This window comes from Misgurnus anguillicaudatus, unplaced genomic scaffold (genome assembly GCF_027580225.2).
Source record: "Misgurnus anguillicaudatus unplaced genomic scaffold, ASM2758022v2 HiC_scaffold_29, whole genome shotgun sequence".
Lineage (NCBI taxonomy): Eukaryota > Metazoa > Chordata > Actinopteri > Cypriniformes > Cobitidae > Misgurnus > Misgurnus anguillicaudatus.
Window position 1 is genome coordinate 1081837 of NW_027395279.1, and position 72089 is coordinate 1153925.

At 37.1% G+C, this 72089-nt stretch overlaps 2 protein-coding genes and 1 pseudogene across 2 annotated transcripts in view; 1 reads left to right on the forward strand and 2 right to left on the reverse strand.

Annotated features, from left to right (window-relative positions):
• Positions 1-10099: 10099 nt before the first annotated feature.
• LOC141362801 (noggin-1) lies at positions 10100-11799 on the reverse strand. Its single transcript, XM_073865050.1, has one exon. It carries the CDS (start codon positions 11404-11406, stop codon positions 10753-10755), a length of 654 nt encoding a protein of 217 aa, XP_073721151.1. The 5' UTR covers positions 11407-11799; the 3' UTR covers positions 10100-10752.
• Positions 11800-16784: 4985 nt separating this feature from the next.
• On the forward strand, positions 16785-18579 carry LOC141362744 (uncharacterized; annotated as a pseudogene).
• A 48063-nt stretch (positions 18580-66642) lies between these two features.
• The window catches only part of LOC141362885 (phosphatidylcholine transfer protein-like), an 8801-nt gene continuing 3354 nt past the window's right edge, over positions 66643-72089 (reverse strand). Inside the window, exons 2-3 of the mRNA XM_073865149.1 lie at positions 67047-67114; positions 66643-66940 (exon numbers count right to left, since the gene is read on the reverse strand). Of these exons, the coding sequence (XP_073721250.1) occupies positions 66863-66940; positions 67047-67114 (146 nt within the window). The 3' untranslated portion in view covers positions 66643-66862. The remainder of the gene's footprint in view (positions 66941-67046; positions 67115-72089) is intronic.

Sequence of the window (72089 nt, forward strand, 5' to 3'; positions counted from 1 at the left end):
GACAAATTTTTTAAATTATGTTACAAAAAGTGTTAAATGATAAGTAAAAGTTTTTAAATTAATGTTCCCATTTACTCCAGACTTTGTTTTTCAATGTCTGGTGGGAAAAAAAGTAAATTTAAGCAATTTTTACATTTTCATGCTTGACATTTTTAAAACCAAGTTTTCGTGAGAATCACCCGCACAACTATAACGAGCCCTTAACAGCTTTTTGTACCTTTTTTCTGAGATTGTTGGAAGCTCTTGGGAAAGCAAAACATGGTCAGTTATAAAATATTAAACCTCAACTGCCCAACTGCTATTGCCATCATGCACTGCAAAAGATTATTACATAAACAAGTGTCCATACACATAAACCATTCTTGTGAAAAGCATATAAATGCATAAAAAGTCATGCAATACATACAATTTTACATGCATATGATACGCCAGTCCTTCCCATTCACTTATACGGTGCATCTTTTTGTGTCGTTTTTATGTATTGGTTTCTTAATTTTTTTTTCAGTTTTTTAAACCATTATGTCTTGGGTTGGGGTTAGATTTGAATTTGCTTTAGGATGTCTTTTAATATATAGATTTATCCATGTTTTTGTCTATTTTTAAACTGTGGTCGCTTGGAGTCGAGGTTAGAATTAGGGTTTGGTTTGGGATGTCATTCTATGTAACAAAAACCCAAACAACAATGGTGAAAACATTGAAAAATAAAAAAACAGAAAACACAGAAAAATAATGAGAAATGAATACATAAAATGAAGCGAAAAGATGTGCCGTATTAAGTAAACGGGAATGACTGGCGTATTATATGCATGCAACATTGGAATTTGGCTTAACTCTTTCGCCGCCATTGACAAGATATCTCGTCAATTAAAAGAAAACGCTTCCCCGCCAATGACGAGATTTTCAGTCTTTCCGCAATACCGCACTTCCGCAACTTATACAACCTGGAAGAGAAAGGTCCTGTCCCAAATGGCACACTCCGGACTTGTGGTCCTCCTCAGAGTCCACACTTTGATGACATCACGTAGTCCAGACTTTAGGGACCCTTAATGCGAGTCCACGTGGGTGCAACGGAGTCGTATTTTGGGACAGACTCGAGCGTCACACCGGAAATAGGTAGAGAAGTTGCCCGTCAGTGTGAGCTCCTCCCTTCCGTCGTCTGATTGGTCTGATTGCTCTTTCGCAAGGACTTCTGGGTCGGTAAAGTGCGCGAAGCCTGCATCAAGGGGGCAAAGGAGGCGCTGATGAGCACACTTCAAAGCGTAAAAATGACAGATGGGACACCCTACGGACTCAGGGACTAAGCGAGCACGCGCAATTTAAGGCCACGAGACCGAAAGTCCACATGAAGTGCGCCATTTGGGACAGGGCCAAAGAACTCTGTGTATGTTTTAAAGATCGCTCTGCATCTGATCTCTATCAAAAGTCCTTCGCAAAAATTTAATTATCTCAGCTTTTTGCTCAAAATTTGGTGTTTTTGAAGAAACCTACACATGTTTGAGAGATGATTACAAGAGAACTAATGAAGGTAGGATGAAACGTTTTTTTTTTTTGTTTGAAAGCAGGTCTGTTCTTTCATCTGATAGATTGTTTGTTTATATATTTAAGGAAGAAAATTTTCTGGAAGGCATTAAACTTTTGTGAAAATCATAAAAAATGCTGGCGCTGGCTGGCAACTTTTTTTTTAAATGCTGGCGGGGAAAGAGTTAAGTACACTGAAAAAAAAAAATTAATTCAATTTACTCAATTTTTATAAGTAAGTGGTTTGCAATAAATGTATTTAAGCTACATTTAAACAAAAGTTTTTACTTTTCTAATTTTTTGTTAAAATTGATTGCAACCACTTACCTTTAAAAATTTGAGTAAATTGAATTAATAAATTTTTTTAGTATATTGTGGTAAGCGTACTAGGCAATCAGAATATAAACACAAGTTTGCGTTAAGTGTTTTACCATAGTTCAACATTATAAATAAAATGCGTAACTAAAATTTAAATGCATCTACATGCTATGCTCAAGCAGTATGAAAACAACGTGCATTATGTGTTTTCCTCGCATCCTTATAAGAAAAGTTTTTTTACATACATTATAAAATGTCCCAGCTGTATTATTTGCATTCACTTTTAGGTTATAAAGTTTGTGAATTTTCACCTGCGTGCTATTTATACTGTACGCATTTCATGAGAATGGGCTGATACACTAAACTAACCACTACAATTTTTGGCACAGTTGCTTGGACACAGCCACAAAAACTAATCTTTCCTGAATGAATCTATTAGATGTTTCCATGCCTGAAGCGTAAGCGTCTGATAGACTTTCATTGATATATTTTTAGTATGTTATGGTTGGTGTGGTGACACAGAACGCTGAGCTTTGATCAGACAGCGGCCCGCAGGCCGTATAATCAAACCTTGTGTCTGCATATACACATCAGACCACAACAGCAGACTGCAGAGTAAAGGAAAGAATCATCTGGAAAAGTGTCAGATAAGAAATTAAAGTAACATTGTATATTTTCTTAATAGGTTAAATACGACTAAATGTGTGAACCTGATCAAGGATTCTGCAGAAAATGTGAGTGCTGTTTACTTGTGCAATACTTGCTTCCATGATGCTAAGGTGTTGCTAAAGTGATGTCTGCCATTGCTAGGTGGTTGCCAGGGCTCTGCTAAGCAAATTTAAGAAGGGGACACACCAAAGGATTTTGGCACAGATTATGAATGTAATTTGGTCATGTCCAGTCTTTTCAAGTTGTGAAACAATCCCTAAGTGTGTTGTGTCCAGTCTTAGAATGTCTTAGCAAGTCCTTAGTTGTGTCCCAAGCTTTAGGGGACGATTATGCCGTTGGGCTTTTTGGGGTCCTTAAAATGCAAACTTTTGAAGACAGGTTTTAAAGTTTTTTTTAAAACAACGCCTTTCTGTATAAACTTCGTAACGCAAACCTGTGATAATGGTGAGTTAAATCTGTCTATAGGTATGTGTGAGTATAACCCATAGACTGTAAAAAAAGATGGACGACGCCCATTCGCTCTCTTCCATTGGTGAAAAGGGAAGCCGTCAGTGTCCCGATACGGCGCTGACATCTTGGGTCTTCGGGACCAGTCCTGCGCAGCGGTGAGCAGGAAGTAAAGCCGCGAAATCAAGGCCCCGCCCTCGCTTTCGCAGAATGTGCATATCACAGCTGTCAATCATGACATGACACCACTGTTTTTATAGCATTAAATAACTAAATAAAAACGAACTTATTTTTAAAACAAATACTTGAATTTACATCAGCGTGATAAAAACTACAGTAAATGACAGAAACCAGCTTTGAAAAAAGATAATTGAAGTGTAATTAAATTGTTTAGTTGGTCCCAGTGAATAACATGGGGAGGCGGGGTTTATGACCTATACTGGGATCAGTCACTGGGGGGCAATCGAGATGTTTTGACTTCACTTTTCAGGGCTTGTGCGGCACGCTTGGTATAACCAAAACAACAATGGCATCATACAGGACTGCGTTGAAGCTTATTAATGGTTCTCTGACAAAATCTTGTCACTTTATAGTCTAGATTCACTTTGGTAATAAACGACATGCTTTCGCCAATTTTATTCTTTGGCTGTGTCCGAATTAGCCCCCTTTTACCTTATTCACTATTAGTCCACTAATATAGGCCTCATTATCATTGTGCGTTAAAGCAACACTATGTCGTTTTTTTTACCTTTAAATAATGTCTCTAAAATTATTTCAGTGATAGAACAAATTTTAACTGGACAAATTGTACTGTTGCTGCAACCTGAGCAGCCTCCTAGCTGCTACAAGCACACTCTGAAAGTGGCGGTGGAGGGTAGAGCACACGGCCCCGCCCCTCCCCCTGCCTACAGAAGAGGGTCTGATACCAGGCACTGTTGCGCTTTTCAACCACATGGGGGAGCTGTGACTTTTTTACATGGAAACTACATAGTGTTGCTTTAAGTCTTACGGCATAGCTTCGATGCCCTAGGCTAAATGTCGGTTTTCATATATACGTCTGCATCATTGTCCACGTCTACATGTAGGCAGTATCCACGTGTGTAACCCTCAGTAGCAATAACAGAGCCAAAGAAGAAGTAACCTTCCAAAGCCAGTAAACCTTTCAAAGAAGCTGCAGTTTGTTGTGTATGATTTGAGTTGTGATATAGGTAAATGGACAGCGATTATTGTTGCAGCTTAAGTTTATCACTCCTCAACTTGACCCATCTTTTTTTTTAGGTTTTTATCGTCATTAGCGTATCAAAAGTTACATCCAGTCAGAAATAGCCAGCGAGTTGGCTAATTCGTATCAATTCATACGTAGGTAATCGTGCAAAATTGTACGATTCTCATGAATAAAACAAACGAAAACGAACCTCACACCTAACCCCAACGTCACAGGGCTCAAGGCAAATCGTACCAAAACTTATGAATGTTGTCATATGAATTGAAACAAAGTAGCCAACATGTAAAATATGTACGAATTTATAAGATCTATTAATCTATCAATCTGTTGCAATGCAATAAATACAAGGGTCAATCATTATTTATAATTTTGAAATTTGTAACTGAGACAAGATGATTTCCCTTAATGACAAAAAACTGGATTTTAATGCTAAGCATTTTTATAATGTACATATGCAGTGCCTTCCGAACCAATAGGGGACCATCTTTCTCTTAATTGTATGCGGCGCTGCACAGAACGATTGGCGAGTGATACCACAGTCTCACGAGAGCAATTCGAAAGCATATAGCAGTCTGATCTCAGGATACTTTGATTTCATATGCGATTGTCGTGCAATGAGTAACACCGGAACCTACGGACGACTATAAACCGCACTTACATCGATTGTACGAGCACAGGCGTAAAGTGTTTCTTTACAAAGTAACATCGCCATCTATTGGCCTGGCAGGCATAATACAGCGTAAAAAATACAGCGTTGTCATGTGTACATACAATCTTTCATAAAGTTGTGCAGCACTTAGAAAAGAAGATTAATTTTGTATTCAAGCGTATGAAAACTAATTCATGATCCTAATATTGCAGAAATATAAACAGCTGTATACAGTCTAACAGCAAACATTGTGTGACTGAGGAGACGGTGGAGATCCCAGAGGACAGGTGCATGTTTTATTTCAGTAAAATGTCACGATACTTCATTGCTTAATGTCTAAATTAAAGCATTCTTTAGCTGTAAATTAAAAGAGCTTTATCATTTATTATTTATTACAGCTTAGAGGAGTATCCGCTGCTTCAATGTTAATGAGGATGCTTTAAAGTATCTTCTGATGTCCTTGAAGCTTCAAAGTCGCGCTAATGAGACTTTTATTTCCAAACACAACCCAACTATTCAGACAGAAATAAAGATATGTCTTGCTCTGATTCATTATCATCGAGTTTGGATTTGAAAAAAACTCATATGTGGCCATTATAAGCAGAACGTAATAACAGAAACTATATCAGCATTAGTGAGTGAAACTAATCATAAAGATTAGTTGAAGAGCAATGGAGACCTTCCCAGATGTCGCCTTCTTCTTGGTTTCAATGTCTCAATGTGCTCAGATTTGCCAAGATATCAAAGTCTTAATGAAGTCAAAGATCTCAATATGAACTCAAACACGGCCGAATCATCTAATCGCATCCGAATTGTTCACATTTAGCGCCAGTTTTTATAGTAACTTTACTATTAATTTGTGTCTATTTTTATTTCTTCTATATGTAAATCTGAAACCAGACATAGATAAGACACTCCGGCTCTTACTAACAGCAAATGTACCCGCAGGTCATCAGATGAGTGTCAAAGTTGAAACAAACCACTTGTTATTGAAAGTGAATGGACAGAGACAGTTGTCCAACACTGAATACTTTACTGAAACAGATCAGATGTCTTTCTGATCTTTGGGAATGTTCTTAAATGACTCCGGCGGTCTGCATTCACTCGCTTGTCACTGACCTGAGAGAGCTTCATGGGATTTTATGACAGAATGGCCCTTTTATTCAGACAAACTGCCTTTATCACTTGAAGCTGGTCTGTAAATGAGGTTAAAGCGCGTTTAAAGCCGTCAAGATACAGACGCTCTTGACACCGGTCTAGCCGCACGCCCCGGATGGACATCTGCAGAGAGAGTCGTGGCCATATTAAGAAATGAGATGTGTATGCTAGAGAGATATCAGAGACACAAGATATTCAACATTTCCATGAACTCAATATAACAGACTGATAAAAACTGAAATAAATACACTGGGAAAAAAATGCAGGATGAAGTAAAAACAACTTGGTTTTGCATGTCAATTCAACCTACTATTTTAAGTGTTGACCTGTCACAAGTTGATATAACAGGTTAAAATGGTTTAACTTATATTGTTACTTTAACTTTATGTTACTTTAACTTAACAAATTTTGTTGATTTGACAAAATGCCGCCTTTTTTACAATGAGAAATGCACTGACCAGAACTAGTGAAAAAATAATCTGTGTTATATAAAAGAGACGCGTTAATCATTAAACACATTTTATTAAATTAACTCTCATTATTGACATTAAATATATACAACATGATATTATACTAATAATATAGACTAATAATTCATGTAGCTGCATTTCGATGGTCATATCATATATATTTTAATTTATATTTAATATATTTAAATACAACATTGGTTAAAAGTTTAAGGTCACTCATTCTTTAGTAATATTTTCGAATAATAAACTTATAATAACACAAATGTTATTCTGGATACTAAGTTAGATATAACTTTCTTTTCTAATGCAAAAAAAAAATATTTTAATAAACTGTTGTATGTTTTTTAATATTATGTTGCCATTAAAATGTTTGTCCACAAAAATATTTTAAACATGAATTCAATTACCTTTAGATTAAAAGGTTTTAAAGATCAAAAGGTTTAATTTTAAAAGGTTTTAAAGATCATGATAAACATTTCAATTAAGTGATCGAGTATATAAATTTTAAGTTAAGTAATATTTTTGAATATTAATAATAAAGAATGAGTGACCCTAAACTTTCAACTAATGCCGTATTAGTTGAAAGTTTAGGGTCACTCATTCTTTATTATTAATATTCAAAAATATTACTTAACTTAGAAAAACACAAATGTAATTTTGGGAACTAAGTTAGAAATAACTTTGCTTTTTCTTTTTCACCTTTTTAATGCAAACTCCCCCACATTTAAAAAAAATAAATTGTGATAAGTTGGATCAACTTATAAAATTACTTCAACTGGTAACACTTAAATTTTTTTTTATTTACAATTTCACTTAAGTTTTTACTTTAAGTAAAAAAATTTAAGTTATTTTTTAAGTGTTACCAATTGACATACATTTTTAAGTGGCTCCAACTTTTCACTTTTTACATGTATGCATTTTTAATTTTACGTTGCCATTAAAATGTTTGTCTACGAAACAAATTTTAAACATTAACGCATATACCTTCAGATTAAAAGGTTTTAAAGATCATGATAAATATTTCAATTAAGTGATCGAGTATATACTACCATGATCTGTCATTATATAATATCTCTTCATGTTAATTTATGAAAACTTATTTTAGGATTGACTTCAAATATTATTTTATTCAACAAATGAAATAATTTATAAAAATAAATAATTTCCAGGATGTTCACTTTCATTAAAACTCTCATTATTGACATAAAAAACATGACAAGTTAAACTTTGCTTTTTCTTTTTCACCTTTTTAATGCAAACTCCCCCACATTTAAAAAAAAATAAATTGTGATAAGTTGGATCAACTTACAAAATTACTTCAACTGGTAACACTTAAAAAAAATGTTAAACTTACAACTTCACTTAAGTTTTTACTTTAAGTAAAAAAAATGTAAGTTATTTTTTAAGTGTTACCAATTGACATAAATTTTTAAGTGGCTCCAACTTTTCATTTTTTTACAGTGTATGCATTTTTAATTTTACGTTGCCATTAAAATGTTTGTCTACAAAACAAATTTTAAACATTAAAGCATATACCTTCAGATTAAAAGGTTTTAAAGATCATGATAAATATTTCAATTAAGTGATTTAAACCATTAGCAGATCGTGTATATACTACCATGATCTGTCATTATATAATATTTGTTCATGCTCATTTTAGGATTGACCCCAATTATTATTTTATTCAACAAATAAAATAATCTGAAATAAGAAAATGTTCAGAAAGTTCATATCATCATAAATAGCATATTGCTTAATTTACATCTACACTGTAAAAAAATCAGCACAAAGTAAAAACATCTTGGTTCAACCTACAATTTTAAGGTTTGGTTTATAAATTCAAGTTAAATTGTTTAATTAACTTTAAGTTAAAGTAACATAAAAATATGTGTTGATTTGACTGCATGCATATTTTTTATACAGTGCACATCTATGCAATTGGCAGACGCTTTAATCCAAAGCGATTTACGATGCATTACAAAGTATACGTATTTATCACTATGTGTGTTCCCTGGGTTCAAACCCCTGACCTTTTGCTCTGTTATCGCAATGCTCTACCACTAAACAGGAGCATAAATACTAGTCAGTCAGTGTCCCCATGCAGTACACACTACTTTCTTTCAGATACAGCGGACAGGACATCAGTAGGAAGCAGATGATGAAGAGAAAGAGGCAGGAATGTATAAATTACAGCCCATCTCCTGCAGAGTTTACGAACTGCCTCCCCGTTCGACCGAGGGCTGGTACCTGGGGGCCACCGTGCAGGAGCCGCCCCCTCCCCGTTCGGACAGAGAGGTCGTCACGGGGCCCTGATCGCCACGACCTCTGCGCTCAGGCTGCACACTGTCATTGCAGACGCACCGCAAGCGCAGTAATTCACTGTGATAACAGCGGCTCGCTCGCCGTCGCTGTGTCCGACAGATCTCGGCACACGCAAATTATCTGACGTACTCGTGGGATACATGTGCAATCAAAAGGACTGATGCAAAAGTGATAGTTGACCCAAAAATCAGTCCCAAACCCAAAAAGAGTGTTAAAGAGTCTGCGCATGCCTGCAGTAAACTAAGCTTGAGTAAATGGGCCCAAAAATGGTTTTACAGTTTGAGGAACATTTTTACGTCCCACAGATCACTTTAGGACGGTGCTTTAAAGAAGCCAATCCATCGAAATCTATAATGTAATGAGATCTGTAATAAGATAAGGCCTGTGTGGGTCCCAGTACCCCCGAACCCAAAGGCAAACACTCGGTGCCTTACATCATCGCATCTAAAACCTCAAAACCCAAAGCTTTCATTACAGTTTTGGCAGCACACATCCATTTAAACGAAGTCGCGCGTGATTCGTTTGCCCAAACGGTGTCCTAATCAGCAGTGTGTGTTTGGATAAAGTGCCGTTCTGCAGGGGTAAACAGAGCTGTATTTGATGGCCTTTATGAGGGCTGTTTGGCAGGGTTTATTTCTCTCTTTAGACTGGCTCCACGCTCTCAGAGGGAGGCCGGCCCTCCTGCGGGGCTGCAAATGGGCGGGTGGCAGTCGGGCCCGGGCCACATGAGAGAGATGCTGTACAGCTGTTTCACAAGTCTTTATCTGCCGTCATCTGTTCAAAGGCCACTTACAGTAGATGTTAACAGGTCCTGAATGGGAATAATGATGCTCTCCACCCCTCAATAAAGAGCGGGCGCTTCAGATAAAGAAGCTGCCATTTCTCCTCGCGTGCTTATCAGATAAGCTTTGATTTTACAGACTGACAACTAATGTGCTCATTAGAAAAACTATCAGGTCTGTTAACACTCAAAGTGTGGACGGTCACCAATTCATTAGGTTTTGAATGAATTGATGCATTAAATAACTTGTCAAATCAGCAGTTTGGGTATATAAATATATATGAGTGAAAGTGGACCATTTGAATGTAAGTAATGGGTTTTTCATGAAAGTGTTGCCAAATCTCTAACTGAGACTCGGTATTCATCAATAGCTGTTGCTTGGTTACAGGCCCTTTAAACCAGGTGAGAATATTTCATGGTAAATTAGGAAAAAACCTCTTTGAAGTTTCTTCACGGGGGTCATGAAAGAAACAAAGACCTTATAAAACAAAAGCACAACATGCTGGAGTTTTATGGATATTTTATTATCTGAATATAAAGAATAAATAACAGTTCATCTTAATTTACAGGATAGGTCGTCATATTGCGAGAAATAAAAACAAGAAAATCCATAATAAATTTTGAGGTCGTCACATCTGCGTCTTCCAAAGAGTGGAAAACTATATAAAACATCTGAAGAGGCTCTACGGGCCATTCTCTGCAATATAAATACACACGTTACCAATATTTTCCACAAATACAGTAGACTCTGGGTAGTACTCATAATACTGGCTTTTTACAAGTAGCTAACATGTTGGCACGACATATACAATATACAATACATTCATACACACCATAGTGCATAAAATATGAATGGGAATCACTTTCATGAAATTGTATTTACAGACTTTGTTACATTGCACAATGCTTAACAAATCTTCAGTTAATATACATTGAATTGCATGACAATTATATATATATATATATACTATATATATACTTTGCATTGGATAAATATGAAAATAGATCTATTCACATTCAGATGTATACTGTCCTGTTAAGCATTTGTTCATGACAGTTATCAAAATATAACATATTTAACTTCATAAATCCAGAAATATGGATCAGTGTTTTTCCATCACTTGTCCAGTCATTTGCATCTGTATCAGTGTTTTTATATTTTTGTCCACACATATATGTAGATTAGATCCCATTTTCAGTTTGCGCAGGAGCATTTACACTCCGTTATGATGGGATACTGCACGGGTATCCACGCGCATTTGAGCGCGCCTCTCCTTTGCACGCATCTCCAGCGCAGCAGCGTGATATGCGTGGATTTGGCAGGTTTACAAAGCATCCCCTCTGGAACCGAACAGGACCTCTTACTGTAGCAGCTTCCAGCCCGGACGAACCGCGGCCAGAACCGTGAGCCGAGGTCATTCCACGAGTAAAGCACCGGGCAGAAGGAATACGACCACAGCCACATCTGCAGCCTGCGCTTCAGCTTTTTACTCGCTTTGCGCTTTTTGCCCCACTGCATGTCAAAGTCCAGACCCCTGATGTCTTTGGGCATGAGTCCGGTGGGGTACTGCTGCAGTTCAGGCTCGTCCACGTCCTCGTTGCCCGTGTAGCGGTCCTGTGGAGGCGCGATGGAGAGGAAGCGGCTGTCAAAGTCTCCGAGGACGCTCCTCAGCTCGGTTTCGTTCAGATCTTTCTCCCGTGGGTCATAGATGGGGTCCGGGTCTTCTTTGAGCTCCAGCAGCGGTAATGCGTCGCTGGGGATGGGTCTGAGGAGATAATAATGCTGACACTGAACGAGAGAAACCAGCAGCAGGTACACGGCCATCAAACACTGCGAATGATCCATCATGACGCGCGAAGGGAAAGTGCGCTCCAGGAAACTTTCCAACGCAAATCCAAAGTGCACGTGAGTTTTCAGCTCTTAGACAGCTGATCTATCCATCCATATAACGGGAGACGCGAACTTTATGCAGAAGATGCAGAATATCAACTCGTCAATCCCTGGTGATGTCTCAGTCTCAAATGTCCACGTATCGCTCCAAAACGGTGCCTTTCATCAAATCTATTAAATGCATCAGAATAGCATGTCCCGTGCGCAGCATCACGCGTTGAGGTCCTGCACGCGACGCATCTGGAGCAAAAACTCTAGGAATGCCTCTCTCACGCGCGCGCCTCTCATATATACACGCGTGGCCCCGTGATGTAATACTCCAGCTCTTTTTTTGAAGGTGGGTTTATGTGCAGGAGATTCCCCGACACCTCCTTCCAAACACGCACACACACGCACAGACAGAGAGAGAGAGGCGTGGCTGGAGGCGTTCAGACTGAGGGATGCGCTTCGCCCTCTGTCGGCCACGCGCGGTCCACATGGTGATGCCCAAACCTTTGAGTGTCAGTTGGGGAATGTGTACGGATTTAGCATATCTTTATCTGTCCATCTGTCAGATGTACAGACAGACAGACAGGTGCGATTTTTTATATCTTTGACATTAAATATTGTGCACTTGTGCCAGAGGGAATTAGGCAGTGAAAAATTGTCCAAATTAATCCAGAACTCACGCCTCCCAGCAAGAAAGTGATGTGTAAAGTCCTAGCTATTGTCAAACCCTCGCTCTTTAGGAATCATTTAACGAAGAGCCGTTCCATTGGCCATAAAGCAGACAGAGAGATAATACATCTCACATTCACACTTCAACACATTTTCTTCTGCAAGAAAAGACTGTGAAAAGTATATAAGGTATAAGGTGTATTTTGCTCAGACTGGGTATCACAGCAAAGCTGAGATCTCCGATGTGCTGGAAATCTTTCACAGATATTCAATATCTCCATTTCACAGACAGCCAGAAGATTAAATGGATACTCATTTGTTTCTCAAGAGGAAAGTCCCAAGAAATCACATGAGTTGCTTTGCAAAGATACCAAAGTCTGCAAGAAAATAAAAATCACGGATGAACTCTACATCTCATTAAATTCTTCCAAAACCAAATCATTCCGGTTATGCATTTTATAGCTCTATATTCATACTTCATCTTCTCTTCCAGACTTTTAGGAGAAACATCAGAAACAAAGCTGATAATTCGGTGAGGCATAAATGAGAACTCCACAAGTCTCCAGAGACACGAAAGAGCAATGAAATGTTCCTCCAGACGAATAACCTCATTCACTAACCTTATTCAATTTTATTGCATGCAGAATATGAATGGTAAAACTATCTGTTGAAGCTAAAGGACGGATGCCTTTACTGAGATGTTTTTATTATAAGAAAACTTTACTGCAACTGGTTTGGTCATTTCGGATGTTTCGAACGATCTGCATTTACGGGCACTTATAGATCCAGAGTGCAGTCTGATCTGCTTCCTTATGAATTTCTCATGTAATAAAATATACCAGACCTCATCAAAGACGCTATGTGTGTATAAATGAACAATTAAAGGCCTCATGAAAAGTTAGTAAATGCATATTAGCAACGTTTACAGACAACATCTTTACTGATTCTAAAATAGTTTTTCTTCCTCTTAAAACAGACTAAACTAAGGACTTAGTTTTCACAATCAAGCTCAGAAAAGATTGAAAGACATCATCAAAAGTTCAAAAGTGCACACACACACAAAAAAAATATTCAACAATTTGATCTACATCTTGGTCCTATAGGCGTGTTCATGAGCAGACTACGGCACATGCTGCTGACGTCACCTGATGACGTAGTTGCCAACATTTTTTCCATTTTTTATTAAAGCCACTATGCAAACATTGTAAACAATACTTAAACAGCCCGTAAAAAAAGCACAAATGACTTGCCAGTATATACTGTGTGGTACGTTGGCAACGACACAAGAAAATAAGTCTAGTTTTAAGACCAAAAATATCAAATTTAAGTGATTTTGTGCATAAAACAAGCAAAAAAAATCTGCCAATGGGGAAGCAAATTTTTCTTGAATTTAGTGTTTAAGAAAAATGTTCAAGATTTTTTGCTTACCCCATTGGCAGATTTTTTTGCTTGTTTTATGCACAAAATCACTTAAATTTGATATTTTTGGTCTAAAAACTAGACTTATTTTTTGGTCGTTTTGTTCATCAAGAAAAAGCATCTTAATTTAACAATTTTTAGATATTTTTACTAGTGCTGGGCAAAGATTAATCGCGATTAATCGCATACAAAATAAAAGTGATTATTGGTATAATATATGAGTGTGTGCTGTGTCTAATTATTATGTATAAATATATACACACACATTCATGTATGTATTTAAGAAACATTTACATGTTTATATATATTTATTTAAATTTTTATATAATCTATATTAAATATAATTAAAAAAATGATATATACATAAAACAATTCTGAAATGAATATATGTATGTGTGTGTGGTTAAATATACATAATAATTAGACACAGTACACGCACATATATTATGCAAAAAAATCACTTTTATTTTGTACGCGATTAATCGCGATTAATCTTTGCCCAGCACTAATTTTTACTGAAAACAAGACAAAAATACTAAGAACATTTTTTTATTGAAAATCATTTTTTGCAGTGTAACCCTTTAAGAGGCATTTAAGAGACCCATCATCTTGTTTTCTCATGAAGGTTTAAAACAAGGATATAAAGTAAAAGAGCGTTTATCATCTGTTTTCTCTTGTCTGTGCTGTGACTCCGTTGGTATCAGACTAATATCCGTATCAGACAAATACCTGTACTGCCAGGATTTCAATAAAGGCCGTATGTTTTCGAGTCTGTCTGCCTCTTACAGTTTCTCCGTCCCAAAACACATGACATCAGCAGTTATTTCTGTCCGGGAGCCGCATCAATGTGCCTTTCAGTTCAGGTGCGCTTGGAAGAGGAATTCATACGGGACTCTCTGACAGGTGAATCACACGCATGCACGCGCCTCACGTTTGCGTACACACACAGCCGGCGTACTGTCCGCCCACTGATGCAACCTGCTCGCTATTAAATAGGTCTTTCTTAGCTCTGAAAATAAACAGAATGGGGTTTGATGGATGGTGGGTGCATGTGTCGATGCCCAGTGTGCGTTTAATGAAGCGAGAGGTGCGCATACTGAGATAGATGGAGAAAAACAAGGGTCCTACCTCCAGCTCAGAGCCGCAGGGCCTCGGAGGACTCCAGACCTGCAGGCTAATAAACTTCAATGTAACTTGACATGAACGTTTGGGTGGTTTCTGTTGAATTCCTGACCTGTTCTGTTTGAGCTCTGTCATAACTTTATGGAGTTTGTTTGTCTACAGAGAAATATTTCTCACAATAATCCAGAACCTGCCTGTAAATGGCATTTTAAATCAGGCATTTTTGAGGTAGAAGATGTAGACAGCACTAAGATTTGAACCTATTAACGTAGTGTCGGTAATGATTTAATTTTAGAGTTTATAATGAAGTCACTCTGGATTAAATGGGATTTAATCTACAGTCTTTTAGATGTAAACGCAGCGAACGCGAGACCAGAATCCACAGGCTGCTGCTATTTTCCTCAGACCTTCGTTTATTCAATTAGTCGTATTTATTTTTGCAGAGAAATTCCCCAGTAGCTCTCGCTTAGAAAAACATACGCTGTAATTTCTCCACGCTTGTTTTTGTTAGAAAATAATTAGCACCATAACGAGTTGTTTGTCAAGCGTGTTTTTGCAAGGCTGACGCGCTCTTTTCTAATATATACATTTATATAAATATATTTCACAGACGTATAATATATATATATATATAATAAATGTATTTATTTATGTACGTGTTTCTCAGTGGGAGGTAGAGTCTATCCATAACTTTGTAAAAACAGAAGCGTCTCTCTCGCTCTCTAGGCAGAGCTAAATAAGGCTCTTTATACAAGCTACTTCTACTCTATAGTTTGTGTGAGTCTGGCCGGGCGCCTGTTGATGACATCATTAGTGTTGACTGCTGTGCAAATGAGTGATGACCACTGTCTGTGCATGTGTGTGTGCGTATGCTTTGCACTTTCTCAGACTCACTTGTGTCTCAGCAACAACGCCGGGGCTGTGCGAGTCGATGCCGTAATGAGGTTGCGGTTGCCAAGCTGTTTTGAGCGGCTGTCACTTTGGTATGATGCAGATTTCTGTCACCTGCCCTGTGCCACCACGCCAATGCCACGGACTGCAGGTACACAGCCAGACGAACCTGCTCATGTTGAGCGATGCCGAGCCAACATTTGGCCTTAAGGCAGACGGAGGCCTGTATTACAAACACACTCTGGAAGAAAAAACTGTTGTTGCGTCAAATTTTGTCAGTATAATGGACCATAATAAAGGACAAGAAAAGCAAAACAGAATTGAAATGAAAAACAGAAAGGAGGAGCAGAGAAAAAATACAAGAATGAAACAATACAGGAACATAGAAGACATGAGAGGTGGGAAGATGAGACAAGAGACCAAAACAAGGAGAGATGAGACAAGAAAATAAAACAAGAAAAAAATAGGACGAGAAGCGATTAGAAAAGAAGCGAAGAGACAAAAAGAGATGAGACGAGACAATGATACAAGAAAGGATCAAGACGAGAAGAAATAAGAGAAGAAGAAAAGAGACAAGAGATGATATCATACAACAATAGATTAGAAACCAGAAGAGACGAGAAGAGACAAGGGAAGAGACAAGAAGAGATAAAAAGAGACAAGAGAAGAGACAAGACGAAATGAGACAAAAAATTAGTCAAGACGAGAACAAATTAGACAAGAAGAAAAGAGACAAGACAAAAAGAGGCAAGGGATGAGATGATACGAAAATAGATGAGAAACCATAAGAAAAGAAACAAGAAGAGATAAGAAGAGACAAGAGATAAGACAAGGCAAAAAATTAGTCAAGGTGAGAAGAAATGAGACAAGAAGAGAAGATGCAAGAAGAAAAGAGACAAGAGATGAAATTATATAAGAATAGATGAGAAACCAGAAGAAAATAGACAAGAGTTGAGATGATACAAGAATAGATGAGGCAAAAAATTTGTCTAGACGAGAAGAAATGAGACAAGAAATGAGATAAGAACAGAAAAGGCAGCAGATGAGACAAGAAGAGATGAAACAGGACAAGAAGAGACAAACGGATGAGAAGAGATGAAAAAAGAAATAAAAACAATACAATATAAGACAAGACAAGACGAAAAGAGATGAGACAAGAAAAGACAACAAATGAGACAAGAAGAGGTGAGAGGAGAGATGAAACAAGATAAGATGAGACAAGAACAGAAAAGCCAAGAAATGAGACAACAGATGAGACAAGAAGAGATGAAAACAGAGATGAAACAATATGAGACAAGAAGAGATGAGACAAGACGAAAAGAGATGAGACAAGAAAAGACAACCGATGAGACAAGAAGAAGTGAGAATAGAGATGAAACAAGACAAGATGAGACAAGAAAAGATGAGACAAGAAGAGGAGAAGAGACAAGAACGGAAGAGAAAAGAAATGAGACAAGAAGGGATGAGACAAGACGAGACAACAGATGAGAAAAGAAGAAATGAAAAAAAGAAATAAAAACAATACAATATGAGACAAGACAAGACGAAAAAGGATGAGACAAGAAAAGACAACAAATGAGACAAGAAGAGGTGAGAAGAGAGATGAAACAAGACAAGACGATACAAGAACAGAAGAGACAAGAAATGAGACAACAGATGAGACAAGAAGAAATGAGACAAAAAGAGATGAGACAAGACAAGAAGAGAAAGTAGATGAGACAAAAAAGATGAGACAAGAAGAGGAGAAGAGACAAGAACCAAAGAGACAAGAAATGAGACAAGAAGGGATGAGACAAGACGAGACAACAGATGAGTCAAGAAGAGATGAAAAAAGAGATAACAATACAATATGAGACAAGACAAGACGAAAAGAGATGAGACAAGAAAAGACAACAGATGAGACAAGAAGAAGTGAGAAGAGAGATGAAACAAGACAAGATGAGACAAGAACAGAAGAGACAAGAAATGAGACAACAGATGAGACAAGACAAGAAGAAACAGTAGATGAGACAAAAAAGATGAGACAAGAAGAAGAGAAGAGACAAGAACCAAAGAGACAAGAAGAGATGAGACAAGACAAAACAACAGATGAGACAAGAAGAAATCAGACAAGAAAAGTCAACAGATGAGACAAAAAAGATGAGACAAGAAGAGGAGAAGAAACAAGAACCAAAGAGACAAGAAATGAGACAAGAAGAGATGAGACGAGACAACAGATGAGACAACAAGAAATGACACAAGAAGAGATGAGAAAAGACAATAAGATACAACAGATGAGACAAGAAGAGATGAGAATAGAGATAAAACAAGACAAGATGAGACAAGAAGAGGAGAAGAGACAACAGATGAGACATGAAGAGCTGAGCTGAGACAAGGCAAGACAAGACGAGAAAAGATGAGACAAGACAAGAAGAGACAAAAAATGAGACAAGAAGAAATGAGACAAGACGAGACAAGACAAAAAGAGATGAGACAAGACAAAAAGAGACAACAGATGAGAGAAGAAGAAATGAGATAAAAACAGAAGAGATGAGAAAAGACGAGAAAAGACAAGACAAGACATGAAGAGACAACAGATAAGACAAGAAGAAATAAGACAAGACGAGACAAGACAAAAAGAGATGAGACAAGACAAGAAGAGACAACAGATGAGAGAAGAAGAAATAAGACAAGACGAGACAAGACAAAAAGAGATGAGACAAGACAAGAGGAGACAACAAATGAGACAAGAAGAAATGAGACAAGACGAGACGAGACATGAAGAGACAACATATAAGACAAGAAGAAATAAGACAAGACGAGACAAGACAAAAAGAGATGAGACGAGACAAGAAGAGACAACAAATGAGACAAGAAGAAATGAGACAAGATGAGACAAGACAAAAAGAGATGAGACGAGACAAGAAGAGACAACAAATGAGACAAGAAGAAATAAGACAAGATGAGACAAGACAAAAAAAGATGAGACGAGACAAGAAGAGACAACAAATGAGACAAGAAGAAATGAGACAAGACGAGACAAGACAACACGAAAAGAGATGAGACAAGAAGGGAAATGAAATAAGAATAAATAAGACAAGAACAGAACAGAAGAGACACAGGATGAGACAAGTAGAGGTGAGAGTAGAGGCGTTGAGACAATTAGAAATTAAACAGATACAGAAAACAGAGAAGAAACGAGAAAAAGCAAGAAAAGATGAGAAAGAAGAGACAAAAAGAGATGAGAATAAGAAAGACATAAGAAGTCAAAAGAAGAGAAGACTCTTCTATAAGACAAGAATACATAATACAAGAAAAGAAAAGAAAAGAAAAGGAGAGAAAAGAAGAGACAAAAAAGGAATAACGATGACAAAAAGACAAACAGGATGAAAAGAAAATAAAAAGAGTCAGATGAGAATAAAAGAGGGGACAGGGGAAGAGAAGGAGAGCAGCTCTATAAAGGGTTAACTGTAGACAGTAAGTGACTCCAGATGTGCTCTTATTATTAATACACCAGTCTGATGAATAGGAAGGTAAAATTTCAGGCGCCAGCCAGGGAGGCCCCGCATGTTCACCCTGCCACCCAGTCACTACAAACCCACCTACCTGTCTCTCTCTCTCTCTCTCTCTCTCTCTTTCTCTCTCTCCCCTCGCTCACAGATCCCGTCACTGATCCACAGGCAGGACAGATGCTGCAATGACTAAATTTCTCTCTCCGTGGTATTTAAGGTAGTACAGAGAGATCCGGTCTGCTCATTTCAGCCAAATTACAATCTTCCAACAATTTAAATTTATTGCACTATTTGCTAAACTAACAACAGAGATTTAATTACTTCACACACACCATTAAAGCTATATTAGTGAGGAGCGCTCATGTACGCAGTGGTTTTATTATAATGTTATTTAACTCACTGCTGACAACATCAGATTTAAAGCAAAACATAAACAGTACCAGCCTGTCCAACAGTGTGGACCACTTCAAAGGTTTGTGAGGACATAAAAAAAAAACACTAAAGTTTCATTAATTGCACTTAACATGATTCCCTTCATACTGTTGCTCTGCAATGACAGCATTTGACCTGAAAGATGAAACTGTCCATACTATAGTAAACAAAAGTTTATATTAATGAACTTAATGACTAGTGTCGCGCCTCTTGCTGCAATTCTGAGAATTAACCCAATAGCATCACATACATTTTGTAATGCAACAATAGATGATAATAACCTAAATTAAACTGAACTAAACATTTACGCATTTGGCAGACTTTTATCCAAAGCAGCTAATGCAAAGTTCACACTAGATGACTTTAAACGTCGGCCTGTGAAAAGTTGAACTGAAAAATGATTAGGGCTGGGCAAAAAAATAAATTTTTTACATGGTTGATTCAAAATCGATTCTCAAAGGCCACAAAACGATTTTTTCAACGCATTTCCGCAAACATTGAACGTAAGATTAACGTTAATCTAATTACTAGTCTTCTCTACTAGACTATTCTGACTTTTTTCAGCATACGTTTTTCATCTTGCATCAAAATTGTATTGTATTTAACATAATTGTACGCATTTCAAAATCAGAGATGGGTTCTGTTTTAATGTACCCAAGTGTACCTAAAATAAAAGAGTTTAATATACAGGTTTGTGGCTCTTAATTTCTTTTTATTAATTACACTTGTAAACTGCTGTTCACTGTTCTTTTTTATAAATACAATATTTGCATTAAATCTATATTCATTATCTTGAATCGAGTATAAATATCGATAAGAGAATCGGAATCGAGAATCGATCCGAGAATTGAAATCGAATCGATTTGATAGCTTGCGAATCGAAATCGACCTAGAACATCTGAATCGATACTCAGCCCTAGAAATGATGCGAAGCAACACGTGTCACAGGAATAGTTTATTTGAGAATGGATGTCAGAAAGAAATTAGCATTGCAAACTGTTTGTGGCGATGACCTGCTCTTTAAAACCCAGAAAAAGGAGAAAACAAGGAATGTGAGTGAAAGAATGGATCAGCAGTTCCTCAACCCATGCCTTGCTCTCATTGGCTGTAGCTCATTGCGACACATGACATCACAGGATGTCAAGTCGAATGACAGTTTCAACTAAACTAAACTAGTGAATAAAATAAAATAAGTTCTCAACCTGTCCCAGTGGGGGCCGGTGACTTCTGTTTTCGAGGGCGCTCGATGCGAAGTTCATCACAACATGTATGTAGCCCGTCATGTGTGTGGTTCGTAATTTCAAAATATGTGTTCTGCGCGTCGAGTGAACCCATGTGCATTACGTGTCTTGTCAAAATAAGTGCCTGTTGCAGACGCGTCTAATGCAGAGTTCAGACTGCACGATTTTAACCCTGATTTTGACTCGCCGACAGGTTTTGCGAAATCGCAGACAAATGCCCAAAATCACAGGCAAATCGATGCTCGTGCACACGAGTGACAATTACGCAGTGTGAATTATCAAAAATGCGATCTGAGAGAATTGCCGACAAATCGCAGACACCCGTAAGATATTTGGCATGTTAAATATCTGGACCGGTCTGCGATTCAAAATCATGCCGTGTGAAATGTGTTTTGACTAAATAAATAACATCGGCGATGACCTACATCCAATGAGAGAGCAACATACAGGACAGCTGGAAGTTCGGGGAGGAGTCTCTCCAAACATTTCCTCCTCCATAAGCTTTATTTCTTCTTCTTTCTGCTGCAAATAAGCGCACACTCAATTTGTATGGTAAGCTTCTTGCGAGCTACCATTTTCAATAATATTCCCAGTCTCACGTGAGAACTCCGGTCTTGCACGCGTGACCTTGCATTGTTTCCTTCGCGTCACTTCTCACGTGCGTTTGGTTGTGAGATGTAGTTTGCGGACTAGGACAAGGTTGTCGGCGATTCTTCCTACGGTAAAGTCATGCAGTGTGAAAATCCCTGTCGCCAATCCATCATGCAGTCTGAAACAGCAGCGACTGAACGCTACCCCAGATAATCACACAGTGTGAAAACATCTGTGACCTGACTAGTTTGAAAATCATGCAGACTGAACTCGGCATAAAGTGGTTATGATCAAAGAGACGCTTGCGTTTGCCAGATACATGCACAATCTTATGCGTAATCAAAGTTTACTGTTAAGGGGGTCGCACACTGGACACACAGCTCAGCTCTGTGACGCTCTAAAAAATCGAAAACATTGTTTTCTATGAGTATACGCACACCAGCGCCGACAGGTGCGGCAAAGGAAGTGCCTGTCGCGCCACACAGCGCCACTCACATAGCTTAACATTAAATAACACCATATTTGTCCCAAAACATTAACAATTAACATAAACATATTATGTAAAATATACGCTGCTAACGTATATTTTGCATTTTGAAGTAGACGCTATCTGACTAAGCTTGTGCTATTTAATGTGAATAGCACATTTTTTGAAAACGCAAGCAAAACACAAGACACTCCGAACACATATTTTGAATTTGCGCCCCTCGGATGAGCAGTCACGAGCCGTCACTCCTGAAACCACTTGCGGGAAAGCTGCCGTCTCTTTACTTTCAAATACGTTATAACAGGAATGTATACTTGCAATTGTGTTAGGAGCGGGGTCATGCTTGGTGGCTCCAGTGTGACGTGACACTAAATTAAACTAAGCTTAAACTATTTTTTTATTGATATATGATATCGGTTGCCATATTTATTTTAGAAACCCTACTTACTCAATTAAAACTACTAAAAACCTAAAAACAATAATGTCAGTGAAAACAAATGAAGACTCCTTGAAAATAAAGTAAAAGTTAAATAAACACTGACAGCTATAATAACCCTCTTATGTAGCTGAGTTGCACAGAATCTGTTTTGTGCCAAATATAAAACACTAAATGATGCTTTAAGCTTTTCCGTCTCTACTTTGGCGTCTGAGCTGAAGTGTGTGTGTGTGTGTGTGTGTGTGTGTGTTTGGTTTGGGTTCGGGTAATTGAGCAAGACCACAATAACACAGTAGCGTATGGTTTGATAAGGGTCAAGTTCCTAGAAAACAGAGGATCTCTTTTTCACTCTCTCTCTCTCTCTCTCTCTCTCTCTCTCTCTCTGTCTCTCTCTCTCTCTCTCTCTCGTTCTCTCTCTCTCTCTCTCTGCAGACACACATTACCATATAAAGAAAAGGAGAGTGGGACAGTTTACTGTGAGCTCCTCGTCTAGTCAAATCCTGTCAGGCGTCCGTGGCTCCGGACTTTGTGTGCGTGTGTGCGTTTGTGCATGTGTGTGTGGTGGTCCACAGGAGTACAGGGGTACCAGGGGACATAACTCACAAGTGTCTCCTCTCACTGAGAAACAGAAGAATCTAACTGAGAAAGACACAGAGATACTGGACACACAGTGGAAAGAAAGGAGAACCTAAAAAGGAAAGAAAAATCACAAATGAGGTCTATTTTAAATCTTAGTTGTTTGGCCTTGACAGCAACGACGTTAGACGGAGATCAAATGTATGCTTAAGTTGACGTTAACTGCTCCTGAGATGTTTCTACTAAAAAAAGACTCTGAATAGAAATTACTTTGTTGAAAATAAAGGTCGAAAACGATGCCATAGAAAGAACCATTTTTGGCTGTATGATTCCATAAAGAAATGGTCATGGTAACAAAAAGCTAGGTTTACATCACCATGATTTTATGCACATTTTTAAGTATCGCATCAGAAACGAGTGATGGAAATGCCAAATTTTAAATAAAAATCCCTTAATTCGCAAAAAGTTTTTACGCTCGTTTGAGGTGGTTTTTGACTTATGCGAAAATAATAAATGCAAAAAATTGGAGATGGAAGTGCATTTGCCGAAAAATTCTGATGTAGCGAACATTAAACCCACGTGACTGACCGTCTAGCTGTTTATGCTAATGTTGTCTTTACCATATTCAATTCAATTCAATTCAATTTTATTTATATAGCGCTTTTCACAATTTGGTAATTGTATCAAAGCAGCTTTACATTAATAGAAGCAGTGAAAAGCACAGAAAATCGACAGATAGCACAACATAATACACAATAGCTAAATTTGCTGCGGCTACGTGATGCCCAGCTGATGCTTGACCAACGATCACCGGCAGAACCCGCTTAATCTCCTTATCCGTTTATATGTGTGTATATACATATATCTCCCAAGGGTTTTTCCCTCCTAGGACTTTTTTTTTATTTCCTCGGCTAAACAGCCCGGGGTTTTTTTCTCCTAGGGGTTTTTTTACCCCGGGGAGGCAGCCTTCTTGGGCTTAACTTAGCTTCCTCTTCTAGACGTTACATTAGTAATACGCTCGCTTATAATGTCGAGTCATAGCCGCAGCAAATTTGACTGCTTATGCTATCGTTTATTATGTTGTGCTATCTGTCGTTTTTCTGTGCTTTTACTGCTTCTATAAATGTAAAGCTGCTTTGAAACAATTAACTATTGTGAAAAGCGCTATATAAATAAAATTGAATTGAATTTAATTAAATCAACATTAAAGCAAATGTATTACTAATGTAACGTATAGAAGTTAAGCCCAAAAAGGCTTATATGGGGCTCAACGTCGTCGTAATCCCCTTGCTGCTAGTGACTGCATTTAATCCGTGCAAGCCGCACTGTTAGTAAATTTATAATTTGCCCAATCGTCATTTTTATTTACTGTTTGTTACTAAGTTATCAATACAACCGTCGTTCGCTCAAACAACTTGATGGAAATGCACCTAATTCACTTTTTTTCATTTTTGCGCATTTTGGAAAGATTCGCTTCACATTCCGATGGAAACCCAGCTAAAGAAATGTTTTTTAGGGAACAAAAATTATTCATCTGTGGCATCTTTGCTCATATATTTTTTTTAGCTGAGTATGGTAGGACTACAGGTTTCTGTCATGTTACTTGGTAAAAGCCGTAAAGGGAGAGTGAGACAGTTTAAGGCAATGTTGTGAAAAACTGAAAAGTTAATGAAAAATTTCATGTACACGTGGCAATGCTGTTAATTAGGTCCTCGTCTACACAGATCTGCGAAGGTGACTGCGATGTTACTTTGTGAAGGAGCACTACACACCTGCGCACATACACATTCTTATACAGAGAGATACACCCAAACAATCAAGATGGTGAAAGCATCAAGCAGTTTTGTTTAGACGGACAATGATGTAGGTTTATTACTACAAGTGACCCTGGACAATAAAGAAGCAATTTTATAAAATACATTAATCATGGATCATTATCATAGATTCTGTGTAATTAAACCTTAGAAAAAAAAGGCTAGTAACCAACAGCACTACATTGCATAATGTAATATGTTTTTTTTAATTTATCTTTTTAATTTTCTCAATGTTTTATGGCATACATTTTCTTTGGGGGGCCATGAAGAGATGCACCGTACACAAGGGGGGCACACGCCGGAATAGTTTGAGAATCACTGCCTTATGCTACGTACACACCAAACGCGGTGCATCGCGTTACTCGCTCTAGATTACTCGCTGGATTTAACTTCGTGTCATGCGAATTATTCGCTCGAGTTGTATATTTTCAACTTGGGAAAAGAGGCGTTTGAGGCGAATAGCATGTGTTTTCGTGGCAAACGGTCATTTGCATCGCCCCATGCGAGGACGCGTTTGATCGCGTCTTTGCATTGACTTTGTATGTAGTCTACTTGTGCAAATCGTTGAACTCGCATCTGGTGTAAGCCCACAGTTATCCTACATACACACCAAACATGGGGCATCGCGTTATTGCTCTAGATTACTCGCGGGATTTAACTTTGTGTCATGCAAATTTTTTGCTCGGGTGAAGAAGCGTTTGAGGTGAATAGCACGTGTTTTCGTGGGAAACGCACCACCCGTATCGCGTCATTTGCATCGCCCCACGCGAGGACGCGTCTGATCTTGTCTTAGCGTTGACTTTGTATGTAATCTACTCGCGCAAATCATCGAACTCGCGTCTGGTGTAAACCCACAGTTATCCTACGTACACCCCAAATGCGAGGCATCGCGTTACTTGCTCTAGATTACTGACGGGATTTAACTTTGTGTCATGCAAATTTTTTGCTCGAGGTGAATATTTTCAACTTGGACGAAGAAGCGTTTGAGGTGAATAGCACGTGTTTTCGTGGGAAGCGCACCACCCGTATCGCGTCATTTGCATCGCCCCATGCGAGGACGCGTCTGATCTCGTCTTTGCATTGACCTTGTATGTAATCTACTTGCGCAAATCATTGAACTCGCGTCTGGTATAAACCCACAGTTATCCTACGTACACACCAAATGCGAGGCATCACGTTACTCGCTCTAGATTACTTAAGGGATTTAACTTTGTGTCATGCAGATTTTTCGCTCGAGTTGAATATTTTCAACTTGGACGAAGAAGCGTTTGAGGTGAATGGCATGTGTTTTCGCGGCAAACGCACCGCCTGTATCGCATCATTTGCATCACCCCATGCAAGGACTTGTCTGATCATGTCTTTGCATTGACTTCGTATGTAATCTACTTGCGCAAATCGTTGAACTCGCATCTGGTGTAAACCCACAGTAAGGCTTTACCTGACATAAAATTAATATAGCTTAAAAAATAACTTCAAATGCTTCAAATGAAATCCATGTAACTAAATATAACCTTGCTTTAGTTTTATAGTAGACTTCATCTGTGTTTCGTACTCAGATCTGCCAAGTTGGCAACTTGTAGGACTTTTAGGAGAAACACTTAAATAAAGTCAAAGATTTTTCAAGGCCAAGTGATCAGATCCATGCTTTCATTTATTTATATCTCTGTATTTATGCACTTCAAGTTGAACTATTATAGAGAACTTGAGTAAGTATCCTGATCAATAAGAAAACATTTTCCTCTGGGAGCGAGGCATTAAGAGGCCATAAGAAGAAAAGAGAAGGGGATGAGAGACAGAAACACAGAAGTGAATGATGGAGAGAGAGAGAGAGAGAGAGACTGTGAGGGGAACGGGTGCGTGATTCCCTCAGGACCGCTGGTGCCTTGTTGGCCGTAGGAGTGGTTCATCTCGACCGTCAGAGGTTGCGCGGTAGAGGAACGTCCCTCTCAGGTTGCTGCCCTCCCCCTTAAAACACACACACACGCAAAGTCCTGCGGGAGATCCCGGCGAGCCTCTGTGTCGCTGTCTGACACACACACAGAGCCGCATGGGGCCCAATATCTCCACATGACAACCCAGAAAAATGCCTCTCTCTCTTTCTCTCTCTCTCTCTCTCGATCCCGTTGTGAGTTCAGGGATACCAGACAAATTATGCTTAATGGGCGTCGCTGTTGCGCTCAGGGAATGAGAGCTTTGTGGCCATGACCAAAAGTGCTAAATGCAAACCACAGGAGAACACACGCATACACACATTTAACACACAGAGGATGATTTGGATGTACACATGGATCCGTCTGCCATGGAAATTCAATTCAATTCAATTTTATTTTATTTATATAGCGCTTTTCACAATAGTTAATTGTTTCAAAGCAGCTTTACATTAATAAAAAAGCGACAGATAGCACAACATAATACACGATAGCATAAGCAGTTAAATTTGCTGCGGCTATGAGTCAACATTATAAGCAAGCGTATTACTAATGTAACGTCTAGAAGAGGAAGCTAAGTTAAGCCCAAGAAGGCTGCCTCCCCGGGTTAAAAAAAACCCTAGGAGAAAAAAACCTGGGCTTTTAGCCGAGGAAATAAAAAAGTCCTAGGAGGGAAAAACCCTCCTAGGACTTTTTTATTTCCTCGGCTAAAAGCCCAGGTTTTTTTTCTCCTAGGGGTTCACACATATCAACGGATAAGGAGTAGTACTGCTCAATAATCGTCACGGTAAAGTATTCCTAGGATAAACTAATAAGTTATATTATATAAATAGGAATAAGATAGTAAGAAAAAAGGATTTAGTTGATGAACTCGACAGAGCTCCGATGCACGATCTGTTCAGCAGTAACAACAGGCGGAAAGATGTGAAGCTAAAGACAATTACAGTCAAATGATACGACATCAAGTTAATCTGGCTTCAGATAACACATGAATCGAACCCAGACCACTATTGTACATATCGTTTTTTAAATACTTCCCAAAGACACACAAACCCTGATGTCCCGTCAGATTGGACATCAAGGTCCCGGCGTCACCCCTGATTCAGAAAAGAGGCAAGCAGAGGAGAGGGAGAACCTGAGAAAGGTTGGAGTCCATGTGATTGATCCCAGAGGAGATCTCCTCTGGCCCTCCCTCTGCTCTCCTGTCAGCCCCGGTATGCAGTGCAACCTGAACTCCCTCAGGACTGACGTCTCTGAAATATCCAGCCAGCACGTCGAGATGTTTGGTGCCACGGGACGACCCTGTGCTTGACCTGCTCATTCTCGGGCCCGGCCGAGTAGAGATGAGACAAAAAGACAAATGGCTGTGATTCATGAGTAACCTCGGTCGGATCAAGACTATTATGAGCTACAGTCACCACCACTACAACTTATGAGGGCGGTTTAAATCAATCTGCATGAAAAGACTTCTGTATCACTTTACAATGGGTACAAGCAGTTTTGGGTGTAACTATAAGTTACTGTAATTTAATTACTTTTCCTTGAAAAAGTAAAGTAAGGGATACTCTTATTTTCATTACAGTTACTTCTGATGTAATTGAAGTAAATACTGTGTATGGACTGTAGATCAATGATATATAATACAATAGTGGATTTAACATCAACATTTAGGGATGGTTTCCCAGTCAGGGATTAGACTAAAATAAATGTAAGAGCTGTCCAAACTAAAAACAACTTGCACTTGCATATTTTTAGTAAGGTATGTTTGTTAAAAACTAGTTATATTTCCTTATTAAACAAAGGCCTAGTCCTGGCTTAAGCTAATCCTGGGAAACCACCCTTAAAAGTTTAAGGTTAAAAGGCATGTTTTTATGTATCCTTCTCACTTTAAAAAGTGTGGTGAGTTAATACGAATAATGGTAAAACTCTAGTTTCCAATTCTCACTATCAATTAGTGCCGGGCAAAGATTAATCATGATTAATCGCATACAAAATAAAAGTGATTTTTTTCTATAATATATGCATGTGTACTGTGCGTAATTATTATGTATATTTAACCACACACACACATACATATATTCATTTCAGAATTTATATATATATATATATATATATATATATATATAAATTCTGAAATGAATATATGTATGTGTGTGTGTGGTTAAATATATATATAATATATATATCTATTTTTTTTCATGTGTGTGTATTTATATGTACACTATAATTACACAGCACACTAATATATTATGCAAAAAACACTTTTATTTTGTATGCGATTAATCACGATTAATCATTAATAGCATTAATATTACTGAGATATTGTGGGATTAATAGTATTAAAGCACATATTAATGGCTGATTCTGCAAAACCTTATTCTATTAAATTTTTCAATTCAATTCAATTTTATTTATATAGCACTTTTCACAATTGTTAATTGTTTCAAAGCAGCTTCACATGAGTAGATGTAGGGGAAAACACAGAAAAATCGATAGATAGTATAAGAAGCAGAATACAGCGGCTAATAATAAACCGTACAAGCGAGCGTAGTAATAATGTAACGTATACAGGAAAGTGCTAAGTTAAGCCAACGTTGGCTGACTCTCCATGGGATGAAAAAACCCTAGGAGAAAAACCCTGTGGGAAAACTCCTAGAAGCAGAAAAACCCTTATTGAGAGAGTTATTCTACATCCTTAATTAATTCCTACCAATACTTAAACTTATCAACTACTTAACTAAGTATTAATAAGCAATAATTAGGCTTATATTGAGGCAAAATTAGTTAATAGTTAGTTAACTATTAAAAGTCTGAACAGAATAATTTATTTACTTTTATATGATTTATTCAAGCCTATCTTTGTATCAGTTACTAAATAGAAAGTAATTTGTAATAAGTAATTAAACACTTTTTGGAGTGAGTTATTTGTACAGTAATAATTACATGATTAAAGATTATTAGTAACTAGTAATTAATTACTTTTTTTAGTAACTTACTCAACACTGAATAGAGGTTTTACCGTTTCACAAATTTGAAATCCCTCCAGAAGAATTATTCGCAGGCAAAACATGAATTATACTGCAAAAATTACTTTTTTACTAAGTATTTTTGTCTTTTTTAGTAGAAATATTTAAAAAATTCTTAAATCAAGATGCATTTTGTAGATGATCAAAAATGTCCTAAGAAAATAAGTCTAGTTTTTAGACCCAAAAAAATAAAAATAAAATATATGTGAACTTGTGCATAAAACAAGCAAAATAATCTGCCGATGGGATAAGAAAAAAAATCTTGAAATAAGTCTTAAACACTTAATTTAAGAAAATTTCAAGAAAAAATGTCTTACCACTGTAAAACCTAAAAGTTAACTCAACTCAAACCATTTAAGGAAACCGTTTGCATTAAACCATTTAAGGAAACCGGTTGCATTCAACCATCTAAGTTTTAAAACACAAACATTTGAGTACTGTGAACTTAAACAAATTGAATCATATGCAGTGGTGCACTTATATTTAAGTTCACACTACTTAAGTGCATAATTGCACATGACTCAAGTTCACAGTACTTAAATGTATGTGTTTTAAAACTTAAATGGTTTTAAGTTTAAGTTGACTGTTGCAGTGGGAGATTTTGTTGCTTGTTTTAAAAACAAATTCACTTAAACTTGATATTTTTGGTCTAAAAACTAAAAAAAGTATTTCTTTAAAAAATGTATCTTGATTTAAGATTTTTCATATATTTGTACTGAAAACAAGACCACAATATTACAAAAGTAATTTGTTCAGTGTATAATCTAAAATATTTATAATTCAGTATTTCTCATTTATGTGTTGCTTGCTGAAAATTTGTATTCAGAAGGTTACTTGTCTGATGGCTAAATCTGAATTGTTGTAACAAATGCTTTATGCTCCAATGTTATTGCATCTACTGGCTAACCAGCCCAAAATTGAATCAAACTTGGTGCACTTAATCTAGAAGGTTTACTTTCCAGCGTTTGAGAGATTTTTCATTCTAATTCATATGTCACATAAATTTACAGCCTCCTATTTGTTCTGCCGCCCGTGTTCCTCTCAGCTCAATGTACTTCTGGAGACAGCGGGCTTAAGAACTTAAAGATCTGAAGATGCTTCGCTCCTGAAGCCTCAAGAGGCTCAAACTCTTTGGCTGTTAATGAAAAACACTGTGGTCGCTTTAATGCCTGTATGCAGAATCCAGGCTGATCTTTAAACACACAGAAATATATTCAGCTGTTATGTAACAGGCATATGAAAATAACAGGACGTCGGGGGCTTAAAGTGCAATTTCATTGCTAAAAACAATGTTATTTTGTGTATTTGGTATAATACATTGTGTCTGCGTGGTTTATGGTTCAAAAAACACATTATTTTCCACATACTGTAAATTTGTGTAGCTCCAGAAATACTGCTTTCCTCAAATGCATTGTTTTTGTACAAAACTCATCGATTTGAAAAGTGAATAATGATATATCATTTTACTGTCTGTCAGACTTTGGCTTTACAGTTCAGTTCAGTTCAGTTCAGTTTATTTATTTGTCATTGTTTCAGAAACAACGAAATATTGATGGAGCAAAAACAGACAGACACATGCTTCAAGTTGTTCACCCATTCACTCCATCACATCCCCCCTTTTAAAACCCATCATGCAACTTAATCTACACGTACCCCTAGAAACCCTTAAAGTGCTATGTCCAATAAAGTGCTTGGTGCAATAATTAATAAGTCCAAAAATAAATAAATCTAATGCAGAGTCCAGATCATAGGTATTTAGACCCCATCACAAAGGGATGCCAATAGGTGGAGGGTGGATAGACTGTCCATTGAGCAGCCTGACTGCCTGGGGGTAAAGGCTTTTGGCCAGCCTACTGGTTTTGGCCCTGATGGATCTGTACCTTCTCCCAGAAGGCAGTGGTTGAAAAAGATGGTGTGCTGGATGTAAGTAGTCCTGGAGGATTTTGTTCACTCGATTCATGCAACGGGAGGTATACACAGCTGAAATGTCTGGGAGAGTGACCCCAATGATCTTTCCTGCAGTTTTCACCACTCTGTGTAGGGCCTCCTTCTCTGCGCTGGTGCAGGACGCAAACCACACTAGAAACCCATAGGTCAGCACACTCTCCACTGCACAATGGTAGAAGTTAACCATGAGTTCCCGGGGCAGTTTTGCCCACCTTAGTTTTCTGAGGAAGAAGAGCCGCTGTTGGGCCTTCGCTGTTACAGAGGCAACGGTTTTCGCCCACGACAGATCCTCAGTCACAATCACACCTAAAAATTTAAAACTAGAAACCCTCTCCACCAGCTCGTTCCCAATGGAGAGTGGATAGTGATTTAGCTGTCCAGTCTTGCGGAAATCCACAATGATTTCTTTAGTTTTCTTTGTGTTGAGGATCAGGTTATTACCGCTACACCATGCCGTTAATAGTTGGATCTCTTTCCTATATGCAGTCTCATTGTTCTCAGTGATGAGGCCGAGCACTGTTGTGTCGTCGGCAAATTTTATTACATAGTTGGATGGGAAGGAAGAGGTGCAATCGTATGTAAAAAGTGTGTAAAGAAGTGGGCTAAGCACACAACCTTGGGGGGCCCCTGTGTTGATGGTTAGGGTGGGGGATGTGTGCTTGCCCATTCTAACATGTTGTGTACGGTTTGTTAAAAAGTCCAGTGTCCAATTGCATAATGTGGTACCTAGTCCAAGTTCATGTAATTTATTTCGTAGTTTGTTTGGCAGAATTGTATTAAACGCTGAACTAAAATCAACAAACAGGAGCCGTGCATATGTGTTCCTATGCTCTAGATGTTCCAGCACAGTATGTAGCACCATAGCTATGGCATCCTCTGTTGACCTGTTCCTCCTGTAAGCAAACTGGTATTGATCCAACGAAGACGGTATTGCAGTTTTTATGTGCGTAATGACCAATCTTTCGAAACATTTTGCAACGATAGGAGTAAGTGCCACTGGCCTATAATCGTTAAGGCTTGTAATGTTCGACTGCTTAGGGACTGGGACTATTGTGGCCGATTTCAGACATGCAGGGAACCATGAGGTCGCCAGAGACAGGTTAAAAATGGTAGTGAAGACTGGTGTTAGCTCAGCTGCACAATCTCTTAGCACCCGACCCTGTACTCCATCTGGTCCCGCTGCTTTCCTCGGGTTGATATTGCGTAGGCAACGTCTGACTTCATGGGTGTACAAAACTAGTGCCGTATCGTTGGGTGGGAGAGGGGGTAACACAGCGTCTTTATTATCTCTGTCAAAGCGGGCATAAAAGATGTTTAATTCCTCAGCTAGGCTAGCACAACTATTGACAGGGGTAGATAACATCCCCTTATAATCTGTGATTGCCCTAATGCCCTCCCACACTTGCCGGGGGTCTGAGGAGCTGTAAAAGTGTGCCTCAACACGGTTTTTATATGCCAGTTTGGCATGTCTGATGCCTCTTCTGAGAGCTGCCCTAGCTGCACTGTATACCTCAATGTCCCCTGATCTATATGCTATATCCCTAGCCTTAATTAATGATTTTAGCCTTGGTGTCATCCAGGGTTTTTGGTTTGGAGCTACACATACCTGCTTTGAAGATGTAACAATATCCACACAGAAGGTGATATAATACAGAACTGATTCAGTGAATTCATCCAAAGAGCCCCGTGTCAACACCTCTTCTTGGCCCCTGAAAATGTCCCAATTAGTAGAATCAAAGCAATCCTGAAGTCTTACGATTGCATCTTCAGGCCATATCCTGACAGACCTGACTACAGGCCTGGTGGTTTTGGCCTTTGGGGTATAATAGGGGTGTAAGAGGAGTGAAACATGATCAGAGAGACCCAGGTGGGGGTACGCCTGAGCTCTATATGCGTGCGCTATGTTAGTATATACCTGATCTAGAATATTGTTCCCTCTGGTTGCACATTTCACATTACGATGGAACGTGTGAAGCACAGATTTTAAGTTGACATGATTAAAATCCCCTGCCGCAATAAAGGCACTATCGGGGTGTGCAGCCAGATATTTATATATACAATCATGAAGCCTTGTTAGCGCTAACCTAGCATTGGCATCAGGCGGAATATAGACCGCGCAGATGTAAACAACACTGATTTCACGGGGGATGTAAAACGGTCTACATTTAAGCAGCAAAAGTTCCACATCAGGGGAACAAAGCTTTTCAACCACAGTGTTATTTGTGCACCAAGAGTCGTTGATGTAAATACACAGACCTCCACCGATCTTCTTACCCGAGTCAGCTGTCCTGTCAGCTCGGTAAGTAGTACGGCCGGCTAGCTCAATCGCTGCCGCTGGGGTTGTGCTGTCCAGCCATGTTTCCGTGAAAATCAAGCTGTTGCAGTTGTCCATGCATTTCTGCGTAGTCAATTGCAGTCGGATTTCATCCATCTTGTTCCGGATTGAGCGAGCATTCGATAAGAAGATGGTGGGAAGCGGAGTTTTGAATGGATTTGTCTTTAGCCTGACCCGCACTCCTCCGCACTTACCTCTCTTTTGTCGGCGCTCGCAGCGTTTCCTCCTCCGGTTCACAGCCTCGGAGAACCCGGGTGGTGATCTAGCGATCTCTGGGGGAATGGATATATCCGCTGGAAGATGGTATTCTGCTCCATTGTTTAGTCGTAATAGTTCGTGGCGTTCGTATGTGCGTATATCCAATTGAAAGCAACGTGCAATAATATTGAGTGCTACCAAAACAACGAAAAGCCTATGCCCACTGTTAGAGCTCCTAGCCGCTGCGACTGCGCGCGCCGCCATCATCTGATTAGGAGTGTCACATTGAGTGACACTGAGTGTCTTTTCATTACAAGCATCAAATTTAAGTAATAGAGACATTTACTGGCTGGTTGAAAAGATGTATAGGCTGATGCCAATAATAAAAAATCCAAATAACGGCCGATATATCGGTCTCTGCAATATACTAATTGAAATGACATGAGACTTACACAATTTTTATTTTTAGGTGAACTACCTCCTTGAAGGGGGCAAAATCACATTTAAGTGCAAAAATCAAATGTAAAAGTTGTTAACAATACCGTTCATAGTATAAAGGGCTTATTATAGTTGTGTGTAGGTCCTACGGCATAGCCTCAGTTTTCATATATTGCCTACTTCAGCGTCATCGTCCGCGTCGACATGCAATTACACATGCAGACCACTAGTAGGCAGTAGTGATGCACCGATGTATCGGCCTCCGATATTTATCGGCCGATTTTTGATGAATTTGAAACCATCGGCATATCGGCAATAGCACGAGAAAGGCAGATACCGATTGTTTATTAATTAACTGCATAAAGAAATCCATTATATGTAAAAAATTAGTTAATGTTGTTAATAAAATAAATGCTGAATAGCAAAAACCACCTTGGAAGGTTTTCATGCTCTCTTATTATATTTGTTTTAGCTTAATTTGTGCCTCTCTTATTATGTTGGTCAGTTGAATGCTAATAAGATCCAATCCATGTTCAGTAAAAATAATTTGATGCAGAAATAAACTAGCTAATAGACCAACTGTATAGTATTGTATACAAGTGTTTAATATCGGCATCGGTATTGGAAGTTGTCTGTTTAAATCGGAATCGGACCAAAAAAATCCTATCGGTGCATCCCTAGTTTAAAGTGCTACTTACGAGTTGCTATCTGTTTGTCAAGGGCTGAAATGTCACCAATAGAATTATTCGAATTTGTAGCAGAAGCTTGTTTAGGCTAATAATCTTCAGCCGATGTGCACTAATATTCTTTATTATTGTTCAATTACTTTTTAAATGTTTTAAAATCGTTCATAATGAAACATTATTTTCCGTATTTAGTTAGGACTCGTCCCACTGCAAAATGCCTTCTGCATTTTATATTATAGTTTAGATTATTATTATTATTTGTTGTTAATTATCTATGTTTATTTATTATTAGGGATTATTGCGTTGTACCGTAAATATTTATTTGGTTTCTTTGATCAGATGCCTTTTTTTTACTGTAGCCTAGATGAATTATAGCAGCAATTGGTAGGAACCATTTATCAATTTGCTAGTACCAACTTTTACCAAAATTGTACCAAATACGTTTTCCTTCTTTATTAATTTATGTTAAGTCATTTAAATTTGATTTCTCATTTGAGTTTTAAATATATTATATTAAAGTAATTTAAACAAATAACCAAAGGAGAACCCCAATAAATAAATATACATTTAAAACATTACATTATCATCATTGCAGGAGTGCAATTTGCTGGTTGTCCTGCAGGTGACCTTGTAACTCTGTTGTCTTACGATACACTTATGAATGAACGATTACTCCAGAGCACTCGTGGATCTATGATGATTTTCAAGTGCTACTTAAGCTACGAATCTTTTGGAAAACGGCCCGTAATTCTAAGATGATTCGTACAATCGTTTTTACGATCTACTTAGCCTTATGATGCTTTTGGGAAACCCGGCCCTGAATCGGACAGCAGATCTTATTCACAGCTATTTTATGTACTACGGCTTTTGATCAGTAAGTCCTTAATGATCTAAAATCACTGTTAGTTTGAGTCGTTTATAACATGCATTTGAAAAAGCAACACTCGTCAAACATAATTATTAAACATATTCTTTATTATCACAAAAATACCTGAAAAGAACAGCAATATAAATATATCCTTAAGACATTTCCTGGAGCTGCGTGTCATCATAGCTGCATGTGTATTGTTCTTTGTTTACAGCGCATCTTGAGTTTCTGCATGAGAGCGCCCCCTGGCTTTTGGATGTAGCGGCATTTCGTCGTAATTCATTGAGAAGCATAGCAAGCATTATCGGCCGATCGATCGGAGCATCCCTAGAGAAGACCAGCAGTGATGGAGGTAAATAGACAGCGACTTCTAGTGGACCAATCACAGCGCTTGCAGTCCACTTGAAACGGCCGCTAAAAGTTTGGCAATGTGCACGTCAGGCTACGCACAGCCTACACATAACCTACAGTGTAGAATCTATGCATGACTATAAATTACATTTAAGTGTTTACAAAGACATAGTTAAATTGTTCAGGATTCATAGTCTAATTTCCTTTATAGGTTTGCGCAAAACTTTAACAATCTTTTCTAAATGTTGATTTTGTTTTTAACCAATGCTTTGTAACTAAAATGCATTTTTTTTGTGATATATTCGTCATGGCAATTCATACATATTTTACAAGTTCACATATTAATTCATAGACCACATTTGTACGTTTTTGTACAATTTGCTGTTGGGTAAGGGGAGGGGTTCAGTTATCGTTTTTTTATGATAATCATACGTTTTTGTACAATTTTCTTCATATGAATTTATACTAATTAGCCAACTTGTACAACACCTACGAATTCTAATTGCCTGAAAAACCACCTCATGCAAGCATAAAAACTTCTTGTGAAATATAATGTTGCGTTCAGACCAGCCCTGGTAGAGGCGTCAAGTGCGAGTGATTTCAATGTTAAGTCAATGTAAAGACACGTTGACGTGCGTCTGGAGGTCTCCTGGCGCGAATGAGTTTATCGCGGCACGGTAGACGCATTTCCACCTCATTCGCGTGTCTAGTTCGCGTCAATGGCGCAAATTGAGGATTGCCGCGGGAAACGTGCAAGTTGAAAAATTTGAACTTTGGTGGAAAATCTCGTCGCGCTAACCAATCAGGAGCTTGCTCTAGTAGTGACTTGATTACAGGAAGCGAGCGGAGTCACAGAAGCCCCTCCCATGACGGGAATTTCCGTGTGAATGTGCGCGGCTTTCATGCGCGAATAAAGGGAGTTAACTCAAAATGTTCAAGCGGCAAACTAGATGCAGTAGACATGAATTTGACGCCTCAAACGCGGCTGGTGTGAACCAACGGTAAGAGTTTTTGCGAAACATGGGAGTTTTTGCTAAATTGATGACTTTCCATTAGGCTCATTTTCAATTTACAATTAAAAGGGTAATGAAACCACAACTTATGATGTTTACAAATCTGCTTTAAAATAACAAATCAAGATACTTACTGTACTTTAAGGTCTGTCAAATATTATTCTGGAGTCTAAGCATACAGGAAAGTCACTTTCAGTCATTCGCAAATAAAACGTCTCTATTCACTCTGTCTCTTTTAAAATCAGCAACGTCCTTCGTCTTCTGAACACTACAGCTTTTGATTTAAAAAGGGCAGACAACAGACTTTATGAGAGATTAAATTTTCCAGTCATAATCCTTCTGTACAATTCAGCGCCTGTATTCCAGAAATCACACATCTGTTTTAAAGCTCACACTGGCAGCTTTGACTGACAGAGCCGTTGGTACCAGAGAAAGCCATCAGACTTTATTCTGAAGACCCGTCTCTCTGATCCAGGCAGGGGACTATGAAAATGCTTGCGGTGAGAGGTCGGCCTAATTCACAAGAGAAACTTCTGCTTAAAATATCACCGTGAAACCGACCAGCACCCGCTTTCAAACCGAGGCCTCAAAGTCAACCAACAAATCGGGAGTCACTCGAAATACCTGTGCGGTTCACGGGCAGAACCGACCAACACGCGGCGGACAGAAATCAGAGCAGACCACCCAAACGGTGACGGGGTTGTTATTTGAGATGAGAGGAGGATGATGGTGGGTCTCTGAGGGGCAGAAGCTGCTGATGTGTGAGGAACGACCGTCCACACACGTTTAACAATAACACACATTTACTTCCCGGTCAGGAGAAGATGCAAAGATCTTTTCCAAACCCTACTGAGCTGCTGACACATCAAACATCTACACGGGGAGCTACCTTGTAAAGCGGCATAATAACCCAGATGGAAACTTGAATGTTTTGATATGCTTTACATGGATAGCATCAGTCAATTAGCCAATTACTAACGTACAGTATATATAACAATGCAGTGGTATTACCATGAATGATGAAAAGTCCAACCCTCAATATGGGCGCTTGAAGGAAGTCCCAATCACAAGTTAAAGACTTACAATTCAGTCCTCTTCATGGTTGGGTTAATAATAGACTGTTAGCTTTAAGTGAACCTTTGCTGGATTGTTTTTAAAATGCAGGGTTGTTTTAACACATGGTTGGGTCAAATATAGACATTTTCTACTGTAGGGTAATGTAACCCATGCCCAAAAAAATGCAGCATAAGGTTAAAACAACTGCAAGTCAATTCAATTTACTATTTTAAGTTTTGGCTTGTGAAAACTTGACATAACTTCAAAATTAATTTAACTTCATTTTTAAGTTAAAGTAACAAAAATATTTGTTTTTTTGAGAAAACAATTTGTATTTTTACAGTGCAGTGTTGTGAAGCTTTGCACACGCATGACATCTAAAGCAACACTATAAAAAACTGCAACATTTTTGTCTAATCAACATATACTTTTATGCTACTTTAACAAAAACAGCTTCAAATATTTTTTATAAGTAAGAATATGTCAACTATTTACAGGTCAAAACTTAAAACACTGCATTGAATTGACTTGAAAAACAAAGTTGTTTTAACTTCATGCTGCATTTTTTACAGTGAACCTGGTAAAAGCGTTTTTTTTTTTTTGTTGGGGGGGGTGAAATTCAGACTTAAATCTCATTCATGTAGCAGTTTGGCCCCAGAAAATACTCGTAACATTGGCAGACACTCTTCTGTGTGTACACAAACATGTCCCATAGGGGGCGATTCACATTTCGCGTCTTTTGCGTGCTCAAGTTTGTTATTTCAAATGTAGGTGCACGGTGTGCGCGCTCATATTAGCAGTTAAAAACATTTTAACTTTCTACAATGCCGCAAGCGCACTGCAGGTCATGTGACAAGAACCAACCGACAGTCACTTTTTCTGCACGTATTTAGAAATGTGAATGTGGACCTCGTAACATTGCCGTAAGATACCCGGAAAGCTCTCAGTGTGAATGAGACGTAGAAACAATGTCATAAGGGGCGTGCCATAGTGAGGACGCACGTGTCACTGTAACATGAAGTTATGGATCAGCTCTTTAAAAAGTTTGTATTTACATGCAGATTAACATTCACGACAAGAAATGACTGCAAACTCAGGGAGGTCGTCACTATCAGGGCTAAAGTGGAGATCGTTCAGCAGCATAAAAGAACAACGCATCATATATAACTTATAATAAACAAAAATGCACGTGCGTCATCGCAACAAGATATATCGTTAAGCTCTTTTAAACTGGAGTTTTAAATGCACATGAACATTTACGAAGAGAAATGTCTGCAAACTGGACTGAAGCAGAGATCAGGGAGCTCGTCCACACTGAAGCAGAGATCATTCACCAGCAAACTACATCGCATCACGCGCTCCTTTACAATCTTACTATAAACAAAAATGTACGCACATGGTTTCTGGAGAGAGAAATAATGGATAATAAGCAAACTTCAGATGCTGCAGAGAATAAACCTACCATGTGCAGGACTTTAAACACGGTATGTGTCTTTATGGGATCTTTAAGGCATGTGTGTGAATGCACAGATTCTGGAAAATCATTGGCAGTGTGAATGAACCAAAAATCAAAAAATCCCAGACAAACCCGGATGCATTTTCTGTGTATTTTACGTAATGTTGGTCTGAAAAGGGCTTTAGAAAACAAAAATGATGTCTAGTTGATGTCATGTTTTTCTGTTGGTGAGAAATACGTTGTTTTATACTCATTTAAGTTGACAGGATGTGATCTTGTATGAGTAAAACTGCTGTTGATAACCAATATATCGGACTATAATCATATCGGTAATTAAAAGCATTTTTTCTCACTATCAGACATCGGACAATTGTTTAAAAATGGGAGATGATCAGGACAGATTGAAAAGGGGAGGAAAAACACATCAGAAGTCATACTGTGTGATTATTGTGAATTTGGTGACAATAACAACAGAATTGCAGTTTGTTAGCTCTGCATTTTTTAGGACTTCATAACATAATCGTTTGAAGAAAGTGTGAAAGGCTAAATTATCAGTATGAATCATATCGGCAGATGTCATTCTAAGTAACTGAATATCAGTATTGGCACAGTAATTTTAGCATTGGTGCATCCCAATTGAAAGGAAAACACCACCATTTTCAATATTTTACTATGTTCTTATCTCAACTTAGAGGAACTAATACATACCTTACATCTTTTTTTCAATGCATAATAATAATAATAATATGTTTAATTTATATAGTGCCTTTCCCAAGCTCAAGGTCGCTTCACAAGTTACAAGCATGCACTTGATCGTTCTACAGCGTGTCGTGAATGTGTTAGCATTTAGCCTAGCCCCATTCATTTCTAAGGATCCAAACAGGGATGAATTTAGAAGCCACCAAACACAACCATGTTTTCTCTATTCCCTAAGTGCTCTTCCGCCATACTATGTAGTTCTCGGTTTTATCAGCTTAAAAAATCGCCACGTTTTATTTTGCGCCACCATACTTACTCGTGTAACTCCTCATGTAACAGTCTTTAAATAAGGATACCATGGAAGTGTTTGGTGGCTTCTAAATTCATCCCTGTTTGGATCCTAAGGACTTAATGGGGCTAGGCTAAATGCTAACACATTCATGACACGCTGTAGAAAGATCAAGTGCATGCACTGAAAAAAGAAAGGTATGAATTAATTTGTCTAAAATGAGAGAAGAACATATTGAAAAACAGTGGTGTTTTCCTTTAATATTGCTGCCGAGTGCATAGACTTTCCTTAAAGAGACAGGCATGGCACAATCTGTGCTCCAAAGTCAAGACAAACACTCCAAGCTGACTTCAACCAAATCAAAATACATTAATTTTACCTGCTCCCAGTGCTTTTCTTTGACGTATCACAATAAATTTGTTTGCATACAGCAAACCGCAGAGTGTTAGACATTAGCTTTCTTGTTAATAACACTGTAATATTATTCATGCTGAGGACTTATTATATAATAATATAATAGTTATATAATTAAGCGAAATAGGGTGAGTGAGTGAGAGAGAGAGAGAGAGAGAGAGAGAGAGAGAGAGAGAGAGAGAGAGAGAGAGAGAGAGAGAGAGAGGTACAGGACAGTAGCTGGGTTTTCATCGAAATGTGAAGTGAATCTTTTCAAAATTCGCAAAAAAAAACAACAACAAACAAACAAATGCAAATAAGGTGCATTTCCCTCAAGTTGTTTGAGTGAATAAAGGTGGTATTGGTAAGCCAACCAACAGTTAATAAAACAAGGCATGCTTCGGAAATGGAGATCGAACTGCATTTAGTGATGATTGGGCAAGATATAAATGTACTAGCATTGCAACAACCAGTGTTGGTTAAAGTTACTTTTAAAAGTAAGGCATTACAATATTAAGTTACTCCCAAAAAAAACATTACTTTTCTATGAAAAGTAATGCTTAAGTTACTTTTAAGTTACTTTTAAGTTACCTTTTCTTACTTGGCTGAGGCTTGATCTCTTTTAGGCTCTGGTCTGCCATCTCCGTTTCTGACTCAAACTGTTCCCATACAGGCGCACAAAGTGCTTAATTCTATGTTTAGTTTAATTCAGTACATTCTTTTTTTTAATTGAATTAATTAAACTGAAAAGTAACTTGTATTACTTTTTTTAAAAAGTAACTCAAATATTAATGTGTACATTTATAAAGTAATGCGTTACTTTACTCGTTACTTCAGAAAAGTATTATTACGTAATGTGCGTTACTTGTAATGCGTTACCCCCAACACTGGCGACGACATCGAACCCCATATATGATACAGCTAGACGATCTGTCACATGGGTTTAATATTCACTACGTCAGAATATATTTGGCAAATGCACTTCCATCTCCCATTATTCACATTTACTCTAAGTCAAAAAACACATTAAGTGAACGGTAAAACATTTTTGCAAATTATGCAATTTTTATTCGAAATTTGGGTTTTTATCACTCTTTACTTCAAAATGCGCATAAAACCAGTGTGATGGAAACCCAACTAATGATGCCTGATTTTACTATGGTCTGGTTATAAATTCAAAGATATTTCTAAGTTTACTCTTTCTTATGTTGGTCTGTTGGTCATTGTCAGCTGTCTGAGTTTATCATCTGTATGTTTTATACTCACAGCTCTGTTCTCTGCTGTCAGACCGATGCGGTGCCAGTATTGAAATAAAAGTCACCACAGCCCAGATAAAAACATTCTTCTCCTTCCAGATGTCAGATCTGAGCTCTGTGTAATAGAGTCTGGATTCAACAAATCCTACTTAATACACATCAGTCCGACCAAACACACATATCTGATGCTTATCAACCCGGCCGTACGTCAACATTAACCAGGCACTTCTGTCCTCAAGAGCTCAACGTCAGGTTACTCCTGTGGGATCGCTGCTATATCTTTACCAACCCTTACCATCAATAAACCATGAAAACATTACACCCGATCCGGCTGACATGCCAACCTCAACCCACTGACCAACACTGCCACACTGTGTCTGAGCTCGACCCAAAACAAACACGCAGTCCACAGACAGCCACACACACTGTATATGCATACACAATAAACACACACATACAGAGAATGACCGTCTTATAAACTCTGACACACACACACACATTTGTATAAACACACACAATATTCTCAATTCCATAAAGCCACACATATGGTTGGAGGTCTTGTAGCGTCTCAGTCGACTGCTGACTGGACGGGAGCGAATACAGACCATACACCACAACTGCTTGATCTCTGCCCTTAATATAAACCCTCACATACAACCACAGAATGACAGATATGTCTTTTACAGAAACACACAAAACCACCAGCCCAAAAATTCACAGAGCGAGAGCAGAGAATGCTGGGTAATTTCAGACTGATAGCAGTCAAAACATGGCTTTTTGTAGTAATTGTACTTTTTTTGGCACAATGATTACCATTGGCAAAACCAATGTTTTACTACTTAGTCTGTAACCTTTTTTTTAGCTGTAGTAAAAGCATGGATTATTGTCATACAAAAAGCTTGAGCAGTGCAATATAATAAAAGTAGTAATAATTTGCTTTTTAAAAGTCTTAAAAAATTTTGAACAGGACATTTAGTTGAGAAACAGCAGAACTTTTTAAAAGCTATAAATGGAAACTATACTGGGGAAAAAAGTGTGTTTTTCCAACTTAAAAGAAAAATCCAGATAATTTACTCACCACCATGTCATCCAAAATGTTGATGTCTTTCTTTGTTCAGTCCAGAAGAAATTATGTTTTTTGAGGAAAACATTGCAGGATTTTTCTCATTTTAATGGACTTTAATAGAGCCCAACATTTAATACTTAACTCAACACTTAATAGTTTTTTTCAACAGAGTTTCAAAGGTCTATAAACAATCCCAAACGAGGCAAACGAAAAATAAAAAATATGTACTTTTAAAGCACAACTTTTCGTCTAGGTCCGGTCCAGCGCGACCTAACGTAAATGTGTAGTGACGTAGGGAGGTCACGTGTTACATATATAAAACGCAAATTTGCGGACCATTTAAAACAATAAACTGACACAAAGACATTAATTAGTATCAGTTAACATACAACAACGTCGGAACGGTCCTCTTTCAACACACTTGTAAACACTGGGGCGGAGTTTCGCGTTCGTCCTCTGTGACCTCTTGACGTCATGACGTATTGCGTGGGGTCACGCTGACGCTTTCAGGACCGGATCTACATGATGAGATGTTGTGCTTTAAAAGTGTATATTTGTTATTTTTCTTGTCAAAAATGACAATTGTTTCGCTAGATAAGACCCTTATGCCTCGTTTGGGATTGTTTATAGTCCTTTGAAACTCCGTTGAAAAAAACTGTTAAGTGTTGAGTTAAGTGTTAAATGTTGGTGTCTATTAAAGTCCATTAAAATGAGAAAAATCCTGCAATGTTTTCCTCAAAAAACATAATTTATTCTCAACTGAACAAAGAAAGACATCAACATTTTGGATGACATGGTGGTGAGTAAATTATCTGGATTTTTCTTTTAAGAAAATGGACTAATCCTTTAAGTTTTAAGTTGAAAAACTTTTTAGGTGTTACCACCTGAGGTAATTAAAAAAAAAATTCACCTATACATTTTTACTTAAATAGAGAAAATAAAAGTTGAACAAATTTGATTGTTTTAGGTTTTACCAAAGTATTTTTTTTAAGTAAATCCAACTTTTACTTTTTACAAGGACATTTTCAATAATACAAATAATATATCTTTTTTTTGTTTACTTCTCATCTATACAATAAAGCTGTGTTTTAAGATATTTAAAGTACTTTTGTATTATAATCTAAATTTGATTTAAATTGTTTTTAGATATTGATCTAGAAGTTATGTGTTGAATTTGGCCATTTGGTGTTTGGAAAAAAATATAAAAGAATTACAGTTTAGGAATTAAATCAATTCGACCTGTAAATGCCCATAGAGACCCATTAATTTTACTGCTTACATCACTACTTTAGTGATACATTTTGTGAATTTATGTTTATATAAACATTAGACAAGACATTAAAAATAAATATTATTTCAAATAGTATACATTTTTGTAGTTTTTGATGCATTTTATATTGACCCAAAGGACCATTTGAGGGTTAAAGAGCCCATATTTTCCTTTTCATGATTTTACATTTCTTTTGGTTTCTAAGTGTGTGTTAGTAGGGGAGAGCGGGGCACAAAGTAACGCTTTTTGGCTCTATCATTCAAAAAATATTTAAGTTAGATGATTAATTTTTTTACACAATCAACACACACCTCTCTGCTGCAAATGAACACTTAAAGTTTGTTTGTGGGATCTACCATTATCATACAATTACACCGAAAGTGAAAGGAGTGAAAACTTTACTCCATAGGTGGGGTTCTTTGTCACAAACAGAGCGTTTGTTGTAGCACCTGCTAGAAAAATTAGTTTAAGCACAAATTATTCAATAAACTTCTGTCTTTATATTATAAAGGTGGATATTGTTTATATATCTGCCTATAATAGATAGATATCCACTCATTCATCCATCCATGATCATTCATCTAACCATCCTTGTGTTATGCATCAATACATAGAAATAGACTTTTTTGCACAATTAAGGCAAAATTGAAAATTGTGAGTTATTTCTCCTGATATTGTATTAACAAGTTATCATTTTGATAAATAGTATTTACATTGTTTTCATTTAATTATCATTGTATACCTGAGGCGTAACACTGTGTGACAACTAACCCCCGTGTAAAAATGATTTCAATCCCAGCTATCAGTTACTAGAAGTTGCTGACATGTTTCAAAATGCTGTTATGTTTTATTATTAACTCCTATCAGTATTGCATTGAAGCTTGTCTTCGAAACATGTTAAAGAGCGTCACATTTTCGGCTGACATCAGAGGTAAATATGCCAATCACGTTTTGGTTAGCTGGCCAATAAGAGGACACAACAATGAACGGTGAGCTTGCATTTCAGGGAGGCATGAACCATAACCTACGCGAACACATTGTATAACACCAAATACACAAAATAATAATGTTTTTAGCAATGAAATAGGGGCTCTTTAATTCTTAAGTACATTAAAAATGTAGTACTTTAAGTTACTTTTACTTGTCAAAGTACTTTTACTTTTAATGTGAAATGTATTGTAATAGAATGTAGTTGAATGTACTCTAAAAAAAGTACAGATACTTGAAAAAAATACTTGAGTACTTTACACCTAAATCTGGATAGCACGGTTCAGATCATTTGGATTTGAGAAATACTTGATCTCATATTAAAGTCTCTGTCATTTATAGTTTAACTCTGAAAGAGAAGAAGTTAAAGGAGATTACAGCTGCCTTTACAAAGACATGCGACTTGTCATTTCTCTCTAATAGAAAGAAAAAATGATTGAAGCAATCTTATGTGTTACTTTTCTTTCGAGATGATGCACAGACATCATTATACAGGAGCTCAGTGTTTCTCAGATTGAGTTTCAAGATCTCTCTTTCTCTACACCACAGTCCTTTCCTAAATAAATCATGTGGCATATTCAGAGACGAGAACTGAATTGGTCTGAATTCCTCAAATCGCTGCTGTTTGCCCAAAGGAAACAAAATAATCTGAACGCAAGTACCAGCCTGATCTCACAAGAAATCATACATATTTTACCAGTTGGCTAATTTGTACTGTATCAATTCATACAGCGCTCATAAAAAACAACAACGAAAGGCAAATTTTACCAAAACTCACGGATGTGGTCGTATGAATTAATAAGAATTACTTATATGATGTAAAATATACGATTTCTCATGAAATAGCGTTGCAAGTACACATCACATAGCAATCCATATCATTTTAAGGCATTTTCAATCTCGATCTTCTGCAAAAGCTTTTCGTTCTTTATTATAATGACTATTCTTGTTTTAAAGAAGCAGTTAATGCTTAGGAAAAGTACATGAAGTGACAAATGATTTTCCTAACACACATTCCTAGTCTTATTGTGAATGATGAATCAGTACACATCCTAAAAAGTTTTACTTTCAACAAAATGTAATGTGTTTAACCTCTGACCCAAAACAAAGTATTAAACTAAACATTTATTACTGTTTGTACTACATACCAACACAGTCTCAAGGCAAGTCGTGTTATAGTAACGAAAATTTTTGATTAATTTATTCGTGTTTGATGACACGAATTTCCGCTGTTTTTCGTGTCTCTGGAGACTAATGTCTTTTCCGTCCTTCCCAGCACGAATTTCTATCAATGGCTGTTCGTGTCTGTGGCATGATCTTTCTTTATCGTGTCATTTTATATTTTGTTTTCTCATCGTTCTTTCCTATTTTTAAATCATTGTCGCTTGGGGTTAGGGTTAGATACGGGGTTTGCATTAGCATGTAATTTTTTGCATTGCATCTAAAACTATTCTCGCCTGGAGTTGGGGTTAGAGTTGGGATTTGGGTTAGGAAGTCGCAAAAAGTGATTCTAACCCTAACCCCAAGCGACAATGGTCAAAAAATAGAAAAGAACGATGAGAAAACAAAATATAAAATGACACGATAAAGAAAGTCGTGTCACAGACACGAACAGCCATTGATAGAAATTCGTGCTGGGAAGGACGAAAAATACATTCGTCTCCAGAGACACGAAAAACAGCGGAAATTCGTGTCTTCAAACACGAATAAATTAATCAAAATTTTCGTTACTATAACACGACTTGCCGTGAGACTGGGTTGTACAGACACACTCAAAAAAAATATTAATTGGATTAACTCAATAAAATTGTGGGCAGGATTTCCATCCAATATGAATGTGTACCCCTAACTCATAAAAAACTGCTTCAGACAATAAAAATATTTTGAGTTAGTCCAACTCAATTTAAAGTAAATGGCAATACTCAATCAGTTGCCTCAACTCAGAACCCAAACTCAAACTAATTGTGTTAACGCAATTAAAAAGAAATCAATAAATTACAGTACATATTCATTTTGTGTTAGAGTAATTAAATATATATACTTATTGCAAATGAGGTATTTTAAATTAATTGAACACAATTTTAATGTGTCATTTTTAAAAAGGGCTTGAATCATTTTTTTGAGTGCTGCATAAATGATCAGATCTCATTTCTAAGCCTGCTGACTTATTTTGGTGTCGCAAGAATGACTGACTTACATCATTTAAGAGCGATTTACTATACAAGTAGAGACCTGAGTCATCTAGACAGCAGAACATAACACAGTTTTGAGGATGGTGCCAGTAACATCTCACCAACCGCATCGTAATGACCTGACAACCGTCTTCATGACTCCAACAACGTGGCGCAACTTTCTCAGAAGCAAACAAACACCGATCATTAATCTTTCAGAAAGTGCAAACGTCGAGTTTAATTGACGTCAACACCACACGTAAACCAAACACCAGATTGAGCTTCACCAGAAGTCTCTCGCTCATCGTGTTAAAATAGATGTACGTATATATGACGAAGACAATGACGACGATACTGTCAGACTGAGCGCGCTCAGTGCGTCGCCACTGTCTCTCTTAACAATAACACAATTGTCCCTGGACTCTTTTTCCCTTCATACTCATTGAGCTTAAAACAAATTGTGAAACCACATATAATATACATATACCCTAAATCTTCACGTACATGTGTGCATATAGAGAAACAGAAGTGAGTCAGTTGTTTCTGGAGTTTGACTCAGACTCCCTGTTGTTGTGTGTCTATGTAACATTCAGAAATGAGAAATGGCCTGTTTAACTTTGATTTATGCTCATTTCTCATTGACCTGCCGAACGTCTCCCTGTAACGCAGTATAGACGGGCGTCCGCAGACATCAGAGTACTCGCTAGATCAAAACCCTTCATTGTTTTGTGTGAAAATGACATTGAAGGATCTGCTGCAGAATTTCATCATGCGCAGATTTTAATAAATGACTCCTTGGAGCCAAGAAAGCGTCAAGCTCTGCTTAGACTAATATTGTCGTGTAAATGACCCAGAAAAATCTGAGAGAACCCTGTTGAGAAGACACCAGACATAATACCAGCTAGTATATGGCCAACACAGGCCAACATTCAAAAACATAATAATAGACAATTTCCATGAATAGGGCAAGAATGATTTCTGTTTATGTTTTTATTCAAGCTGCAGTATATGTAACATGAGGTTTAAATGAGGTTTACAACTTTTTGAAAGTCGGTTCCAGCCTGATCTCACAAGAATTCGTACATACTTAACAAGTTGGCTAATTCGTATGAAATTAATCATGCTAAAATGTACGATTGTCGTAAATAACAATAATGAAACCCCACCCCTAACGCCAACGTCACAAAGGGGTCAAGGGAAATTGTAAAAAAATGTGCAAATGTGGTCGTACAAATTAACACGAATTAGCCACCTCGTAAACTACGTACGAATTGCAATGAGATGAGCATTCACAGTAACACAGTCTCACACCCATGGCGTCAATATTTGACGACACTTGACCATGCATCAATATGTTGACGCGGAGGGTATACCTTTCGCGTCATTTTTTAACGAACTGCGGACTTCAATACTATTACGTCCGTTGCATTCTCTTTTCCTATTTTCAAACCATTTTCGCGTCGGTTTAGGGTTAGATTACGCAAAATTAAACAGTGTACGCGAAATTAAACAGTTGTCACCTGGCGTTGGGGTTAGAGTTAGGTTTGGGTAGGGATGTCATTATGTAAATCTAACCCTAAACCGACGCGAAAATGGTAAGAAAATAGGAAAAGAGAATGCAACGGACGTAATAGTATTGAAGTCCCCAGTTCGTCAAAAAATGACGCGAAAGGTATACCCTTCGCGTCAACATATTGACGCATGGTCAAGTGTCGTCAAATATTGACGCCATGGGGTGAGACTGGGTTGTTCACAGACAAGGCTTAAAACACATTTTTATCTGTTTTTTACAGGGTTAATTACCAGTACGTACCTCTACGGTACCAATATGCGCCTTTTCGGTACAAAAGTGTAATTTTTTAAAAAGGTACCGCCCCAGTGACAACTTTTGTATCTTCTTGTAACTTTTTTCTGAGAGGGTATATTCATATACTAGCTGGTAAAATGTCAATCAATGAAAATCGAAATGTATTTATTTATTTAGCGCATTTTAGAGATTTACACAAAAACAGCATTAGCACAACAGCAAAAATGTATATTTAAATATTAATGGATATACATGATTATACTCTTAACAAAGTTGGCAATGTGTAGGAAATATGTGGAATTATTCTTAATATTTAAATATGAAAAAAGTACCAGATTTTTATTTTTTGCCGATTTAAAAAAAAATTAATACTTTTTTTTACTTTTTCTGTATATTTGAAACAAAATCAATAAGGTCATTTTCCTGATATTTGCTAATTTAATGTCTTCAGGCTTTCTGCATAATTCAAGCAATGTAAAATCATGTGTGCGTGTGTGTGCATGCGCGTGTGTGCACCTCAGCAATGCTTAATGACCACAATTAAATCAATTACGAACACAAACACGCCGTTAAATGAATGCACTGTCTACCAAAACCACAATTAGATTATAAAAACATTTGCTCATTTAAAAAGTAAGTTAGGCTTACAATTAGAGAGGAAACAATGCGAGCCGGGAAACGCAGTTATAAAAAAAGAGAGAAAATGATGGTGGTTGTTGCTTTTGCAAACAAAAACAGTCTGAAATATTTCAGTTGTTGTTTTCATGTCGCTGCAGAACAGACACTGAACTCTCACTCACACAGTTTAGATAAAAGATAAAAGTGTAGTTTAAGCAAGAATGAAATCAAATATTTCAGTCTGATCTCATGACAATTCGTACGTAATTAAGAAGTTGGCTAATGAATCGTATAAAAACATAACAAATATCCTTAAAAACAATAACGAAACCCTACATCACATATCATGCAAATTAATACGGATAAGCCACCTCGTAAAATATGTATGAATTGCCATGAGATAGCATTAAGTATTCAGAATTATACATCAAACTAATAATATAATAATCATTTACTAAAAATAAATACTCTAAATGTTTGTCTTAACATTTCATCTGAACAACAGAAGACAGATTGATGAACTAATAATCTTTCTAATACACTAATCGAACAAACTGATAATCTAATAAACTAATATTCAAAAAAACAAATAATCTAATAAACAAAAAATCTAATAAATGAATAATCAAATAAACAAATAATCTAATGAACTAATTATCAAATAAACTAATAATCTGTCTAATAAACTAATAATCTTTCTAATAAACTAATAATTGAACAATCTAATAATCTAATAATCTATTAAATAAACTAATTATCAAATAAACTAATAACCTTTCTAATAAACTAATAACGAATAATCAAATAAACTAATAATCATATAAACTAATAATCTAATGAACTAATAATCGAATAAACTAATAATCAGATAAATTAATAATTTAATAAACGAATAATCTTTCTAATAAACTAATTATCTTTCTAATAAACTAATAATTGAACAAACTAATAATATAATTAGTAATCTATCCAATAAATTAATAATCAAATAAACTAATAATCCTTCTAATAATCAAATAATGAATAATCGAATAAACGAATAATCAAATAAACTAATAATTGAATAAACTAATAATCTTTCTAATTAACTAATAATCTGTCTTATAAACTAATAATCTTTCTAATAAACTAATAATTGAACAAACTAATAATCAAATAAATTAATAATCAAATAAACGAATAATCCAATAATCTTTTTCATAAACTAATAATTGAATAAACTAATAATCAAATAAACTAATAATCCTTCTAATAATCAAATAATGACTAATTGAATAAACTAATAATCAAATAAACTAATACACAAACAAATTAATAATCTAATAAACTAATAATCAAATAAAAAATAATAAACTAAAAACCGAATAAACTCATAACAGAATAAACTAATAACTGTTCAGCAGACCATTGATGATCCAAACCAGGCAGATTGTGACAATAAATAAACAACTCAAGCAACAGGCATACAAATCCAGCAAATTCAGTATCTACTCAAATGGAGAGAAACTACAGTATAAAGATATCATGATAGCGAACTAATACTTTAGTTATCACAGGTATTGATGCTAGAATAAAGAGATATACAATATAAAATCTATTTATATAGGATCTCCTTCAAACAATATAAGAAGCTTGTATCTTTCTCTCATTTGTTGTTTACATCAATTCAGACTCGACATGAGTGACATGAATTTTTGATTATCCTATACTTATACTTACTAATGTGATCATCATCCTATAGTTTAGGCAGAAATGTTAAGATGTTTATAAACTTTGACTGTTGCTTTACAGGTTGGATCCATCTAAGCGATTTTTTACATTTCTCAGTCAGGCTACAAAACGATTATTGTGCAAATCTCCACGCAGACGTTGTTTATTTTCCAGACTGGATGCGTGTAAATGATCTGAGCTCAGGAGTGATGATCTTAGATGAGTTTATATCTCCTCTAAAGCCCTGTAAACAAAGCAGAAACCTGATCCCAGATCAGTGGATCTATTCTAAGACCTTCATAAATAAAAGGGCGGCAGGACCGAGCTTAACCTGCCGGTGAGAGTCTGTTCAGAGTGTTTATGGCTGGTGGACGCTCGAGCTGCGCAGGGATTCGACACTGAAGTTTACAAGCTCCAGTGTAATTCACAGACAGATTTACTGTTGGCTCCAACCAGAGTTCACTAAATAACAAACATGCCGTGTAAAGCTGTTTACAGTTTAAGGTGTTACAGCCCACCCTGTTAAAACAGACACACTCTCTCTCTCTTTAAAGTATTACTGCATTCAATGTTCTGGGTTCAATTCACCAACAAATAAATATGTAAATTCTTTAAATTGTTTTAAAAATGCACAGTAAAAGTAAACAAACATGCATTTTTAAATCTTTTTGGATAAGTAGACAAATATAGCAACTTTTAAACCACAACTTCTCGTTTTGCACTAGCCATGTGACGCGCCAGCATGACCTTACATATTACGAAATCACTTGAAAGGTCAAGCGTTACATACACTGTAAAAAAATCCGTAGAAATTGCTGCTGGGTTGCCGGTAATTTACTGTAGATTTAAATTGATGTTATTTACTGGAAACATTTTCTTCAAAGTTAAATGAACATTAAACATTTACAAGTCTTTGTCTTTACAGAGTAAAACTAAAAAACAGCATCAAGCAAAGCATTCTGGGAAACAAAATCTGAAGCAAAAAACAGAAAAAGGTTGATGATGATTTCTGGTATCCAGAATGCTTTGCATGAGGCTGTTATTGTATAGTTTTATTATGTAAAGATAAAGACTTGTTAATATTTAAAATTTATTTAAATATTCAATATTATTTAAATTATATTTAACTTTGAACAAACTCTTGCCAGTAAATAACATAAATGTAAATCTACGGTAAATTACCGGCAACCCAGCTGCAACATTGTAATTTCTACTGAATTTTTTTACAGTGTATGTGAAACGCACACTTGCGAACCATTTTAGTCAATAAACTGACGCAAAGACATTAATTAGTATCAATAAATATACAACAAAGTCTGATCGCACTTCTTTCTTCACACTTAAAACACTGAAGCGGTAGTGTCGCATACATCGTGATTACGTAATACGTAAGGTCGCGCTGGCGCATCACACGGCTAGTGCAAGACGAGAACTTTTGTTTAAAAAGTACTTTTTTTGTGAAAATGACGATCGTTTTGCTAGATAAGACCCTTATGGCTCGGTTGGGATTGTTTAAAGCCCTTTAAAGCTGCAATAAAACTGTAAACTGTTGAGGTCCACTAAAGTCCACTATAAGGAGAAAAATCCCGGAATGTTTTCCATAAAAACTTAATTTTGTTCTCGACTGAACAAAGAAAGACATCAACATTTTGGATGTCATTGGGTAAGAATCTGGATTTTTTATGAACGTGGAATATTCTTTTAAAATATAGTTTGTGACAGTTTAGAGAGTACCGTATTTTCCGGACTATAAACCGCACCGGAGTATAAGCCGCATCATTCAAAAATGCTTCATTAAGACGAAATAACATAAGTCACAGTGGACTATACATCGCATTTATTTAGAAAATTATTTCACAAAATTCAAGCCGAAGAACAGACATTTAATCTGGAAAGGCAAGTTATTCAACTAAACAATAACAGACAGAACAGCAGGCTGAATAGATGTCTGTACGTTAAAGTAATATTATCAGTTATTTAAACGATAAACCATAGCATACAGAACTTACCTGGGAGGTTGAATAGTCTAAATTAACCGAACAAGCCAACTAGTGTGAAGTTTGCATACTCGTCATTCCGCATCACTGAATCCATTGAATTACATAAATACAGAAGGAGCATATGGCGGACTTACGCAGCTGTAGACGGTAATGTTTGTGTCTAGCGTCATAAATGTCAAAATTAATTCATATTGACTTACAAGGCGCACCTGACTATAAGATGCAGCACCAGCTAAGTTATGAAAAAATGTGGCTTATAGACCAAAAAATACGGTAATACCTTTCTAAATCCGATTTTGGTGCATGTCCCATTTGACAGACTCACTGTCCATATTGTGTGTCACAACTGTTTAGATCCGATCTGTGCATCCGAATTCTGCTGTTTTTCGGATTATCTGCAATGATGTCGTGCTGGCATGACAATCTGCCTCGACGTCTAACATGTTTACATTTTAGGTGACGCGACAGCATGATGCTACCGAAAAGCTATACAAATGCAATCAGACTGAATTGGATTTACGGAAATGCGATTTAAAAAGAATTTCAAACCACCTCTGAATGTAGCCTGAACCAGATTAGAAAAAAAATCATTCTAAATGTGATTGGATTCCAATCGGATATGCATTAAAATCAGATTTGGACTGACAGTGTAAATAAGGTCTAAGAGAAACGTAAAAAATATATTTGAAGTGCCAATGTAGTCAGAATGCAAATACCACATGATGACATCACTGATATGCTAATTACATAATCTAGCGACTTTCCAAGCAGGCTTTAGTTTATTTCTATAGAAAATAGTTGGCGGCACACTTTTACCTGTACGTTTGATCATTATCACCGTAATGAACTAGCTGCATGGCACAACAGCTGCGTGTTAGATGCTTATAACCGTCACTTTTGTGTTTGTCCACTCCTGTTGCTACGACCAGAAACACAGTGTGGATATTAAGTCACTAACAGGGCGATAATTACAAGGGGGACAAGGGACGAGACATTATTTAAAACAGGAATTTCTCTGAATTTACAAATGTAAGTACACAACTGCATTAAAGGGGACATTTCACAAGACTTTTTAAAGATGTCAAATAAATCTTCGGTGTCCCCAGAGTACATATGTGAAGTTCTAGCTCAAAATATCATATAGATAATTTATTATTACATGTTAAAATTACAAATTGTAGGTGTGAGCAAAAATGTGTTGTTTTTGGGTGTGTCCTTTAAAATGCAAATGAGCTGATCTCTGCACTAAATGACAGTGCCGTGGTTGGATAGTGCAGATTAGGGGGCGCTATTATCCCCTTCTGACATCACAAGGGGAGCCAAATTTCAATGAGCTATTTTTTACATGCTTACAGGGAATGGTTTACTAAAACTGAGTTATTGGGTTGATCTTTATCACATTTATCACATCAGGACCCAATTATAACACTTTTTCGATGCAATCACGATTATATTAATTTATATGTAATAGTTAAGCAGTTATAGAAAAAAATGATTAGTTACAAATGCAACCAAAATATATAACACAAATATTTAATTTAACCCTTTGAAAATGGCACAATCTTTGTCTCAACTGAAAAATGTACAACAACAAACTATCAAAAATATACTTTTATAAATAAAAAAAATAATGAGGGAAAAAATGTTACATAAAATCAAGCTTATAATGGCAACAGTCAAACTCTATCAGTATTTTGTGCCAAAATGTGCAATAGTGACAATCACTGAGGTAGTTGTAGAAAAAAAAACATTGTTGACACAAGCACACAAAAATAAACGAAAATGTGTGCTTTGGTGGAAATGCGTAGATGGACGTTACATCAAGGAATGAGGACGTGGAGAGCGTGTCAAAATAAAAGTACCTCAAATCGATATTTTATGTGTGGCATCAATGCATTTAATTTGACGTGTCGTTAGAAATGTAATCGATGTATCGATCCATATCGATGTATCTTTATACCCCTATTAAATATATCATCACACTGTGCAAGTGGTTTTGGGATATTTTATTACAAAAATCTTACATATTGTGGCTTTAATGGAGTTCTCGGTTATAAACCAAGTATGAAATAAAATCTCAGAAAAGAAAAAATGAAGACACAAATAAGTAAGAGTTTAGTGATAAAAAATAATGAAGTAGATGAATTCGACCCAAAATATTTGAGATTTCAGACGTTTAAATTGTTATGTACTGTAACACATTATGTTGAAATGTCTTTTGAACCTCTATAGGAGACAAATGAAAGATTATTTTTAAGCTAAAGAGAAACCATAGACTTAGCAAAAGTTTTCATTTGCCCCCCATTTAATCTCATTGTGGTCTTAGAGGAATAACTGCGATATTAAAGAGACCTCAGTTTGGGATTTTCCCTATGAGAAATGGACTGCAGTGTGCTTTCACGGTAGCCGGCTGCTGCGGTCTGTGGGGTTTAAGAGAAAACAGTCGTCTCATCTCTCCCACAGCCGCAGGAATAATGAAATAATGGAGCTATCCAATCCCACCGGGGCTTTACTACTGCCACGGCAGAGACAGAGATGTTCAACAGCAATCATTTTAAATACTGCAATCAGACATCATGACAGATCTCAGAGTCTGTGGTTTATGTATTTAGAGAGGAGAGACGGGACAATCTGATGTCGCTCTTAAAACAAACACTGAAGACACACCAGCTCTTCAATTTATTATGCTTACAGAAACTCTGATGCCCCCTTCTGGAGATGCATATGCAAGAAACACTGCACAGATAAAACACTCGGCCACATTTTCCTAAACAAAGCGATTTAAAAGCTGGTATTAATAATATGTGAATATGAAGTGAGACACACTAAAATATTTTAAAGATGTAAGACCACATAAACATGAAGTTCCTATAGTGTGTGAAGAGCCGCTATGTGATCATGACAGCACACCACACATCAACAGTAAACTTACATGACAGATGATGGGCATGAATATTTGGACTGCTTTTAACCAAAAATCATGGAGAAAGGTTTGCTTGAAGTTGTTATACTTCTGTCTTTCATCAGATGGTTTTTGATTGGTATCATTTTGTGCCACATGACAGCGCGGGCGATCATTTGTTATCAGGGTTCCTTGATAACAGGATTTTTAAAGTTGAATATGTTGAATATTTATGAGCAATCCCATTGTGCTTTATCGTAAATTAAAACACGGATATTAACCAATCAGAATCAAGCACTGGAATTAACCATTTAATAATGGAGACTAACTGAAAGCAGATTTTATTTGGTGTATTTTATTATATAGTCTTGCGTAGGGATGTGCACGAGTGTTCGGATATTCAATCTGCAATAATAAAGCCCCCTTTTCATTTTAAAGTTGCCCGACAGCATTTTTGTGATTTTCACAAAAGTTTCACAAAATGCCTTCCTGGAAATTTTTCTTCTATAAATATATAAACATACAAATATATCAAATGAAAGAACAGACCCTCTGCTATCAAACAAAAAATAAACAAACAAAACAGGGGAAAAAAATAATCCTATCTATATTTTTTCTCTGCTTATTAACTCTTAAATATGGATATTTTTCTTCAAAAAATATTTTTTTTAGCAAAAAGATGAAATAATTGCATTTTTGTGAAGAAAATCTGTTAGAGATCAGATTCAGAACAATTATTTAAACATACACAGAGTTTAAAATTAGTAAATAATGTTTGGCTTCAGTTTTTTCATAAATTTGTTAAGTGTGCCATCTAGTGGATAATCGTGGTATCGTAGATTAACATAAAAATACTGCTCACTTAATGCTTTTTTACTTCACATGTACCATCTTTTACAGACTTTGCACAGTCAGCAATAAGGTATCCAGCCATCTTACGTTATTTGTAAAATAGTGTTAAATTCAGATATTCTTGTTAGATCCGTCTGTTGTTCTTTCCGGATAACCACGGAGCAAAGTTTTCTCCGCAGCTGGCATTATTGTAGTCAGATGAATAGGCTTTCACCAGAGCAGGTATGCTGAATATAGTTGTCTTTCTTCACAAAAACATGTCACACTAAAAAAAAAATATATAACTTATTCCACTGCAATGTTAATGGCAGGGTGCATAATCTCTGAAAGCCAATGTTGACATTTGAAATCACCCAATAGAATCTGGACCTTGTTTTGATAGACCCGCCCCACGCATATGCAACGATGTCAGTAAGTAGACACACCCCTTACTGCCGATTGGCTACAAGTGTGTTTTGGTAGTCGGCCGACTCCCTTTTCCAAAGTGTTTTTTAAAAATCATGCACCCCGCCTTTAATCTAGGATTAGTCTTATCCCTGTCCGGACTAGCTTCAGTTAAAAATGTCTTAAATAACAATTTAAATAAACTAATATTCGAACATTCGTTTTTTATGAGCTTAAATATTAAAATATTATATTACTGAAAAATGCCTATCTTGTGTAACCAGATCATTTTGAAGGGTCGGGCAGTCACACAAGAATTTTCATTCCATTGACTTCCATTCATACGCATGCGAATGCATAAGACCGGAAACACAAGCTTGTGCGACGATATTTCACAGTTCGCTGCATACAAAAGTCTGGTGAACTCTGACCTGTGAATTTGTATCACATGGAGATATGCGACCAGTAGAAAACCAGTACGTCTCGGCATGACCACTCTCTACCAAAAACACAAATGGATGAAACCAAAGATCTTACATATACGATTCGCAGTAAAATCTGCCCATATTCACAGTAACGTCTGAAAAATAATTGCATGCTGTCCAGTTCTCCAGTTCTCGAATTGAGGGGCGGCTGGGGGGATCCGGGACCCCCATAAGGAATTAGGGACCCCCATAAGAACTCAAAATTATACTTGGGGCTCCCCTCAGATATTTTTATTTTAGTAAAGATAATGCTGACAAACCAGGTTTTTTTTGTTGTTGTTATGAGAGTAAATTTTGATCTAGTTTAAGTCTGTAAATTTTGGATTGCTTTTCCTTGTATCCATGTTACATAAATCATACATTTGCGTTCAAATGTAGTAATGTGTTGCCATTTTGGGTTTGCTGCTATGTCATGGTGGGGACCCCCCATAAGACTTGATTCAATTCGAGCACTGTGTAAGTCTAGTGTGACCGCACCTTGACACGTAAAGCAACCAATCACATTTCGCATTGTGCTGCATAGCAGTTGGGGCGTGAAGATGCACAATATTCACAGACATTTCTTAAGTTTATAACAACAATGGCAAACACGTCAAAATCTCTTTTTAAGATTCTACTGACTGCTTCAAGTAAAACTTGTGGAGGTTTTTTAAAACATTTATGCTCTGAACCTTGCATACTTCGATTTGTGGTGTTTCCAAATGAACCGTTAAAGAGCGTGATAGATACATCTCCTGGAAATCCTTTATAATTCAACCAATCCAGGGCTCCAGACTAGGAGCAAGGTGGCCCCCAACTGAAAATTTTAGGGGCGCAACCAGAAAATTTAGGGGCACACACTGTAAATGAACATGCTAACCAAATATTCAGATTTCTACTATTTTCCACTGTAGTATTGCTAATAAATACTTTAATGATAGATGCAGAAAGTACAACGTGCTGTTTTCAAATTCAGTGTCACATCACAAAAAGAGGTCAAATTTACTGGTCGCACTTGTGCGACTGGATGTAAAATTCAGTGGCACACTCTCAAATTTTGGTGGCAGTCTGGAGTCCTGCAATCAGAGGAGGACTTCAGAATTTGCTAAAGTGTTTCCAGTCAAGTGTGCCGTATGCATCAGACATTCAGCCAATGCTTTGTGCGCTTGACATATCATTTGAAATCAATAAAGTTAACCAAATGAAGTGAATACAACAAACACACAGTTTTACGTATACATGTTATTTTCTTATGATGCATCTCCATAAGTAAATCAAAAAGGTAAAATCACATTATGCCGACCCGATGTCTGTTTATCTGACTCCAAACAAAATGTTTTTTAGGTCCGAGTCCGATCTCAGCACCTTCACGCCAGCACAGTTAAAGTTTCAACAATGTATATGCTTGTGAAAATAATGATCTAACCTTGAGTTCAGGGGCTTTTGGCAACAGACACAGTGGCAGGTAACGTCTGCAAACCTGAAAACCTCACTTCATGTGCATAGAAAAGTCTTTTCAGGATCAAGGATGCCTGGTCTCGAGGGTCTGTTATCTCTAATTGTAATCTGTTAAGAATCACAGAGTCGCAGACAGAAAGGTTTGTGAGCCCGGCGTCTGGAGCCCGAGCGAAACCGTAGATCGCTTTCTCAAACTAATTACTGCTGTATATGACCAATCAGAAGAAATACAACAGCTGGCCAAGAAATATATTTGCTCTCCGTTCGCGAAAGACAGCCATGGAAAGAAGCAGTGGAATACCTGATGTTATTCAGTTTAGGGAATTAAATGAGCGACTAAAATAGACCCTCGACCCTTCTGATCATCATCAACTTCATTGTTTGTTCAAGTTTAAATGAACACAGCACGCGTGCATTGCCAAGACAAACACGAAGGGCATTAAAACTGAATCTTACAGAGCCTGTCTGCTCAGATTTAAGCCAAAATAAGAAATGATATTTTGCATGACACCTATTTTAAGATTTTTGGGTTGCAAGATTATTTTCATGACAATTAAGCTTTGTTTTTATTATTGTATTGGGGAAAGGGCTAAATAGTTGTCCATTTAGGCATTTAGTAGGTTTTATTATGAAGTATTTTTAAACAATATCAATTAATAATCTTTATTGCATTGCTGTTGTGCAAATAATGAATTATAAACTGAACAAACATCCTGACACGTTAAATATGAGAATTATATATATTTTTTAATATATTTTCAGCAAAATGCATTGTTTATACAAACAGTCAACAAAGAATTACACATTTATATAGGTCATTGTATTTCATATCAACACATTCTGATACTATAAAACACGATTATATATTCATAAAGATTTTAAAAGGGTTTGTGCATATCGGTTTGCAACACATCGATTTTATGCGCATTTTGATGTATCGCATAAGAAGCGAGTGATGGAAACGCCAAAATTCACAAATGTTTCCCGCAGCACGTTTCAGTTTGGGCAGCCCACCTAAGCTGGAAAACCCTACCACCTTAACTAGGTCGTCCAAAAAACAAATCCGCCGCACAAAAGGCCGTCAAGTGCATCTCGGAGAATAGCGTGGACGCGCATCACACTACGAGCGGGCACACAGGCCACAGTTGATAAAACATTTAATTCATTAACAATCTAGTATGTGTTAATTTTCTGTCATAGTTTCTTCAAAATGTAGTTTTTTTTTGAGTGTTTTAAATAAAAATATTTTTATCATGACGCGCCCCTTTGATTGCCATGATTTTATAATCACAACAATGTGTGAAAATTAGAAACAAAGAAAAAAATGCGGATTAAATGTCAAACCAATTAAACAGACAATTAATCGTCATTATCGTCAAAGCCCTAAAACAGGCAATTAATCATTATAATCGGCACAATTTATTAGACAATTAACCGTCACCTAAATTTCATAACCATGACAGCCCTACGTGGAGCTGTACGACACATCTTCGTACTTTTATAGAAACAGGAATAAAAGGATCTTGCTTGAAAGAAAGTGAGCGAGGAGGTCGGACAATCTGGTAAATTGTAAAAAAAACCACTCTTTTCTTAACTTGAGTATTTTTTACTCATTTACATATTGAGACTACAAATTAGCTGAAGCCAATAAACTGAGCATGTGAATGAAGCAAGTTAACTCGAAATGCTCAAACATCCAACTACCCACAAATAGGGTGGTTTATTTGCTTAATTTGCGTCTGGTGCAAACACAGTTAGAAAAATGATTTATTACAACACATAAAACAAGCAAAAAAGAAAAAAAAAATCTGCAATGGGGTAAGCAAAACAATCTTTGAAACACTAAATTCAAGAAAAATTTTAAAAAAATTGCTTACCCCATTGGCACTTTTTTTTTGCTTGTTTTAGGCACAAAATCACTTAAATTTGATATTTTTGGTCTTAAAACTAGACTTATTTTCTTGGGTAGTTTTGCTCATCAAGAAAAAGCATCTTAATTTAAGAAATTTTTGAAAACAAGACAAAAATACTAAGAATTATTTTTCTTGAAAAAAAAAAAAAAAAAAAAATATATATATATATATATATATATATATATATATATATATATATATATTGCAGTGTACTAAATCATTTGGTCAACACATGAAAAAAAATCTCATCATTATGGTATTATTTTGTTGAGTATTTATTTCTGTAAAGCATTTTTTTTTAATCCTATAGACCCATTTGCAGGGTTGATTTTTCATTTTTTTTAACAAACGTGGGCACTTTAACAGAGATCTATGAAATAAAATGTGTCAGATAAAAAATGTATAACATGCAGTACGTCAAGACCACAACTAAAATCGACAAACGTTGGCTGTCAAATGTCCTACAGACCTGCAGCGATGACCTAACAGTAAATAACTTTAGTTTATAATCATCCAGATGCTTTTAGTTAAACTAGTTGAATGAAATCCACAATTATCTTAAAAGATATTTTAACAGTGATTCATAATAAATAATCAACCGTGTTACAACATACAAATGATTTTACAGCACTGCAAGTTTAAGAGGTAGATGTCATAAAACCAAAACAAAATGACAGAAAATATGATTAAAACAATCAACATATTTTCAAAACCTAAAAAGAGGTATAAAGAACATCAGTGTATAAGTTTCCTATGAAAAATCTTTATTTCCTATAACATATAAACCCACTAAGTGCTGCTTTAAATATATCAACTTCCCACACATCACACATTTATCATCACATCCAGTGTTGCTGCATAGTGCAATACAAAATTTTTCATTTTGAACATCTATACTGTAGAAATCAACACATCATTACTCATTCTTAGGTAGGGCTGTCAAACGATTAATCGCGATTAATCGCATACAAAATAAAAGATTATGTTTGCATATTATATGTATGCGTTGTGTGAGTAATTATTATGTATGTATAAATACACACACATTCATGTATGCATTTAAGAAACATTAACATGTGAACGTATATTAATTTATAGTTTTATATATATTATATATACATGCAATTAATCGCGATTAACCGTTTGACAGCACTAGTTTTTAGCAGTTTTAAAATGCATTACAGGTTTTTTAAATTATTGTGCTGGTGTCCGAGTTTCTTAAACCTCACAATCTATAGGGACAGATTCCCAGACAGGGTTTAGTTTAATCCAGGACTTGGTTACACTAAGACATTTAAGTAGTTTTTAGAAACACACCTAACAAAAAACAATACTGTGTGCATCTTGAGACAAAACAATGGCACTGATGCATGTTAAGATATGTCAGTGCAAGATTTTTTTTTAAATTAAGGCAGCTCAAACATGCCGGGATTAAACTAAAACCAACCCTTAGTGTTGTAAAACGAAGGTGATAAACTGAAGCGTTTAATAAACTCAGATTTGATCAGTATAGACTTACTGTGCTTGTGATTCATTTGTAAACAGCATGTATTTATGATGCTAATCGGTTCAAAAGTGCATACAGTCATAATATTCTCAGTGACGTTATTTGATTTATGGATTTTGATAGTCACAGTAAGAAACATAAATTTAGATAAAACGGGCATTTAAATCATTGTTAAAATTAATTTTTGACTTTGTTGAGTTTAAATCCGCTGGTAAAAGAGCTCAAGGAGCCCAGAAGTCAGATGTAACGCATTTGTCGTCTTGATTTTAGATGGATAACTGGGTTCCTACATCCAAAACCATAGGACCATACACATCTCAGCACATTCACCACCAGAGGTCACTAAATGATCACAGTATAAACATCACACATCGTCTACAAACACTCGTGAGAACTGCTGTTTTATGCACACAACACCTCCAGATATATCAGTGCATGATTGTATTCAGTTCAAGTTTAAAGATGAAAGTCACACTTTTCAAATAACTTTGCATTAAATTACAAAATATCAAAGCAAACCATCCAACAAAATAACGCTGGATATGTTCTCACAACTTAATTTTTGCAATGATTACGTCATTTGACTTTAAAGTGATTTGTAGTGCATGTATAAAGTCCATTTTTCATTCACACAGATGTCAAAAGATCATCATCATCTCATCGAAACTAAATGCTTTAAAAGTGGTTAAAAAAACTTTCTTTGATATTTTGTTATTTAATACAATAACATTTTTAGTGACTTGAGGTTTTAAATATTTTTAGGGCCACTGCATGTGACCCTACAACAGCTCTGTGATCTCAAGGCTCAATGGTTGCGTGTGATATATTCAATTCAATTCAATTTTATTTATATAGCGCTTTTCACAATTTGGTAATTGTATCAAAGCAGCTTTACATAATAGATGCAGTGAAAAGCACAGAAAATCGACAGATAGCACAACATAATAAACGATAGCACAAGCAGTTAAATTTGCTACGGCTATAAATCAACATTATAAGCAAACGTATTACTAATGTAACGTATAGAAGTTAAGCCCAAAAAGGCTGCCTCCCCGGGTTGAAAACCCCCCTAGGAGAAAAAAACCCCGGAATTTTAGCCGGGGAAGTAAAAAAAGTCATAGGAGGAAAAAACCCTTGGGAGGTATATATATATATATATATATATATACACATTGAAACGGAAGGAGATTAAGCGGAGATTAAGCGGAGATTAAGCGGAGATTAAGCGGGTTCTGCCGGTGGTCTTTGGTCAGGCATCAGCTGGACATCACGTTGAAGAACAGCTAGTAGATCAGTTGTGTGCCGACTTTCACATGTACCGGAACTGGATCTGTTTGTCTCGTCCTCGGGATCAAGGACGAGACAGGGAGAGAGAAACAAAATCTTATTAGCGTAGGGGCCGTTCACATAGAAAACAAGTGTCACACAGTAATGTGGTTTTAGTCAGCTCGGTTCCGGACAGGCTAACTATTGCTGGTTAAGTGTATTACATATAGTTGATGATTTTAGAAACGGAAACAGAACTCGTTTGACTAAGGCCAGAGGCCCCACTGCCGTCGTTAATACTAACGTACAGTGGCAAACGGTTCTGTATGACATACTATTTTAAAGTCATGGGAAAAGGCCAAAATTGCAAGCCGGCCATATTTGGCAGTTAAGACTCAATCGAAAACCAATTCAAAGTTTCAGCATATTACTAAAGAGTATTAATGAGATTTACCATGCTTTGAAGTGTTGACGAGAAAAAAAAAAAAAGGTTTTAATTTATTCATTAATTTATTTATTTATTAGGTTGTACAAGCTAGCTATTAGGAGATAAGTACCATTGTTAAAACAACTATTTGAAAGCCTTGTTAAAGAGAAAAGTTTTAAGTCTAGATTTAAAGTTATCTACTGTCTCTGATTTTCGGACGTCGGTTGGTAAATCATTCCATAGCTTAGGGGCTAAGTAGGAAAAGGATCTGCCACCTTTAGACACTTTTGATATTTTAGGGATAATTAAGAGGCCAGAATTTTGTGACCGCAATGCACGTGATGGATTGTATTCTGATAATAATTCTCTAAGATATAAGGGTGCTAGGCCATTTAAGGCTTTGTAGGTGATTAGTAATATTTTAAATTGTATACGATATGTAACTGGTAGCCAGTGTAAAGATGCCAGAATTGGGCTTATGCGGTCATACTTCTTAGTTCGAGTAAGAACTCTTGCAGAAGCGTTTTGAACTAGCTGAAGCTTGTTGACCTGTTTTGCATGGCATCCTCCGAGTAACGAGTTACAATAGTCTATTCTAGAGGTCATAAAAGCGTGGATAAGCTTCTCTGCATCTGATGCAGACAACATATGGCGTATTTTTGAGATATTTCTAAGGTGGAAGAATGCTGTGCGGCAGACATTGGAGATATGGCTGTCGAAGGATAAACTGCTGTCGAATATCACACCTAAATTCTTAACCGTGGAGGTTGGCACCACAGTGCAGCCATCTATGGGCAACTTGTAATCTGTCATATTATGTTTGTAGCGATTCGGTTCGATAACAAGTATCTCTGTCTTATTGGAGTTTAGCATAAGAAAGTTATGTGACATCCAGTCACTTATATCGCTGATGCAGTCTGATAGCTTAGAAAAATTTTGTGTTTCGCTAGGATGCGAGGAGATGTAAAGCTGTGTGTCATCTGCATAGCAGTGAAACTGTATGTTATGATTTCTGATAATATCTCCCAGAGGTAACATATATAACGAAAACAGAATAGGACCTAAAACTGATCCCTGCGGTACGCCGTATTTAACCAGGGAGTGATGTGACTCCTCCTTATTTACATAAACAAAGTGATAGCGATTGGTTAGATACGATCTGAACCAAGCTAGCGCCTGACCACTGATGCCAACATAGTTTTCTAGCCTATTAAGTAAGATTGTGTGATCTATTGTGTCAAAGGCTGCACTAAGGTCTAATAATATAAGGAGTGATCATTATAACACATATATAACACATATATAACACATATATAACAAAATCTGGGGAACCTGAAATCTTTTGATTCTGTGACTCGAGAGCAGATAAGTAAGATTATTAAGACTGAATGCTCGTGAAGGATTCCTGATGTTGGCCACAATAAAAACAGCAATCATTCGACCCACAACCCACCAAATGCCCTTCTGACACCAAACAAAACAATGCAAGAGAAAACGAAAGACGATCATACATGCATCACTTGTTAGTTTTGCAGTAGCTGGAATAGTTGGAGCAGGCTTTCTTCATGTCAGTCAGAAAAGCCGGAACGCCCGTCTGGATGAAAAACACAGATTGATCAACGGAGCATTGCACCACACGCTCGGCTTATCATAGTTTTCCTGATGTAATAATAAATCAAGCACATCCCAAACTCGCTTACCTTTGCCACCCAGTTCACCAGCCATGTTGGAATCATGCCACCAGGATTATCAAAGTAGTTCAAAAACACTAAAACATATGATTCACATAAACACACAGTTATCAATCGGTCAGCTACTGAGACATAAAATTTAAAATAAGTATAAAGCAAATGGGAGAGAAATCCTATTCAGTTTCTTCATTAAAAAATATTTTTAACAATATCATTAAGCTTTCAAAACATGAGGCCATTGTTAAGCTACACAATATACTTGTATAATCAAACATCTAAAAAAAAATGTCCAGCAATCCTAAAGCCATTTCAGTTCATAAGCGTTAAAAATATAAAAATATTTCTATTACACAAAAAAGTAGCCCATATTTTACTTAGTAGTTTTAATGAATGCATTTATACTTTTTAATTCAATTAAATTATTTTCAATGCATCATGGGAAAAGGTGCGCCCTTATTTAGGCGATTGTGGATAGAATGGATAAAAAACTCACCGGATCTCACTAAGCATTTAAGCATTATCTCACGGATAAGCTTTGTTTTTATCCTAATCCTACCCCCTAGCCCAACATTTCACAGCATTTAGATCGTAGCTGTATTCCATCTAGCCAGAACCGCAATTTTTATCCTAATCCTACCCCCTAACCCAACATTTCACAGCATTTAGATTGTAGCTGTATCCCATCTAGACAGAACTGCTGTTTTCATCCTAATCCTACCCCCTAACCAAACATTTCAAAGCATTTAGATCATAGCTGTATCCAATCTAGCCAGAACCACGATTTTCATCCTAATCCTACCCCCTAACCCAACGTTTCACAGCATTTAGATCGTAGCTGTATCCCATCTAGACAGAACTGCTGTTTTCATCCTAATCCTACCCCCTACCCCCTAACCCAACATTTCACGGCATTTAGGTCGTAGCTGTATCCCATCTAGCCAGAACCACGATTTTCATCCTAATCCTACCCCCTAACCCAACATTTCACAGCATTTAGATCATAGCTGCATCCCATCTAGCCAGAACCGCAATTTTCATCCTAATCCTATCCCCTAACCCAAAATTTCACAGCATTTAGATCGTAGCTGTATCCCATCTAGACAGAACTGCTGTTTTCATCCTAATCCTACCCCCTAACCCAACATTTCACAGCATTTAGATCGTAGCTGTATCCCATCTAGACAGAACTGCTGTTTTCATCCTAATCCTACACCCTAACCCAGCATTTCACAGCATTTAGATCGTAGCTGTATCCCATCTAGACAGAACTGCTGTTTTCATCCTAATCCTACCCCCTAGCCCAACATTTCACAGCATTTAGGTCGTAGCTGTATTCCATCTAGCCAGAACCATGATTTTCATCCCAATCCTACCCCCTAACCCAACATTTCACAGCATTTAGATCATAGCTGTATCCTATCTAGCCAGAACCACGATTTTCATCCTAATCCTACCCCCTAACCCAACATTTCACAGCATTTAGATCATAGCTGTATCCCATCTTGCCAGAACCGCAATTTTCATCCTAATCCTATCCCCTAACCCAAAATTTCACAGCATTTAGGTCGTAGCTGTATCCCATCTAGCCAGAACCACGATTTTCATCCTAATCCTACCCCCTAACCCAACATTTCACAGCATTTAGATCGTAGCTGTATCCCATCTAGCCAGAACCGCAATTTTCATCCTAATCCTATCCCCTAACCCAAAATTTCACAGCATTTAGGTCGTAGCTGTATCCCATCTAGCCAGAACCACGATTTTCATCCTAATCCTACCCCCTAACCCAACATTTCACAGCATTTAGATCGTAGCTGTATCCCATCTAGACAAAACTGCTGTTTTCATCCTAATCCTACCCCCTAACCCAACATTTCACAGCATTTAGATCATAGCTGTATCCCATCTAGACAGAACTGCTGTTTTCATCCTAATCCTACCCCCTAACCCAACATTTCACAGCATTTAGATCATAGCTGTATCCCATCTAGCCAGAACCGCAATTTTCATCCTAATCCTATCCCCTAACCCAAAATTTCACAGCATTTAGGTCGTAGCTGTATCCCATCTAGCCAGAACCACGATTTTCATCCTAATCCTACCCCCTAACCCAACATTTCACAGCATTTAGATCGTAGCTGTATCCCATCTAGACAGAACTGCTGTTTTCATCCTAATCCTACCCCCTAACCCAACATTTCACAGCATTTAGATCATAGCTGTATCCCATCTAGACAGAACTGCTGTTTTCATCCTAATCCTACCCCCTAACCCAACGTTTCACAGCATTTAGATCGTAGCTGTATCCCATCTAGACAGAACTGCTGTTTTCATCCTAATCCTACCCCCTAACCCAACATTTCACAGCATTTAGATAATAGCTGTCTCCCATCTAGCCAGAACCACGATTTTCATCCTAATCCTACCCCCTAACCCAACATTTCACAGCATTTAGATCGTAGCTGTATCCCATCTAGACAGAACTGCTGTTTTCATCCTAATCCTACCCCCTAACCCAAAATTTCACAGCATTTAGGTCGTAGCTGTATCCCATCTAGCCAGAACCACGATTTTCATCCTAATCCTACCCCCTAACCCAACATTTCACAGCATTTAGATCGTAGCTGTATCCCATCTAGACAGAACTGCTGTTTTCATCCTAATCCTACCCCCTAACCCAACATTTCACAGCATTTAGATCATAGCTGTATCCCATCTAGACAGAACTGCTGTTTTCATCCTAATCCTACCCCCTAACCCAACATTTCACAGCATTTAGATCGTAGCTGTATCCCATCTAGACAGAACTGCTGTTTTCATCCTTATCCTACCCCCTACCTCTAACCCAACATTTCACAGCATTTAGATCATAGCTGTATCCTATCTAGCCAGAACCACGATTTTCATCCTAATCCTACCCCCTAACCCAACATTTCACGGCATTTAGGTCGTAGCTGTATCCCATCTAGCCAGAACTGCAATTTTCATCCTAATCCTAACCCAACATTTAGGTCATAGCTGTATCCCATCTAGCCAGAACCGCAATTTTCATCCTCATCCTAATCCTAATCCTATCCCCTAACCCAAAATTTCACAGCATTTAGGTCGTAGCTGTATCACATCTAGCTAGAACCACGATTTTCATCCTAATCCTACCCCCTAACCATGGCCGTAGCTACCATTGAGGACACCGAGGTCATGTCCTCGGTAGTTTTTTCTTGAAGTTTCGTTTCATTTTGATGTGAAAATAGCCGACGAGATAATCCTTGCATCTACGGACCATCACGTGCAGTGATGGAAATAATGGCGTTATACAGTTGTGTTCAAAATTATTCAACCCCCAATGCTGTTAAGGGTTTTAGGGAATTTTGTGTACATTTGTAATTGTATTCAGAATGAAATCCTACAATGACTTCTTAAAGAACCATATGCAACTAAAATGACATCAATTGGTTTTGTAATATAGTAGTAAATGTTTCTTTTGTGAATTCTTCATTGACACAATTATTCAACCCCTTAAAGAACTACCACTCTGAAGAACAGAGGTTCATTGAAGTGTTTTCAATCAGGTATTGAAAACACCTATGGATGTCAGGGAACAGCAATAAAGCCTAATAAGCACCAATTAGGCAGCTTTAAAATGACTGTGATACTCAACTCCTTCTAAACATTTACTGGTGTGGTTACAAACATGGTGAAGTCAAAAGAATGGTCCAGGAAGACAAGAGAAGAGGTGATTAATCTTCACAGGAAGGGCAATGGCTATAAGAAGATTGCAAAGATGTTAAACATACCAAGAGACACCATAGGAAGCATCATTCGCAAATTCAAGGCAAAGGGCACTGTTGAAACGCTTCCTGGTCGTGGCAGAAAAAAGATGCTAACTGCGACTGCTGTGCGCTATCTGAAGCGTAGAGTGGAAAAAAGTCCCCGTGTGACTGCTGAGGAACTGAGAAAAGATTTGTCAGATGTGGGTACTGAAGTTTCTGCTCAGACAATACGGCGCACCCTGCGTACTGAAGGCCTCCATGCCAGAACTCCCAGGCGCACCCCCTTGCTGTCTCCAAAGAATAAGAAGAGTCGACTGCAGTATGCCAAAAGTCATGTGGACAAACCACAGAAGTTTTGGGATAGTGTTCTGTGGAAAATTAGAACTGTTTGGGCCCATGGATCAACGCTATGTTTGGAGGAGGAAAAACAAGGCCTATGAAGAAAAGAACACCTTGCCGTCTGTGAAGCATGGTGGGGGGTCAATCATGCTTTGGGGCTGTTTTGCTTCTGCAGGTACAGGGAAACTTCAGCGTGTGCAAGGTACCATGAATTCTCTTCAGTACCAGGAGATATTGGATGACAATGTGTTGCAGTCCGTCACAAACCTGAGGCTTGGGAGACGTTGGACCTTTCAACAGGACAATGATCCCAAGCATACCTCCAAATCCACTAGAGCATGGTTGCAGAAAAAAGGCTGGAACATTTTGAAGTGGCCATCGCAGTCACCAGACTTAAATCCGATTGAGAACCTCTGGTGGGACTTAAAGAAAGCAGTTGCAGTGCGCAAGCCTAAGAATGTGACTGAACTGGAGGCTTTTGCCCATGATGAATGGGCGAAGATACCCGTAGATCGCTGCAAGACACTTGTGTCAAGCTATGCTTCACGTTTAAAAGCTGTTTTAACTGTAAAAGGATGTTGTACTAAGTACTAAGATTGAATGTCACTTGGGGGTTGAATAAAACTGAAAATGATGTGAGCACAGAAAAGACATTTGTGGTTATTTCATTATAAATGTTATGTTATATTTGTCTGACCTACACATGCCTCTTTGATGTAATTGTAAGCAGGATGACTGAATGATCAAAATCAATGTCAAACCGGCCAAAACAATCAATTTCAGTTGGGGTTGAATAATTTTGAACACAACTGTATATATAAACGTTGTTTCCTTACAGCGTTACTGACATTAAAATGCTGCGCATTAGTATAATTAATCTCACTGAAGCGAGTAAACTCTCATCATTAGACAGGCAATGTTTTTCTCTTGCGTGTGTTGAGGG

Bases quoted from the DNA above. Each gene is read 5' to 3' on its own strand.
- LOC141362801 (XM_073865050.1), bottom strand. From the start codon at position 11,406: ATGATGGATCATTCGCAGTGTTTGATGGCCGTGTACCTGCTGCTGGTT.